The sequence below is a fragment of the Parasteatoda tepidariorum genome, chromosome 9 (assembly GCF_982258835.1).
Source record: "Parasteatoda tepidariorum strain Cologne lab strain chromosome 9, Ptep-v5.0, whole genome shotgun sequence".
NCBI lineage: Eukaryota > Metazoa > Arthropoda > Arachnida > Araneae > Theridiidae > Parasteatoda > Parasteatoda tepidariorum.
The window spans coordinates 64,230,282-64,302,370 of NC_141763.1; the positions used below are offsets into that span (position 1 = coordinate 64,230,282).

The window sequence follows — 72,089 nt, forward strand, 5'->3', positions numbered from 1 at the left end:
TGTTAGTGATGTAAATAAAGAATCAAATGAATCATCAACACTTTGTAGTTATTTAATTTCGGCACATCGCGCAAATAATATAATTTTTGAGCATCATTTAATTGTTCATTGTTTGAAATAAGATGTTCAAATTGAGTTTTAAAATTAGACCACTCCTCATACTTAGTAGCAAAAAGAGGAAGGGGTATTTTGGCTAGCTTAACTTTTTCGATTTTACTTCTAGTTCGCTTACTGATATATCTGATAGATCTGTTTCAGAATGTTCTTCCACAAAAGTTTCAAATTTCGTTATTGAGCATTCGATCGCTCCCTTAGAACGATTTAGTTTCTTCATAGTCTTCCTTAGTACGTCTCGTAATCAACGGACCACTCAATGTAGATATTGCTGTGTATGTGAAGCTAATGAATGAACTAATTCTATCTCTTTTTGAATTACTATATTTCACCTCACAAATACATATATGGGTTATAAACCGCAGGAATGTCCACGCTCAATTGGTATTACCAGAAATCACTGCCAACTTTTCAGGCGTAAGTGGTGATTTTGCGTCTTGCTGTTGATTGGGATAGACAGCACCTGGAACTGCTTTATTAGGCCCATTTCTCTTTTTACATGCTTTTCCTGTAACGGACCTGCCAGCTAATGTAGTAGTTCACCATATAGCCACAGCAAGACTCTTGGTGAATTTCCGAACACAAAGAAATTTATTACCGTATGCTGTCTAAATTAATGATTCATATTAAGGAAATTCTTACTCCGATAAACTTTTTTTTTTTTTTAATGGCGGGCACTTGGAGCTATTGTCCATTGGCCACAGAAAGTGCCAGAACTGCTAATTCTCTTTTCGTTACCCAGTGGGCACCTGTGGCGAAGCCACGGCGGTGGAACAGCGTCGCCCACGTCACACTACCACAACCCGTTTATAGGGCGGGTCACATTCACACACAAAGGAGAAAGGACATAGAACACAGGAGGGAAAGAAACATCCATGCCTTGCCCGGGATTCGAACCCAGAACCTTTCTGATGCAAGGACAGTTCCCTGCCCCCTACACAGACTGGTCGGCACACTCCGATAAACTTAGTACTTTAAAAATACATTGTTATTCACCAGATCCATATTCAATGCACTTGCCAACAATTTCATTTGCATCAAGAATTAGGAAGGTGTCTCAATTTATCTCAATAAATATGTTATTTTTATTAGGTTTTATTGTGACTTCATATTTCTGACTGCAAATTACAACTTTTGCAATACTGAGGCGTAAAGCAATGAAGATTATTTTTCTGACTGAGTATATATAAAAGAATCACTCCTTCTGAATTGCTTGTCGGACTTAATTGAGAGCTACATATTTTCTATTGTCACCCGCTTTAAATAATGAATATTAGTATTTTCTGATAAACCATTTTGAAATGAAAAACCAGTGGGGAAATTTGTTGAACATATATCTTTAACTTGCATGTGTGGTGATCCATATAAATGAAAATTGCCAATCTTTATAAATTTCTGAGAAAGCTTTGATTTTAAGTTAATTTTTGTACTAAAATTCGAAACATGAACTGGATAATTATTTATGTTGCATATTAATTCTTGATTAAGTAAAACTCTTCTGATGGTTTGTGTTTTTACTCCACGAGTGCACGCAATATAAGATTGTAGGGTGGCATTATACCATATATAAACAAACATTGAATGGAACCAAAGTGGTCCCCAATTGACAATACTCGTGGTATGATGAAGTAAAAGATGCGTATTGGATGTCATAAAATCCTCCCCGTATAATAATTGTGTCCCAGTAACGAACTACAATAATCAACAGTTTTTGAATCTTCAACAGTTTTAACGTTTCGCATTAAAATTTCTACGGCACCCACCAACAAACTAATAAGATCCATATACGCTTGCTTTGGAACATCTTTTATGCATAGAAAACGCATATATAGAAGGAAGTTTTTTATTCGGAAGCATTATATAAAGCTCTTTCATTTATACATCTTGGAATTCCCCCTACATTAGGAGGAAAAACAAACTAACTCATGCGGTCATTTATCAAACTGCAGATTGTAGGCGAATTAACATAAAAATCACGAGACTTATTTCAAGTGTCAAACCATGAAGACACAAGATGTCCGGTAACTCCTAAAAAATCCCATGCATGTAGTGTGGTATGAAGCCATTGACATCGTTGAAAGAAGGTATGGGAACCAATATACTAGGTCCTTTCACTCCTTGTATACTTTTCCCCTTGTGCATTGCTTCATACAGTAATCTAATGAAGTATACTTTATAATGCTATTTACAAGGATTCCAGGGTGTTTGCACAAAGTGCAACCATAATAACGTGGAATATGGAATGCATGGTTGTGCTGCCGAATCAGCACAACAACATGCCACAAATACCTTTAATGTATGTTAGAAATTGAGCCTAAAAGAAATTCAATTCTCACCCAGTTTGATGGCTTCTTCCACAAAAGGCTTCAAGTAAAGTTCCATCTTAGGCTCTTTTTTTCCTAAACCATAGTCCTGCTAAGCGTAGGAGGAGTTTCATAAATTGCAACCAAAATTTATCATAACGATCCTTTAGCACTGTTAAATACAGCTGGACCATCCCATCAACTGAAAAATTATGTTAAAAACAAAGATTGAGTCTCATTTTGTAATTTTCTGTACAATTTTCCATCGTTTATGTCAGAAACCTGATTATGGTTCATGCTCTTATTAAAATTTTGAGTATATGGTATACTAATTATGCTAGAATTAAATAGATACTCTGTGCTTCAAGTTTCACTCATAAAACAGGATGACTTTTGCACATCGCTAGTTTGAACTTTGTTTCCACAAATATTACAAACTGTGATTTTGTTGTCAATATGAGATAAGTATGTATGACATTTCTCACAAAAGAAATGAGTTTGAATTATTTCTTCTTTGTTGCAATTAAACATTTTCTGCACACGATACAAACTTGGGCTGATGAATTCTTGCACAATGATAATGTTGACCATTTTATTCAGACTAAGAATGGCAGTGTTTGTTACTTGGAATCGCAGAGAAAAAGTCAGTATTAGTCTTATAATATCTTTTTTGCTTATGGAAATTTTGAGCTGGTGTTTTTCTTGTTGAATACCATCATTACTGACAAAAATGTCCTCTTCATCTTCTCGAGTCATGGAAATATCTTCTCATCCCAGATCTGAAAATAGACAAAATATATTTAACCCATATTTATTTACATACAATTAAACTTTAGAATAGGATCAATAAATAACCTCACTCTTTTGCATCGAGTGGGCTTTGTCACTATATGAGTCTGAAAAATCAATAGTATCGGGAATTTCGTAGCACTTCATCTCTCTTTGTAACGATGTTTATCTCTCTTTGCAGGGGTTCATGATCCACTGTTGTTGTGATGCTATATCCATTAATAGGATCTCTGTGTCAGTATTAAATGGACTTATTTGGTGTTCATTTGATGTATTTCCAGTTTCACACCATACAATTTTTCAAACTCCTTCTTTTCTATGCCAGTCGTCGTCCCAGACTACTACGTATCTGTCATAATTTTTTTTATTTTCGATATACATGAGGTCAGGTCTGTCATTGTAATAGACAGTGCAAGCACTGAAAATAAGGTGTGTTTTTGCTATAAATTGGGGGATATCTCATACAGGATAATTGGCTTCATGACTCTGCCGATTGTTCCATTTTTCATAGTCAATTGCATTGACTATATGCATTTTTCCGTAGTCTGCATATCTCTGACCTTTCGGGTGTGCTAGTAGTTTCTTAGTTAAGGTATTCATGTCATTAGCCACCGTCATCCCTTTAGCAAGCGGCACAGAGGATTTTTTTTAATCAAATATTCAGTAATTACGAAATATAGTCTCATCCTAAAATCTTCCTTCAATGTTTAATTCCCGTTCTTTTGCTTTCAGACCTATAACTGTCTTCTCCATCTAAACCTTTGTCATTTACCTCTTGTAGAAAACTGAGTATATGGACATATTCTTTCTCTAACTGTGTATGCACTGATTTGCGTGCAGGAATCGAACGGTTTGGATGTTTTAGAATAACTTCACTCTTTTGCATCGAATGGGCTTTATCACCGTACAAGTCTGAGAGATCAATAGTATCGGGAATTTCGTAACACTTCATCTCTCTTTGTAACGTTGTTTATCTCTCTTTGCAGGGGTTCATGATCCAGTGTTGTTGTGATGCTATATCCATTAAAACTCACATGGTTATCCCCCACTAATAGGATCTCTGTGTCAGCATTAAATGGACTTATTTGGTGTTCATTCGAAGTATTTCCAGTTTCACACCATCCAATTTTTTAAACTCGTTATTTTCTTGCCCAGTCATCGTCCCAGACTACTACGTATTTGTCATAATTTTGTTATTTTCGATATACATGGTCAGATCTGTCATTATAATAGACAGTGCAAGCGCCGAAAATGAGGTGGTTTTTTGCTATTAATTGCTATTAATTACCTGTAAAAAAATTCTAGTGTGCATGAGAATTCCAACGGGTATAAATAATTAATATGTAAGAAGACGCAAACCAAGTTGCTACAGCTACTGTTGCATCTTTAATTATGGTGTTCACAACTATGACATCCATACTTAACATAAATTCCTCACACCTCAAAATTGATGTCCCTAAAATTTAAAAAAAAAAGTGATATGAGAATAAAAAAAAAGACATTGTCTTATGAATAAATTTATAATTTTCACAAAATTTAAAAATTTCTGAAATATTTCAAATGTTAAGATAACAAAAATTAGATATAGATTATTTCAAGCATGTGGAGAAACATCTCCCAGGAGAGAGAAATTTTATGGAATTCTAATTAATTTTCTCAATTATTAATAAAAATCTCTTACGACATTTATTCTCGTGAAATTCTATATGCAAATTTAATGCAAATTTAAATAGGGAAAGGAATATCCCAGGTGAATTATTTTAATTTTTTTAATAATTTTTCTCTTTTTAAACAATAGCTAAAGTTAAACTGAAAAAATATTGAAAATATTAATCAATGGCAAATTGAAACTCTATGTTTGTCAATTACCTTTTCCAGCAAGACATGGATGCTTTGGGAGCGACTGCAGATCATGTGGATTAAAGACCTGAAAGAAAATTAACTATTTAGATGCACTTTAAGTACATATTTAATAAGTTTAAAATACATTTATATTTAAATTAACATTAAATTACATGGGGGTTCAACAGAAATAGATTTATTAGACAAAAACTGTTATCAATAAAATTAGATTTAAAAAAAAAAAAAAACACTAAGAATAGGATAGTTCACAATCAATTATTTCAGTCTTAATCAAAGATTTTTTTTTAAAGAATAACCTTGTTATAGAGAATTTTACTGCATTTAATGTGCCGAAAACTAGATACATCGCAAAAAGCTATTTTTAATGCTTCCGAACAGAAAGAGACCTACATCATGGAAATTCTATTAGGAATTTCCATTCATGGAAATTCCATCTACAGAATTAGTAGATTCTCCAAAAGACTTAAACCATTAGGAGAAGCTCATTTGGGTTATTTATTTGTAGGTCAGTTTCAGTCATTAACACTTTCACTTCTTTTTGCTTGCTAGACCTGGAGAGTACCCTTTAAAGTCACTGCGCTTACCAACATTTCATACAAATCAATATTTGTTAAAATTTTGATGTGAGCTGTTGCCCTCTGCAAATAGTTTGTTCCAATCCAAATTGCTTTAATGCTCTTAATTGATTAAGTAAATTATCGATTAAGTATCTTAAATCCTTACAAGATTCAAATTTAATTTTACTTAAATTTAATAACTCAGTTATATGACTGTTTACTATCAGTCGTTTATTTTCATATCTGTTTTTTTAATGCCTTAAACAAGGAAGAATAAGAGTCATCTAAATTCTGTAATTGTTTTGCAGTAAACTGAGCTTTGAAGGTAAGCCAGTCAGTGTATTTACCCGAAAATTGGGGTAAAGCAATTGAAGGAAGTTTAATGTTTGCATTAGTATTCGGTTCATTCGAAACAGAATTTGAACTCAAATTTGAAGTTTGTGGAATAATTAAGTCTAAGAAGCTTACCTCAATTGCTTCTACGTTGTCCTCCATTTCCGTTAGGGAAATTTCAAAGTCTGCTAAATCTGTATCTGACAAGATACTGTAGCAATCGTTTCTAAGATCTTCGTTTTGAGACCTCTCAAGGAATTGAGTTTAATTTCAAGGGATTTTTGATTCGGTGCTCCACCGCTAAGCACGTTCGAAAGTCTTGTTATTTGACCCTTGATGCTTGCTCGCTTCTTTGTTAGAACGACGCTAGACTCGAGCGCCGTAGTTGTTTTCGTAGCAGTCGCCATGTTGACAGATTGAATTAATTAACGATTAATTCTGCTAGTTTGGCTGATTCGACCAAACTGTAAGATCGTCGATAGCATTGGACTGTATAAAAGGGTTATAAGTAATACTAGGCAACTTAATTTTAAAACAAACAATTTTATTCAAGGATGTGGCGATGGTTGGTTCATCGCGCTGCAGTTACATACAACTACTAAATCTACAACTACAATTCTTCCCCTTGCACATACGCCCTCTGAGATATTATTTTTTACAAAGAAAAACTAATATATTTATAGAAATGTGCTCCATACACATTAAAATGATATTCTGTGACAATATTGTATATTTTTCATACCAACGAATAGCATAGATATATATCAAAATTTATAGCATATTATATGTGAAATTAGTTATTTTCTTTTAAATGTTACAAATAAAACAATAAAGAATAATTTTCACTAATGAAGTGTCTAAAATTCTGAATATTATGCACACCAATATTCTGAAATCGAGACACTACTCCTAACCTAAAATGCACCCGCACTATATGATTTGTCACTATTTTTTAGTGCCTTTTTTACACTTCTTTGCTAACCTGCTTGTTTTATATTGCTCAGACTTTCTCCTTTTTTGGTTTTCTCTGCCAAGTCTTCAGCTGCAGCAAGTTTTAAGTTATTATCATGCAGATTTGGAAATAAAATTCTTCTCTTCAACTCTAAAGTTTTTAGCAAACTCTAAGTTAAATTCACTCACTGCTAAGGAAACTGCATATTCAAGCCTCTTTTTCGATTTGTGTTTTTAATGGTCTTTCAGAATTAAATTGCACGATACAAAATAAATAAGGCACTTTGTTTTGTAAGATTCTTTCAAACTCATTTAACTCTAATTTAATATGAATCCATATTATTCCTTTTGAATTTTAAGATTTATTTTAGAGCTGTTTACGAACAAATGCAGCAAATTAACTTTCAGAATTATGTTATAAACTGTTGTGTTATATTAAAAAGGCTATCTATTAAATGTGATGTATTTGAAAAATGCTCTACTAGCAGTCTTAAAAAAGTACTTAATTTTACTCGAGATTCCAATGCTACCAAAAGCTAACTGTGCCCATTATTCATAAAATATTAAAAACACTGGTAATCACGTGGTAATGAAATATTTTACGCTAAAAATAATCAAACTACTATATAATTTAATTTTAAAATAATAGTACTTATTTTAGCAAATATATAACAAACAAAGATTAGCTACAATTTTTATTTGACAACACTTTACATATGTTTTCGAAAGCTATGGCTTTTCTCAGTTCACAACCATTCCATTCCCTTTTTCCGCTATCCGATTAGCCTCTTTCATCTGTCGATGTCAGTTTTTTAAAAATATTTCATTGAAATTTTGTCTTAAGACAGTTATTAATGAAATTTTTTAAAGAAATTTAACATTTATTACTCCCAAAGGTAAACTTTTTCTGAAAAAAACTAATGTTCTGTGACAAAAACTCTATAGAGATGTTTAGTACGGAATTATTATTACTATCGGGAGTTTTAACTTGGGTTACAACATTTTGTCAAAACATAATTGAAATCAGAAGGGAAAACACATGTATCACTATCTTAGTTCTCCCCCACTCCAGTTGAACATGAATTGGCAAGCAGACACAGAAGCTGATGCACAAAAAAAGAATTTATTTCCCATCACGTTCTGCCCTCTCCTCACACCCTATTTAAAATGAATGAATTGACATTAGCATTTGTTAAAAAACTAGCTCAAAAATAATTTTTTGACATGACTGATAAAACAAAATACATTATTCTTCCCAAAAGGCAAAAATAGACAAATTCCATAATAATTTCTATGAATTTTTAAGACTTTTTTTTCTAAAATATCAAAATAAACTATGTTATCTGGCAGACGAACCTCAACTTACTTTCTTTTAATTTTTTAAAATTTCTACATGCATCATGAAACTAGAGAATGAAATTCAAACAAACGAGTACAAATACTTAAATATCCTCAATAATGTTACAATGAATTACACACCAATAAATTTATGACTAAGACAGTCAAAAAAATTTAAACACTTATATAGTAAAATAGTTTGTAAATTTAATTTATTTAATCAATAATTTCCTTATTTTCACTTGAAAACAGAATATATTCTAAGCACAGAATAAAGGCTTCCTTAATAAAATACAGATCTCAGAAACCACATTTACCTTTTAAACAGACTATATATAAACTTCCTTTTTTTTCTTAAGTACATTAATGCATTACAAAAAGCCTTAAAACTAAATATTTTAAATTCAAATACAAAACTTAACAATTTGAATACTAAACTTACTTTCTTTTCAGTAAATATCCCCCCAGGGGCACACTCTTGTGTGACGGGCACGGCGCACCCGGGGCCCCGAGCTGGACCTGAGCATTTTTCCATTTCTCTCTTGCGACGGTCCTGTTTTGAGTTTCCGACATTTTATCAAATATTTATATTGACCTAGTGAGCGAATTTTATTTCATTTCATTCAGAAGCACTGCTTATCATTTACAGATGGTAGATCTTTAGATTTTTGTTTGTTTTATACTATTTTTGCCGGATTTACTGATTTATGATGTTTCACCTATTAATTTTAAATAACCAATTTTCCCCTAAAGTAAACAGACTAAGAACGTTAGCTTTTGCTGACCAGCACGTTTGCCGTGTGCTGCGTCTCGTAAGGTGGAAAAGGGGAACCTGGAGAAACCTGTCTGCTCTCTCATACGAGTGTGGCGCTCAAGGGGGCATTTTCATCTTGGAGTTAGTAGACTGCGTGCTCTTTGGCCCATGCTTCACTGTAGACGAGTGGAAGGAGGATAGGTCCCCCTCTCTTTCAACCGGCTGGTGGGGCATGCTTAACAGCACCCTGCTTGGGACTACGTGCTGCGCCATTGGAATGCCCCTGAGCTATAATAGTTTTGGCGGATCCACATTCCTCTGGTGTAGTGCTATAACTGGAGCTACCCTGAACAGAGTGCCGAGGCTGAAATATTCAGAGCCGATATCTCTGTTCCCCTCGTTGGGCTCGATGGTGGGCATGGGAGTGTCCAGCGGAACAACCTCTTGCATTATGGAGAAAGCAACTTTTTCACACAATCAAAATAAACCCACACCTAGTTTTAACCTCTCAAATTGTACAAATTACGACCCAACACAAGCAAGATTTATAATACTTAGTTCAACCGAAAAGAAGCTTTCAACCTTGTCTCCATTCCTCGTACAAAAATGACTAGAATCACTCATGGGAAACCCTAAAAATGTCCGACAGCTGCCCTCAGGGGATTTATTAGTGGAAACTTCGTCTGTTAAACAAACAACTGCACTACTAAAAGCTCATAAACTTGGCAATGTTACTATAACAGCATCTCCACACAATACTCTAAATATATCAAAAGGTGTCATATCCGATAAAGCTCTTCAATATCTCCCTATATCTGAAATCATTGAAGGACTCTCTACTCAAGGCGTTATTGATGCCCGACACATAACTATTAAAAAAGGTTCAGAAATTATTGAAACTCAACACATAATATTAACTTTCAGCACAGCTACATTACCCACTGAAGTAAAAGCTGGATATAGAAATTGCAAAGTCCGACCTTACATTCCCAATCCATTACGTTGTTTTAAATGCCAAAAGTTTGGCCATTCAACCAACAATTGCAGAGGGAAGGAAACATGTTCCCGCTGCGGCCAAACGGGGCATATATTCAAGTCATGTACATCACCTGAACTATGTATTAACTGCCATGAATCTCACTCTGCTAATTCACGATTATGTCAAAAATGGAAGCAGGAAAAGCAAATCTTAAACATTAAAGTAACACAAAATCTCTCCTATACAGAAGCTAAGACAAAATTTCTAAATTCACAGCCGCGCCCAAACATTTCATATGCAGCTGCCGTATCTAACTCTAAAACAACGAAATCCATTGGCATACAATACAATGAAGAAGAAACAGACCCACAGAATACGAAATTTAAAACTTTACTTCCCAAAAAATTTGTCAGTACATCCACAACAAAATTGTCTAAAGCAACTCAACCGACACCCAGCACTTCAAAATCATTTCCTTCTCAGCCCTCTCAACAGACTCCTTCGCAAAAGAATCCTAGTAGCAATCAATATATAAAAATTACGCCTCAACTAGCAAGTGTCTTGCATAAAAAACTATCTCAATCACCAATGATTAGCAAAGCTAAGTTTGTTTCTAAAGGCAGACAAAATCGTTTTGACAAAAACCGTAAAAAACTTATAAATAACAAAAAAGATTCTCAATCTGACGAAATGTACACTGATGAAGATGGCACCGACTCGGAAATGCAAATTGAAAAGGGTATGGAAACGCCTGTTAACCTAAGCCCTAAAAACACAAAATTTAAAAAATAAATAATGGAAAAAAAAATACTATCTTGGAACTGTCGTGGCTTTTATATCAACTTGCCCGATATCAAAGACATTATCGAAAAACACAATCCCGTCTGTTTTGCTCTCCAGGAAACATTTTTGAAATCAGAGCAAAATGCTACGTTAAAAGGATATACCCACATAAGAGAAGACTGTATAACTGGTAATAAAGCATGCGGTGGTGTATCAATTTTGATATCAAAAAATTATCCATTTTCCAAATTTCCTCTTTCAACTCCATTACAAGCTATAGCAGCACAAATAACGTTTCAATCACTCATAACAATATGCTGTATTTACCTCCCACCGAACCAAACTGTTACACAATTAGAACTTGACAAACTAGTTACTCAATTACCAATACCTTTCATAATCACAGGAGATTTAAATGGACATAGTGTAATGTGGGGAAGTGATGATAATAATTCACGCGGCAATCAAATAGAAAAGTTAATTGACGATCACCAACTCTGTTTACTGAATACCGATGAAAAAACGCACTTCCATTTCCCATCTAGAACATTTCACGCTGTCGATCTAACGCTATGCTCACCTCGTATTTATCCAGTATTGAAGTTTTCTGTCGGAGGTGATCTCTATCACAGTGATCATTTCCCTCTCATAATTAAAGTTTCACAACCTGGATCTGCAACTACAGGGCATTTTCCAAAATTACGTATACATCTAGCAAACTGGCCTCTTTTTCAGAAATCATTTTTTCTAAATGAAGACATCATTGATAATACCGATATTGAAGAAGCCACATCATATGTTACAAACGCTTTAATATCTGCAGCTGAAAAATCCATTCCGTATACAACACAAAAACTACCAAAATATCCTAAGCCGTGGTGGAATAAAGATTGTAATAGAACTATTAGAAAACAAAGACAAGCCTGGAGAAAATTTCGTCGTAATCCAACAATTGAAAACTTAATACTATTTAAACAAGCGCGGTCACTAGCTCGAAGAATTCGCAGACAAAGTCAGAGAGATTCGTGGATTAAATATGTAAGTGAAATAACAAGTAATACTAAATCAGCAGTAGTATGGAAGAAAATTAAAATAATTTCTGGACAGTATACTTCTTCTCCAATTCCACATTTAATAGAGAACGGTAATAAAATCACAGACCTTAAAGAAATCGCTAACACATTAGCCAAAAACTTTTCCCTCGTCTCCAGTAAAGAAAATTACCTCCAATCCTTTCAAAACTATAAATCCCGAATAGAGAAAATAGCTCTAAAACCCCCTTTACGTAGTGACGATTATAATTCACCTTTAACGATGCATGAACTAAAATCTGCTATAATCAAATGCAAAGAAACATCCCCAGGCCCTGATAATATCCATAATAATATGTTTAAGCATCTATCAGACTCTCAACTCCACTCAATTTTACGTCTTTTCAATAAAGTATGGTTAGAAAGACAGTTTCCTTCAGTCTGGCGCAAATCATATGTTGTTGCTGTTCCTAAGCCAGGAAAAGATTTGGAAAATCCTTCAAATTATCGACCAATTGCTCTGACTAGCTGCCTGTGCAAACTTCTTGAACGCATTATAAATTCAAGATTAGTATACGTATTAGAATCCCGAAAAATTTTATCAAATAAGCAAAGCGGCTTTCGCAAATGCAGCTCCACAGTTGACAACCTCATACTCCTAGAAACAGACATTCGCGAGGCTTTTCTCAAGAGACAACATCTCGTAACAATATTTTTCGACATAGAGAAAGCTTACGACCGAACATGGCGATATGGAATTTTACGAGACCTTTTAAACCATGATATTACCGGTAATATGTTTTATTTTATACAAAACTTTTTAACTAACAGGATATTTCAAGTAAGAATGAATAATATTTTATCAGATACTTTTATTCAAGAGGAAGGTGTACCTCAGGGCAGTGTAATCAGTGTAACGCTATTCCTAATAAAAATAAATGAAATTTTATCTATTTTACCTCCCACAGTAGATGGAAGATTATTTGTTGACGATCTCCGCATTTCTTGTAAAGCATCTCACATGAACACAATTGAAAGACAATTGCAAAATTCCATTAATAAACTATTGAAGTGGGCAGAATTAAATGGTTTTACCTTTTCATCGAGTAAAACATCTTGTATGCATTTTTGTAGACGAAGAGGACTACATCCTGATCCCGAACTTTACCTGAATAGATTTCGCATTCCAGTTTTAAATGAGACAAAGTTTCTTGGTATGGTTTTAGACTCAAAATTAACTTTTAAACCCCATATTCAATATTTAAGAAAAGCTTGTAACACAAAACTAAATTTACTAAAAGTTTTAACAAACTCATCTTGGGGGGCAGACACGAATTCAATGTTAAAAATCTATCGAAGTGTTATCCGATCAAAACTTGATTATGGCTGTATTGTTTACGGTTCTGCTAGAAAATCAGCTCTAAAATATCTTGACACAATTCACAACGCAGGCATACGTATTGCCACTGGAGCATTCCGAACCTCTCCAATTAAGAGTTTAAATGTACTCTATCATGAACCATCCCTCTCTACACGGCGAAAAAAGTTATCATTAAATTACTATTTTCATATCAAGAGCCATCCTTACCATCCTATTTATCATAACATTTTAATGCCCAATTACGAAAGACTTTTTATGAACAGACCATCTTCAATACCAACTTTCGGTTTGAGGATGAAAAAACTTCTAGCTGACCTTAATCTGGAGGATTTTAGTATCTTACTGACTTTTCCGCCAAAACCTCCTTGGAAATTGACCCAGGTTCAAACCCTAGACGTTTTTAACAATTTGACAAAAGGACAAACTACAGATGTCATTTATCAACAGACTTTTAAATCTCATAGAGAAGAATATTCTGACTATAAATCTATCTATACCGATGGGTCTAAAAGTGCAGGTCACACGGCAAGCGGAGTTAAATTTCCTGATTGTACCATTTCAGAAAAACTTCATCCAAACTGCTCAGTATTTACTGCTGAATCTCATGCCATACTCTTAGCTCTTCAGTACATATTAACCCAGAAACGCACAAAATGGTTTATATATTCTGATTCAAAAAGTTGCATTGCAGCGCTACATAACCGATCTCCTAATCCTCACTCCATTTTCAATAAAATTTTAGACACTTATGATAATTTGTTACAGGATGGACATAAAATAACTTTTTGCTGGATCCCAGGTCATACAAATATAACAGGAAACGAAGTTGCTGACTCAATAGCAAAATCAACAAACAATCTATCGAACAATCCACTGACTTATTCTGACGTAAAAAAATCAATTCAAAATATTCTCGAATTACAATGGCAAAACTGTTGGAACAATGAAACTAATAACAAACTACACGCCATTAAAACTTACATACAGCCTTATAAACAGTTAAACATCAGTCGAAGACTTGAAGTGCTTTTAAACCGCTTGCGTATTGGCCACACACGAATAACTCATAAACACCTTTTTCTAAGCGAACCAGAACCAGAATGCACAAATTGTAAAGAACCTTTAACTGTTATACATTTTTTGATAGAATGCAGTAAATTTAAAAACCAGAGACTGCGTCATTTTGGTACCTTCCATCCGTCATTGGTTTCACTAATTGGAGATGATTTTCACTCTAACATTTTCTCATACCTTAAGGATATTGGCATTTATACATCTATCTAGTTTTTAAACCAAAACAGAATTGTGAACCTAGCTGTAGAATATCTACCTAGTTGGAGGCGCGATATAGCCAAAACTGGCTCTTGCGCCAAAAACCCAAACAACCAAACCAAACCATTTTCAGTAAATATTTGAAAGTCATACTTTATTATTTTAAGATGTCACTAATTAACAATACAAAACATAAGTATTAATTTTAATTAAATTAATATTTCGGGTTGATTCCCGCATCGTGATCGGCGCCACAATTTGGCGGGATCCCTACCGGCCGGGAGTTTTTTGAGAGGGCGCGGCCAAAATGACGTTTTCGGAGGAGATACTATGGAATTATGTATACAAATGGAGGAGACACTAGCAGAAATTCGTGAAGCCGAAAGCTCGGCAATGTTAACCGCGAAATTAACCGTCGGCCATCTTACTTACTTCAAAACATTGGCAGTTGTAGCTCGTTTATGCTTGAATTGTCGTATGTTCGGACAGTTATTATCATTTTTATTTTATTCGTTATTCGAGTAGTCTTACTTTGTCTTATTATTTTTTCTTGGACTTCTTATTATTTTAATCATATTATTTTAATTATGACTTCTTGCATCTTAAGGTTTTATGTTACTTTATAAAAATTTCAGCTGTAGTTTTATTTATTTCTGTCGAAGTTATTCATCTGAAAATTGATATTTTTTAAAACCAGAAAGTATCCCATTGCATTCCAAATATGAAATAGATAAAAAAAATTTAAATTTATTAAAAATCTAATATTATATACAAGTGATTGCATGTAATATTAGATAATAATAAAGTACTCCATGATTACATATACATTTATTCTAAGCTTTATAGTGATGTAGTTTTTGCTTAATGTTACGGTATTGATAGTTTCTGTTCTATACCTTCATTTAATGTATTTCCCCTATAAAAATAATAATAATTTTTATTAAGGCGTAGGGTTTTCTAATCCCCAAACTAAGTCCTTTTTTAAATCAAAGTGATTTATTTTAAATTTAGCAATAATCAATTTCCTATTTATATATATATATATATATATATATATATATACATAAGGATTTGTGAAGTTAAACCTTTTTAAAGAAATTGTTTATTGCTCTCAGGGCTAAGATATTTTGAGTTAGTCACTAGAATACTGTGATAATATTTTCTCAATCTAATTTTTATTTGTTTTTAAGAAATATTTTGACAAAAAATTTTTAAACTAATTTACTTAGTAAGCTATTAAAAATGTCATATTTTAAGTATTCATAAAATTTTCATAGTATAAATTATTTAGGTATATTAATATGGATTTGTATAGACTAATTTTTAGCAAGAGAAATGAACATAAATTATGTATTGCACTTTCTGAAATTCTTTTTTTAACAAGAAACATCTTTCAATATTGTGGTATTCAATTTTATTTTCTATATTGAGCTATGAGTTAGCTCTATGGATGTGACATATTCATAACCGCTCAGAGCTTGTTCTTTAAATTCTAATTTTTCTTAACGTAATAAGTTTATCTATCTTTACTAGTATAATAATTAGTAAGTTTGAACTCTTAAGTTTGAACTTATAAAACTCTCAGGGTGGTTGAAATTTTACAATTCTTAATTAATTTAATTATATTTTTTAAGTTGTATTGATAAATACATAGCGATTGTAAAATGAAATAGATCTACTTTTGTTTTAAAAACTCTCCAAGTTAAAGTATTTTTTTTTTCTAAATGTTTTTGTTGTATACCTTCATTGAAAACATTAAATGTGTTTTTCTCTACATTTAAGAATCTTTTTCTGGATTTATAAAGTTCAATGCACCCCTCTAAGAAAATTGTTAGTTGCTTTTTGTTGTATACATTAAATGTACATGTTTCTCTCTCAATGTATATATATATATATATATTATTATTGTTTTTTTAATGCATAGAATTTTCTAATCCCTAAGCTAATTTTTTTTCTTTCAAATTTAATAATTTTGAAAACAGCTATATTCAATTTATAAACAAAATATATGTATATATTTAAGGATCTGTTTCTAGATTTTTCAATGTGCCTTTGCTCTGGTTTAAGAATTTTTTTTTTTTTTTAAATAATCACTAGAATACTGTGATAATATTTTATTAATCTGTAACATATTTTTCCTTTTTTTTAATAAGCATTTTGATTTACTTTGTATGCAATTAAAAATGTCCTATTTAAGTATTCATAAAACTATCAAAGTATAAATCTTCATATGTAAGGATTTATTTTTAGCAAGAGAAATTTGTATAAATTTATGTATTTCACTTTCTGAAATCATTCTTTAACAATAAACATCTTTCAATATTGTGGTATTTTCTACTTACAACTGTAAGCCTCATGCTATACTTTGTGGTGCATGAGGAGTTTTAAGTCGTTTAAATAAAATAAAGAAATATTGTGGTATTCCTGCCTTTTCTTAAAATAATTAGTTACCTGACTTTATGGACCTATGAATTAAAACTATCAGAGTAATATAAATTTTAAATTTCTAGATAATAAACTTTTTTATCTTCTTGAAATTGTTTTGAAAAGTGCATAGTGATTGTTAAATGCACTTGACCTAATATTAACTTTACCAAGAATTCCATTTGTTTCAAAAATTCTCTCAAGTTGAAATATTTTTTCTAAAAGTTAGAAATACGAAAATTCTAACGGCTAAATAAAAAATGGAGAAAGCTTGGATGGATGGATCTCTTATTTAACTTAAAAGACTAAACTCGACACTTTAAATCAAATTAAGAACCCTTCAAAACCGCCCTCCAAGCTTCGTTAAAAAGCGTGGATTAACTAGAAATAGAAAGATGTATGAGCGCACAACGACGCAGCAAGTAAGATGGCGGAAACCTCTTGCGGTTGCTTCACCTTGTAAGGAGTGGGCTAATGGGAGTGTCTTCTCCACTTACTCCTAGCTCCATGGGATGGGCTTCATGATGTAGGAGCTGCTTGAATTACGAAAGAAAGAAACCGGATCCTTTCTCCCTTTACTTGAACTGAAAACGATACAAATATAAAAACAAAGAGACTTAGTTTTAATTTAGGAAAAGAACAATCTTTTGAATTTATATATTTAAAAAAAGAAGTTTTTTAGCATTTCTTTTAAAGTTGCTATTGATTGATCAGCAAAATACGTTTAAAACAAAACATTTATTCTAACTTATGCAACACTGTTCTGACAAAAAATTATTGTTATGAAACATTAAAGAAGAAGTAATTATTATTTTTAAAATAAATTCCTGCTACATATTCTAAATTGGCGAAATTTTTTCTAAAAAAGGAAATAGATTTAAAAAAACATCACGAGTTAATTGAATTAAAAAACACTTAATGTTACTAATTAAAATTAAAAAACTAAAGTTAAATTAAAAATTAATTGAATTAAAAAACATTTAATGTTATTAATAAAAAAGCAAACTAAGTATTTTCTATCATAAAAATAAAGTTCAAAGTTATTGTAAAATTACTTACCAGCTCTTTCAATGAAATTATCCTTATATATAATCACGGCAGTATTGAAGGAAAAGGTAAGACATAAACAAAAATGTCCCAGGGGAAGCAGGAATTATTGGTTTTCAATTATCGGATCACGAATTCATTAAGTTGATTATAAATAATTAATAACATACTTTGTGAATCCAGTTTTTTAAAAAAACGTTAATCCTTTGCTCGGCATTGATTTGATATTAAAAAATACTAAACTGCAATACTACTAAGCTTCATATTAAACTGCAGTAGGGTAAGTTTTAAAATATGACATTAAAATTATTAGTACTGTCGAAGTTATTATTCGAAAATTGAATTGATAAAAATTATTTAAAAATGCCAAGCGTTGTAACACGGGGAAAAGTTACGCGTGTACCTGCCTATTCAACATTAAAGCAACACTGAATTGGCGGCTCTTCATATCCCGCCAATTGTTGATGACGATCGTTCACGTGTCTCCATATGCGTAGCGTGAGGGGGGGGGGCATGCTTTTTTTTCATGGAAAACTGTTTATTTAATTTAATTTTTTTGTATGTACGCATATTAATTTTTTAAATTAATGTATATTTATTTATAAATGTATATATATAGATAACTTAAAGTAAAGTAGCAGTTTTCAAAAAACAAAAAAGCGTGCTCACGCTACACCTTTGTTTCGAAAAAAGAAAGTACCGTGTGCAAAAAATGCCGCTAAACTGAATTTAAACATGGCTGACAGCAAGTATTTTTTTCGTAACAATAATTTTTTAACTGTTCCAGTGAGTTTTTTTTTTTTTTTTTTTTTTAACTTACTGGGGAGTTAGCTTTCAAAAATTAAGAATTCTAAATAGCAGTCGGTAGTGTCAATTGTGTTTTTATCAGAAAATTCCTGTGAGAAAATAAAAATATGGACAAAGACGAACGCATTTAGTTTTTTACGCTAAATCCTTTGAATTGATCGGCAAAATAGTTTTGAAGTTATACGGGTTTTATGCACAAAAAGTTCTATTTTGCACTTGTACATATTTAAGCTTCTGACATTGCTATCTAAAAATATCAGGTATTGTTCCCTATTGCTATTTAAGCAAATAAGGTATTGAAAGAATGGATTCCCAGAAAGATAATGGCTTGCTTACATGCTTCTTTGCAAACTCGAGGTGCTTTATCCTGTTGCACAAACTTATATAGGGTTTCTTCCGGGTCGCACGTCCATGATTAATGACATTTTTCACGGTTTGAGTTGAGACTTTAATGTTGTAACTAACCATTTAATCAGCTGCCAACCACGGTGCACTAATTCGTGGATTTGTTCGTGGACTTGGCGTATGATGCCTCCCGGATCGATCTCTATCCTCAAGTGAATAAAGTTTACGATATCTTTCAATGATATATTGCACAGTAGACTTCGATTTTTTAGTCATTTCACTAATCCTTCTCATGGATAATTCATCTTTTCGCAATTTAATCACTAATTCCCGAATAGCTCTGGGAACTTCCAGTTTGAGACGATCAACTTTAACGATTAACTTTCTAACGTCAAAGATTTATTGCGGGCCTGTTTTAAACACGTCAGAAAGAATTTGCATAAAGCGTACGGAAACTTTTTTTTGCATTGCAAATTTCAATTTATCTTAGATATTGCAAATAATATGCTTTTCTCGTTTTGTAAAAATGAAAATTTATAAAAATCTCTTTCTATAGACATATATTAAACACATATAGACAGTATTTAAAGAAAAAATACAATACTTCACAAATTATGCTGATTTATTTTTAAATTTAGTGACCGTACGGAAACTTTTTTTACCCACTGTATGTTCCGACAAAGCTGACAATTTTCATAAACATATTAAAATAAATAATAAAAAACACTAAAATGAACTTAGTAGAGAAGGCCTGTACTTCTTTATAGTTAGTCTTTTGTAAGCATCTGCACCTGTCAATGCTAACACTCTTACACACTCTTTTTACTCTATTCTGTCAATTCTATTAGTGGGAGGGACCTGCTCCGGTGCCATTTGCGTGTTTCTCCCTTTTTAAATATTTTTTCTTTACTTGTTTATAATCAGACCAAGACTATAACAAAAAAAAAATGAGAAACTGTAGAATTACATAAGATTTATTATGAGTTATTTAATAAACAAAATTTATATTAATTTATAAACCTGGAAAAATTACTCTTCTAAAATCACGAATATCAGTTTTTTTAAATGGTGATACTCATACGCAGAATTCAGTAGTAGAAATGAATAATATCGGATTTCATAAACCATGTGAAAACAGAATCTGCTAAAGAAAAAAAAACTGAATTAGCTATTAGAATTTCTTATATTGCTTGAAATATATCTGAGTATTTAAAAACCGTGTAAAAATCAGAACCAAAGTAACTTTTGAAAACTTTAAACTAGGGGTGCTCAACCTGCGGCCCGCCAACCCTCGATGTGCGGCCCGCGGCCGCAATCTGAACAAAATGAAAAAAAAAAAAGAATTTAATATTTGTTTTTGAAAAATAATAAAAAAAATTCGGTAATTTAAATTTATACTTTTAAGTTTTTGACGCACCCAATCTCAATCAATGTAGTTTTTCGATGGTTAACGCTACGGATTTCAGCATAGTTTTAAAAATCCCACTATTTTTAATACATCATTATTACGATTTACGAATTTTAATTACCACTTTTGACGCTTTTCGTATGTGCCGATTCCAATGACTTTTCGGTAGTTATTGCAACCCATTTTCAAGTAGTTTCTGAAATAGCGATTTTTGAAAGTTATGAAACTCTTTATTTGTGCAAACTTCATGGAAAATCTAAATGACTTTAGATCCTTTCTTCAACAGTTATTGCTGCACATTTCCGCCCGGTTTTTAAAACTTCGATATTTTAGCATGATATTATTACGAATCGCTCATTTAGATAACCATTTTTTGACATGGCTTATTTGTAACGATTTTATCGCAAATCAAATTATTTTTCAATCGTTATTTTAGAAATTATTGCTACACATTTCTACAAGGTTTTAAAAGTACCGATATTTTTTATACGCTATTGCGACATTTTAATTTTTAATCTCGCATTTATTACATAAAATTTTGATGGACTTTATTTACTCCAATTTCATCTAAAATATTAAAGTACTTTGGTTATTGTTTTAGTAGTTATTACGTTTTCCCCGTGATTTAAAAAGATTATGATATTTTTAATACTTTGACAGCAAGCGAGATGCCGATTTTATCATTTGCGTTGTACCGATTTTAACACGAATTTTTTAAGAGGTTTTTCGAAAGTGTTTTTTCTTCTTTCCCGTTATTGCTGCATTTTTATTTGTGATTTAGAATATACCTGATATTTTCACACAATATTACAACTCGTGAAATTCGATTCAGCTTTAATTTTTTTTCGTAACTTAAAAAGTAATTACGTATCTTAGCTAAATCAACACCTTCCCAGGAAAAAAAACCGAGATGTGTTTATATTAAACGCGGTCCGTTTTGCAAAAACAAAAAAATAATAATAATAATAATTCAAAAAACGGCATAATTCTTTAGTCCCATGAACACGTGCAAGTTTAACAACACACATCGAACCTATTCTTTTTGTTATCACATGTAATTTAAAAGTCATACATCGTAATTTGTATTTACGCTATCTGAAAATTGCGCATCGCATTTCGTATTAACATTAACGAGATTTAAAAATAATCCATCGCGTTTCGTATTTACGGGATTTAAAATCACATATCGCGACTCGTGTTCTGGCGTTTAAAATATCATCCGTTGCTACTTTTCTCGCATTTTCTCGCACGCGTTTTAAAAACCATATATCGCGATTCATATTCATGCATTTTAAAAATCAAGTGTTGTGAGTAGTCCTTTCGCAATTTAAAAGCCACACGATTCGTATTCACGCGATTTGAAAAACAAGCATCGAGTTTATTATTTACGCAATTTAAAAATCACACATGGCAATTCGTATTCAAGCAATTAAAAAATAACAAATAGCAATTCGTATTCAAGCAATTAAAAAATAACACATCGCTATTTGTATTTCCGCGATTTAAAAACCCAGAAAGGAAGAACACCATCTAGGACAAATTCCAAAACTGATTATGTTATTTGCTCTAAGTTTAGTGCTACCCACAACAACAGCTTTTGTCGAAAGACTGTTTTCCAGAATGAATTTGGCCTGTTCAAAATTACAGCGTAGTCTTTAAATACAATCATTACATTTTCATTTAATGGCTCAAAAAATATCACATGATTAAGTATATAAAATTATCACAATATTCAAAAATTTTGCAAATTACAGTGTAACCATTAAGAAATTTTTTAAACCATTTTCTATCTTCTTGGAGCATTTTATATCATTTTTGATTATATGCTGGGAAATTTGTATATCATTAAATTTTAACTGTATAAAAAATTTAATCAAGATAAGTTTCGAAAAGTAATGTAAATTTTATTGATTGTTAATTGATTGTGTATTAATTGTAAATAGTAAGTGTCATGTTAAAAATATATTCGTCATAAAAAGTTGTAAACAAATATCTTAATAGTTTTTTATTATTAAGGAATATAGTTCCTTAAAATTTAATGTGTTTTCTTCTTTCTTTTTCTTCCCTCTCTTAGCCTCTTATTATTAATTTAAAATAAAAATGTCTGTAAGATAAAGTACATTCCCTAATAAATGCTAAGTCTTATTTTACACTTAAGGGGTTTAGTTTTAGTTTTAATCATTTTTAACCCTATAAACTTTCTTTAAATCAAAGTATTTGACTTGAATTTATTTTAATGACTAGAATATTTATTTATTTGAAATTTAATTCTATGAAAAAAAAATTAACGTTAAAATTTATGCTTAAATGGACTTTTGTATTTTGTAATGTGATAAAAAAAATTTCAATTTTTCCATAGTTTTTTAATTATTTCAATTTATCTAATTTTTTTCCGATAAATTGATTCTGATTTTCGAATTCTGTTTTCCTTCTTAAGTAATCAGTTTTGCATTTTCTAATTTTAAAGGTTTTAAAGTATTGTATTTTCTGCAAAGAGATTACAAGGTTAACCGACAAAAAGAGGCATTTTTTTATATGGCAAAAATTTGCCATACGTATATGGCAAAAGTGTATGGCAAAATTTTGCCATACGTATATGCCAAAAGTGTATGGCAAAATTTTACCATAGGCAAAACCCCATAGGAATATCCTATGGCATTTTTTATATGGCAAATTTTTGCCATAAAACTTAGATGTGCTACAGCTTATGACGAAATATTTTTCCATAGGCTATGGTAAAAATTTTGCCATACGTATATGCCAAAAGTGTATGGCAAAATTTTACCATAGGCAAAACCCCATAGGAATATCCTATGGCATTTTTTATATGGCAAATTTTTGCCATAAAACTTAGATGTGCTACAGCTTATGACGAAATATTTTTCCGTAGGCTATGGTACACCTTTGCCATACAGCTATGGCAACATTTCTCGTTGATATTTTATCATACATCAAAAAATAGTTACTTACAAGAATCATTCGCAATGGATATTAAAAATGCAAAACTTAGTAATTGTAGAATAAAAATATATCCAGAAAGCTTTTTTTTTTTAAATTTCTTTGATAAACTTCTCTTGTTTCACTTGCAGAATCCTTTCTGAATGCTGTTCTTATTCAAATAAATTTTAAATGGTTAGTACTAACCGTTAGAAAATGGGTCCGGCCGTCGGAGCGAGTGGGGAAAGTATTGGTTATGTTGATTAGGAACAAAATATATTGAGTACAGGCAACCAATATTTGTTAAAACTGTAAAAAAACAAGAAAATAGAAAGTGAGTCTGGAGGTCGGAGCGAGTATAAAAAACGTTAATTTGATTAATTGGCATCATAATTAGTTAGATAAGCTTCAGATATTAGAGGAACCTAAAAGAAAGCAAATTTAAATAATGGTCCGATGGTCGGAGCGAGTATGAAATTTTTTTAAATTTTGATATGTGATACTAAGCTAAAAATTAAACAGACTACTAAAACAATAAAGTACTATGAAAACTCAAAAGATAAAAAGTGGGACCGGTGGTCGAAGCGAAATTAGTTTAAAATAGACCAAACGGGACAAAAGCCGAATATGTAACGGTGCTTCCAGTGGTGGCATGAGAACAAAATTTTATCTATAAAAAAGATGGTATTAGACAATGAAAAGCTAAGAATAGAAAACAGGCTAAATTAGTTGATCCCCTACTAGTGAGGGATATGAAACTCTGAAAATTTATGTTGAGTTGTGCTAAGCACAGTTAGAAAAGAGAACGCAATATAGAGACATTGGTAAATACAAAACATGTTTAAGACATGATTAAAATTGGTAAAATTAATAATTGCTATTTACACTTGGTCAGGGTTAGTAAATAAAAATTCATTGGGTATAGGGCATCGCTATGACGAAAAGTTGTAAGCTTAAGGAACGATTAAATTGTTAAAAGCATTTTTGGTAACAGCAGCAGATGATATGGCCAGGGACTGTCCCGTTGATAATATTGAGGCAAAATAATTGTCAACCAGTAATCCAGCAAATCTAGTTAAGTGATGACCCTAAGCTATGTATAAATATCTAACAGAACATTGTACAAATATATGTTATAATATAGTTAAATATATATAATATAGTTAAGAAATATTAGTTGCAAGATAGTAAAACACAGAGACATGATAAAAACAATTTAATGGCAAGCAAAAATTAAACACAAAATAAAAATATAAAACCCTAACGTATGTAGGATAATGTAAAAAAGGATTGCAAGAACCTAAGTGGAATTAAAATCAGAAACTAATGAGAATGTAAACACTGACTTCGATATTGATATATGACAGCAATAAAATGAAATTATCACCGAACAAGTTAAAAGAATTAAAAAATTTTAATTATTAAGGAAATGATGATCTGGCTTGATCATAATTACTTAACCGCGTTTTTCATCATGAAGATAGTTTACAAATTGCTGTGGGGAATAGAACACCATTAATAATGGAAAAGTGATGTGACTTTAAAAATTTATATAAAATCAGAGGGAGAGGATAAAATAAAAAGAAAGATGTCGTTTAATCAGAAACAGTTGGGGGAAAGAAATATAAAAAATTTAGATAAAAATATAAACAGCAAGATATTAATTAAAGTGTACAAAGTCAACAAATGGCAAAATTTAACATAGCGAAAACCTATACCAAACTTATACCATATTTTAAAAAGATTCAGATAATAAAAGTACCAGACTGCCGGAAATTAAAAACTTAATAAATTCAGAAAAATAATCGCATAGGCGTTTGCAATAAAATGTTTTTGACCAAGAATGAGATTGAAAAAATATTAAAATAAGTCGCCAAATTTAGCGAAAGATTCCACTTTAAGTGGATGACACGTTAACATGGCGGTCTGATACTCTAAGCCTAAAAGAATAGAACATTGGATTTCAAACACTCAAAAATAGGAAAATTGGCCACCCGGAAACCGGAAAAGACTCACCAGGAATGAAATCTCTATGGTAACCATAGGCGTATGGTATCTTGCCATATAAATTTCTATGGTAGCCATAGGCTTATGGGGTTGTGCCATACAAATCTCTATGGTAACCATAGGCGTATGGCATCTTGCCATACAAATTTCTATGGCAGCCATAGGTTGCCATAGATTACCATAGGCTTCTCTATGGCAAATTTTCCTAAGGGTTAAACTAAATAAAAACTTTTTAAACTTTAAAAAAAAAGTGCTATTATTCATAACTAAAAAAGGAATCGGAAAAGATTTATATTTTATTAGTTTCATTTATTTTATGACAATGAAACTATTGTGCGCAATTTACCATTAGATCTAACTCAACAAATTGTTTGGCGCAGCATATCCTCCTTTGGATCTTGTGCCATTAAACTTCTACATTCAATCCAATCCGGAAAAGATTTATTGTTTTGCTAAATTAAACGACAACTTTTTAAAAAAATGTTCAAGTTTTCATAATAACTAAAAAGGGGATTGGAACATCTCTTAGATTAATGATAATATCGTCATAAACCGAGTGTAAAAGAGTTATTCATTGAATTCATGGTCCGAACATTGCTTTCATATTAGTATTCAAATTGTTGAAATGATTAATTTATTCTTCTGCTATACAGATATATATTTAGAACGTACCACAGAAGAAATCTCTAAGGATATTACTTATATCCAACACAGTAAACTGCAATATTTCTATGTGTATTTTAAATATGAAGGACAAATTCTTAAGTGATCTTGACGTTGGCAGCTGGAGCGAATTTGGCAAAATGTTCATGATAAAATTATTATTTGTTAATCCAGTTCAATTTGCTTATTCATAAATTCATAGGTTATTTACATCGTAAAATGATATAACAAAGAAGAATTTCATAATAAAAAGGTGCAATAAGATTAATAATTAACAAAATTAACATTACGTATTAATTAAAAAAATATCAATAGCTTACCATGTTTTCTAATTGTAGAAACTAGAAAATTTATTTTTAATAATATTTAAAATAAATACTAATTAATCATAGTCAATGTGGAGGAATACTTTTTGGGAGAAATAAGTTGACTCGCTTCTTATTATAAAATGTAATATATTAACAGCTCTGAATATCGAGCAAATGCTACGACAACAACACGCTCTCCCGAGCGTGTTGTTGTCGTAGCATTTGCTAAGTCGGACGTCGTGGTTTCAGATGATGTTGATGACGCATGTGTTACAGTCGCTTCAGGTTTCCAGATGAATGCTGGTTTAAGGCGGTCGATATTAACATTATCTTCTTTTTCGTTTACTGAAATTTTAAATGTTTTTTTGTTTCGAGCTAGTACTTGATGTGGTCCTGAAAATTTTGGTGCCAGAGAAGGCTTTGGAGCATCACATCTGAGAAAAAACATGAGATGAGTTTCTAAGTTCTTTGTGTACGAAGACAGTTTGCTTGCAATGAGTGCTGGTAGGAACTAGTCGTAATTTTGTTATGCAGTTTCTAAGTTGATGCACGAAAGTTAAAGGGTCATTGCAATGTGGATTGACTGAATGTACGAAATCTCCTGGCAAACGGAGAGCAGTACCACATACCAGTTCGGCAGAAGAGGCATTCAGACCCCTGAGGGGGCTTACCTTCTTTAGGTAGACACAGGGAGTCACACCCCGGGCTACCCTAGTGATCTATCCTCCCTTCCGTTTCCTCTCCCTTTCCTCCTACTTTCTCTTCCCCCTTGTCGTGGTTGCCGAATTTACTGGAAAGGACTTTTTGTCTGCGCTCGATTACCACCCTGTTGTGTCGAACTCAGATGGGAAGAGACCACCCGCGTGTTTGCCGTGCGTGGAGACCCGTGTCCCTGGAAAAGGGGATCCTGGCAGTTGAGGGGTATCTTGGTACCCCAATACACTGCTTCGGCCCTTGCTTCAGGTAAAAGGGAGGTGCATATTGGCCTGTATGCATCAACCGGCTTGCCACGAACATCATCTGTTGGCTTAGGTCAAGTCAGGGGTCACTTGCTGGGCACCTCGTTAAGGGTGGAGGCTGCTTCAGGGATGACTCGCGGGCGTATAACTATTGACTAGCATTGGTGTATGTAACGTATTGGTGTTAGAACCAATATGTTGTCTGCATCCCCTTAGTTGGACTCCGTGGTGGGTGGTGCCGCTGGTAGTTGAAGTCTTTGAAATTTTCTATGGCGGAAAATGACGGCAAGGTGTTTAGCTCTGCACACCATAGCAAAAACAGCGGAACACCTTTATCACCGTGTGAATATGCTCGTTATTTTAATATAGCATTGTTAAATCCCACTGTTTCTAACATTTCGTTTAGTAAAATATCCCCATTTTTGATACACAAAGCTCTTATCTCTGTTTTAGGAGAAGTAACGTCTGTTCGAAAATTACGATAAGGTGACCTCTTAGTACAGGTATCATCTGAAAAACAAGCAACTACTCTATCAACCTGTAAAAGTATATGTTCGTTTTCAGTAAACGTCACACCTCATAAGACTCTGAACACCTCACGAGGGGTGATATCGCAATCAGAATTTATTGATGACACAGAAGAAATGATTGTAGATGAATTGCGCGATCAACATGTTATTGCTGTAAGAAGAATTAAGGTTCGTAGGAATGGCCAACTCGTTCCCACGAAACATCTCATTCTTACTTTCGCTACTCCGAAGTTGCCATCTGAAGTCAAGCTTGCCTGGTATCTGTCTTGAAAGTGTCCATACCTTTTTCTGACATGAAGCTACATACTCGAAAGTTGATAACATCATTATGGCAACAGCAATGGGACCTGAAATTTTTCAATAAATTGCATAGCATTAAATTCGATTTAAATAATTTTCCAGTGCTGCGCTTGCGTAGTGCTGATGTAAAGCTAACCAGACTCCGAATCGGTCACACCCGGTTAACACACCTCCATCTACTGTTTGGAGAACTTCCCCCCGAATGCAGTACCTGTGACGTTCCTCTCACAGTTCATCATATTTTAATAACATGTCCATGTTTTAATCAACTTCGCTTAAAGCTTTTTGGGAGTACTATTTTATGCCTGCAAGATTTGTTAGATGATACTCACCATCCTAACATTTTGGCATTTTTACGTGCCGTAGGTATTTTTAACAGCATATGAAAGTTTTAACACATCTACAATTTTATATACTTTTGCAAACATCTTACTATTTTGTACATATTACTCACTTCGTGCGTTTATACAGTTCTCAAACTTTTATCTGATTATACTCATACCTTTTATCTAATTTTCATAGCGTTTATCTTGTTTTATTCACTGATTTATCAGTTATAATTGTGCTACAATTAAATTTTGTATGTACTTAGGCTTTAGAACAATTACCGTATTGTCTGGCGCAGCATGTCCTCATTTGGACTTTGTGCCACTAAACCCTACATTCAATCAATCAATCAAGAGGCATTCAGATCCTCTTTCAACGCTGATCGAAGACCTAAAAGTACGGCAGGTAACACCGCAGGCCACTGTATTGCAGTGCAGTATCGAATTGATTGTTTTAAAGAGCGATGAAATCTCTCGACAATTCCATTAGAACTTCAAAGGTAAGGACTGGTTCTTACTTGTTCCCAAATACTTAGCTAGCGATGTGAAGAGTTGGTATTCGAACTGACGCCCTTGGTCAGTAGAAATCTGTTCCGGAACTCCAAATCGAGAAATCCAAACGGAGTAAAATGCATTTGCCACAGTACTAGCTGAAATATCCACTAAAGGAACGGCTTCGGGCCAGCGAGTAAACCGATCAATGCAAGTAAGAAGATATGAATACCCATTACAAGGCGGCAATGGTCCGACCAAGTCGAGATACACGTGATTGAACCGAGATGATGGCAAATTAAAAGTTTTAAGTGGGATGATGGTGTGTCTGACAATTTTAGATTTTTGGCACTCCAAGCATGAACGCGTCCAGCATGAACGTGTGAACTTACCTTCATCCATTTGTCGATAGATTTCATGCATCCTCCTTCGGAATATACCATTTTCGAAAGCACTTCCCAGTGTTGTTGCTTTACCTTAGAGGGAAAGGTGCCGGTAAAGGTTTATTCAAATCTGGATTCTTCACCAGGTACTCTACAATCATCGTTTGCTGGCGAATATTGATTTTTGTACGGGAAGCCATTTTTTTAAAGTAAAACGTATGAATTTTTAAGCTTTCAGTTCTAAGTTAATGTGATTTTAGCTCGCATAGAAGAGAAGGCAAACATATCGTTGCCAGATTAATAAATTAGAATTATAGTAATTTTCTAATTGGTCAAAGTTAGTCCCGCCTACAAACTTCAATTTCACCGAATCGTACGGAATGGCGATTTCGATTCCGGTATGCTCATGTTACGGCAAAGTGGGTATTACGAAATTGGCAATCCGATGAAAGCTAGTTTCCGAGCGGAATAAATTTCGGTGAGTTGGTAATAGGGCCCCTGATTTTCTATTTTCTTATCAGCTTTTTCTTTCTCCAAAATATCAAAAGATGCTTTTAGTTCTATGAACATTGCTCTGGGTATCATTTCTGGGTCTTCGCCAGACGTTAGGAAGCCATCAGCTTCGTTTTCTAAATCTGAAAATTTCCAACACAAAGCATTTTTAGAGACAATGAATAAAAGATTAACTACGTTGTGTACCATATTATGCATTTTCATTATTCTCCCACGTGACTAGGTACTTCTATGTTTATCCACTACTTCCGAATTTGTGTTATGATGCCCCAACAACAACAGAACTAAAAAATTAGTTTGATAATGTTATGTGATCTAAACGAAACTTATATTCAGAAATTTAGAGGGAACCAAGATTAATTGGTTCTGTTTCAAGCCTATTTTTCAATATTTCATTAAGGAATATGCATTAAAGATTTTTTATATAAAACTAATAACATTCTTGGCAACATTAATGATTTTTTTAAAAAAATAAAACATTCTGCTTGTTATTTTTTAGTATTTATTTTTTAAAAACCTTCTGATAGTAGACCAACCTCTGTTGATGCTGGAGGTACCTTGAATCAACTCATGACCCACATTACATTGAACCAGATAGCACAAGTATATTCAGAAAAAATATTGAGCGATAATTATATTCAATATAGTAATTATGCTATTTCTTTCTGCACACTTCGATAAATGAAATACATTCTGGTAACACAATATATCAATTAAATAAACTTTCCACCCTTTTTCTTAATTAAAAAAAAAATCTGAATTTTTTTTTAAAGTGTCATGTTTATAGAATATCAGTTCATTACACTGGGATGAGTTTGTGAAAAAAAATATGAATCCCAATATTTTACTTTCAAATAAAGTTATTACTACAGGGGTCATAGCGAGTTAAAGCTATCAAAGGTGTAAAACAATACAATGCCACTTGTTATTAATACCTTATACTCAAAATAAAAAAATGTACCGACTTTAATTGTTATGTAACCATAAGTTCTAATCACTGCCTCGAAGCTAGTTCAGCAATGTAAAACCTGTCTTAATTCATTATTTAGACACTTACCTAGTTTACTGAATATTTCTTTTCGTGATCTTTTTGCTTCTTCAAAATTATCAACGCTCTTTTTCTCTTCCCAGCATTTTCTCGATTCTTCATTTCAGCATCCTAAAAGGTAAATAAATCCAAATATGCTTTTAGTTAACTGTATTGAAATATCAGCAATAGTTTATTCCACTAAAAATAACACCCAATTTGGCAAGGAAATCTGGGTAACTGTGGACTTTTATAAGTAATAGTGGACAAGTTACGCTAAAATTAAATTTTTTTAAATATTAAGACATTAATTTTGCTTCCGTCTGAAAAGAAGATTTCTGAAACTACGGAAATTCCGTAGCAGTTGGAGGGTATGTATCGACTCCAAAAAACTTTATAAATATTTCCAACATGATAATTTTCTTTCTCGAACCTTTTTTAATAAAGCCTAGAGGCACCTTGGAAATTTGTTTATCATTAATATAATAAACGTAAGCGAACATAGTTGGAAATCTCAGTATAAAAGTTTAAAAAAATGTTTAAGGACGCTTTAAAAAGAAAATAGAATGGTCATTTACTCGGTTGCAGTTAAATAATTGTATTTATACTTCCGGTTAAGTAGATCGTTTGTGTAAGTGGATTATTTTTGTTATTGTTTTAGTTTAGGTTGCCGATCCGGGATTCTCAATAATGAAATCGTGGATGAGATGACTAAAGATGCGTTACTCAAGCCATGATTCGGTGTCATCATCGCTGATGATACATTTACTTTATAAATCCCAGATATTTGCTCCGTCTTCACTGCTGTTGCTATCTTTATGGCACTACGACTAATTTCCTCACACTCTACTCGGAAGTATTGCCTATACTCCGATAGTATGAGCGTTTTGAGCCAACTAGAAAAGTTTCACTGTGATACTCATCCAATTTTATGTATCATTATTCATTTGTTAATAAGTCTTCAGAAGAACGGCTTTGAGATTTTATTTTGCTGGGTACCTAGTCATGTTGGTATTCCAGGGAATGAACTAGCTGACTCAGCTGCATGATTTGCCTTATCTGTTTTATCATTGTCCAGAAAATTTGTAACAACAATGGGACCTCAAAGTTTTTAATAAATTGCACAGCATTAAATCTGATTTATACAGTTTGCCAGTGCTGCGCTTGCGCAATGCTGATGTAAAGCTCACCCGCCTCCGAAGCTGTCACACCCGGTTAACACACCTCCATTTACTGTTTGGAGAGCCTTCTCCGGAATGCAGTACTTGTAACGTTCCTCTCACACTTCATCATATTTTAATAACGTGTTCATGTTTTAATCAACATTCCGCCTAAAGTTTTTTGGAAGTTCTATTTTATGCATGCAAGATTTGTTGGATAGCATTCACCATCCTAGCATTTTTACGTGCCGTTGGTATTTTTAACTGCATATAAAAGTTTTAACACGTCTACTGTTTTATACACTCTTAATATCTTATCACCTTTGTACATTTTACTTACTTCACGCGTTTTATATTGTATTCATACTTTTTATCTGATTTTAATCATACAATTTATCTTGTGTTATTCACTTAGTACTGTTTTATCAGTTTTAATTGTCCTGCAATTAACATTTTGCATGCACGTAGACGATTAAACTGTTTCACCATATTGTTTGGCGCAGCATGTTCTCATTTGAACCTTGTGCCACTGAACCCTACATTCAATCAATCAATCAGATATAAAGATCAACATAATCACCATAAGTTCAAATGTTAGAAACACATTTATAGAGTGCTCTTAATCATTTTCGCTTACTACCTGTTTGTTTAGTTCATTATAAAATTTTGTTCTTGAAGGTAAATTTTTTTCGTTTTATTTTTCAATATCATCGAAATAATCATACGGGAATACACCTCTTCTTAATAGTAACTCGATTTTGTTATCGGGGAAATTTTGAAACATGTGTTTGAATTGATCTTTATTTAAATTTGATGTAAGTTTATCTAGACTTGTGAACATGAATTTCAAATAATCCAAAAATCTAGTTTCAAATTTATTCGCGATCTTTTTCGAAAACGAAATATATTTTTCTTCGGTCTTGAGAATGAGAAAAATGTCTTTAGTATCATAGCTCAATTCTTTTATAAAAACATGAGCATCGTATCCTGAAAGGTTATGAAAAAACATTTTTAATTGATAAGTTGCATCGATTGCAGCACGCTTCTTTGAACTTTTGAGTCACATGATTATGGTTTCGAACTTTAACATTTGTGAGTGAAAATGACTGATTGCAAACGTAACATTTATCCGCACATTCGAATCTTCTTTGTTTATCCGCATTTAAGGGTTTAGGATTGTTGTAAATATGCTCTATTTTTTGTGCTTCATTTTTAAGGGTCTCAATAAAAACTTCTGAAGCTTCTTTACCTCGATAAATTATGGGATTCTGATAATACTCTTTGTCACGACGATTATATAAAAAGAAAAACTTACAGGAACATGTTTTTTGGAAGGATTTGTGAAAGATGATTTAGGATTATCTATTTTTAAAGTTACACACTCAAAGTCTGCATAGACTATAAAGAGGACTTTTAAAGCATGTTGAAAATTTTGAAATTTTAAAAACTTTTGTTCTTCAGTCGGCATTACTACCCAGCTAAAAATAAACTGCAGAAAATTTAAAGATAAACTGCAGTTTGAAGACAGCGGTAATTTGGCCCATAGCACTACAGAATTTTTGAAGTCGATGAACTACAAAATTACTACAGTTTGTAAATCAAATCGAAATAACTGCAGTTTAAAAACTGAAGTAATTTTGTAGTTCTTCGACTTCAAAAATTCTGTAGTGCTATGGGCTTAATCACCGCAGTCTTCAAACTGCAGTTTTTTTAAAGAATTTTTGCAATTTGATTTTAATTCGTTCATCGTAAACATTAAGAAACATATTTTTTGCAAAATTAAAACTAGTAAGTTTACTAATTTATTTTCTTTTTTAAAAACACCCTAAAAGATTTTAAAATATTATTAGTTATCTTAATAAATGTTAAAAAGCAAAACATGTTTTTTAAAAATAAAATTGAAATTTTATCCCAATCTTCCTGGAACTTTGGAATTTTTCCTTAGAAAATCACAATAATAAATTTAAAATACTATTTTTTTATACACTAAAATATGGCTTTTTGTCAAGTATTAAATGTATAGTTTGTAAACTGGCAATGGATATATTTTGGCAAATAAATACTAAAAAAATTAAAATCATTACTTTTGCTCACAAAATAGAGACAGTGTTTTCTGTGCTAAATGTAACACAAAATCTGATAATATAGATTTGTTTTGAATAAATTTATACAGAAATGTGACTCAGTTATGATATTGTTTTGTAATCAAAAGGCATTAGTAAAAATTACTTGAAAATTCATAACACATGGTGATTATACCAATATTATTCAATCACGTCTAATTTTTAAAATGATTAGGTAATCACTACCATGTGACTAAAATATTTTTATCCTTATTTTTTTAATATCAGAATTGAAATCTGTAAAAATTTTAATGTGTAAACACATTCTTAAGAAACATAAATAATATATTTATACTTCAGAAGAACACTTTTCCCAAACAATATATATTTCAGGTAGAAAATTTGTAAGCGTTTATCAGCATACTGCTAACTTTCTAAGAGGGAGCAAAAATTGGTTTAACAGAGCCAACGCATATTTTTTTAGAAAAATTCGGTAGATGTCAAGAAAAAACTTTACAGATCAATAGTAGAGTCTGGATGATACTTACCTGTGAAATATCCCGCTGGTTGATTATTTCACAAACGCAAAACTATTTTTAGCTTTACTAAGTGCAAAACTGTTTTGATAATTACTGAAACAAATATACTGGGTACTCTATATTGTATAATGTTAAAAAAATAAAACAAAGATTTTAAAAAAATAATAAAAAACAAGATTTATTTATTTTTAATAACAGCTTTAGAGCTGGAATTCAGCTTATTTCTGAGGGTGGCCAGCACAACTGAAAGGCTAACCCCAAATTTAAAAGACACGTGGCCTATTATGTCTGCCAAGTATCCTGGATTGAGAGCGTCTTTTGAACAGCCTTTAATGACGCTCTTTGATAGGCACTCTCTGCCAAACACAACATCTAGAATGTTACAGGTATATTTGGAGTAGTCGTTAGTTCGGCACATTGCTAGCTTATGCTTGTTAATGCGCAAAGACCCTCCAATTTTGATGAGGCTTTCTGCTTCATCAGACTCAGTCTTTTGTTCTTTTTTTTGTTTATATTTAGTTTTCAGTTTTTTATATTTCATTTGAAGTCTTTCCAAAGCTTCTTCATGGGATTTCAATACAGCTGCAAGATCCCTAACTTGCGTCTTCAAAACTGAATTTTCAGTTTTATGCGATTCGCACATAGAACAATCCACATCACTTCTCGGTGCATTTTTAATATGCGAAATTATTTCTCTTTCCCTCTTATTTCTGTTGCTATTGGTCATCAACTTTAGCCTAAGAAGGAACAATAGATATTAAGTAAAAGAAAATGATCTATGCTAATTTAAATACTATTCTGTTTAAAAATTCTGTTCTGCAAGAACTGATAGTGAAAATAAACAAAGTGGCACGCTATTTAGCGCAATATCTGTGTCTGCTTGGCGCCGGAATAATGACAAAAAAAGAAATTTCCTATTCAGCGAAGAAACCATTGAAGTGGCAAACGTTGCGATCAAACAGCAACCCTTATGTTTACTTTCACTATCATTTCTCGTTGAACAGACTATGCAAACTAATCAGGACTGTAAAATGAGAGTGTCAAGGAACCAAAACAGAACTTTCAAATCCCAGCTTGCATGAATTTTTGAAGGTATTTAAATTTTTATATGCAGCAATAATAACTGAGACTAATTTAAGTAAACTGTGTTTCACAAGAAAATGGATAATTTAATTCAGAAAAACTCGCCTTATATATAAATCGAACAGAAAGAATTAGAAAATATTATGCTTGTCCATTAATAATAAATTACTACCTCAGTATGACAGCTTTGCTATAAGATATGAACTCGTTAAGCCGAAGTACTTTAAAACAAATATGACAGTTAGTGAATTAGAAGTAAAGTAAACTTTCATTCCCTAATTTTTTCCCTCCAAAATAAAGCAATTTGAAACAGTCATGTACCAAAACCATCACTAAATTTAAAAAAAGAGAAATGAATGTTATGGTGAAATTAAAATTAAATCAGAAACTGTTAATTACTCTACAGTTTGTCTAAAGCAGGGGTCGCCAAACTTTTTTGATTATCGACCCCTATATAATTTTTCGAAATCTCCATCGACCCCCGCAAAAGTAATTTTCTGTTAATTAAAATAAAACTCTATTAGATACTATGTTTGTACATTTATTTTATGATTTTAAACATTTATTAAAGTAATAGTACATTATGTAACAATAGTTTTATGAAAAATATATTAATATTGAAATTTAAATACCTTATTAATAAATAATAAGTAATTATGCATAAGTAGATATAATAAGTAAAGTAACTAAAGATTTACTGCTTCTTGATCAATAAGATGGGTGGGCCTGGTGTTTTTTTGCAAGGTTCGCTATATTGGGTTCAAAATTGGTCAATTTTAATTTTCGTCAAAATTGGTCAATTTTGTAATTTTCGTAAAAAAATACAAAGTGTGCTATAGTTTAGTCGCGGGCTGTACTAATCCATATCATTAATGCTTACCTTCTTTTTTGTGCATTGATAATTAAAATTGATATCTAAACCAAACGAATGGTTTTATCAAAACAATAACTAATTATCCAAAACTATAAAAGTTTTAATAATGACACTGCAAATATTCAACACAGTTTGCAAAGATAGTTGAAACTGCGTATGTTATTTGCATTTGTAACGTCAATGCTCGTCACACGTGACACTTGGACAAGCGCATATATGCAAACCATATAGCATATATCAAACTGAGAAAAATGTACTTAAACCCTCTGTTGAACCTCATAATGACTACAATTCTCCTCTAACAATAACTGAATTAAAATCTGCTATTAATAAATGTAAAGAAACATCTCCAGGACCCGACAAAATTCACAATAGTATGTTTAAACATCTCTCTGATACGCATTTGGAAATAATTTTAAAACTGTTTAATAGAGTTTGGCTGAATAGACAATTCCCATCAATATGGAGAAAATCATATATAGTTGCCATTCCTAAACCAGGTAAGGACCCTATTCATCCTACTAATTACCGACCAATCGCTCTTACTAGTTGTCTTTGCAAACTTTTAGAGATAATAATAAACACAAGGTTAATATATTTATTGGAATCTCGTTGCATATTATCTAAGAGACAAAGCGGATTTCGCAAATGTAATTCAACTATTGACAATCTAATGCTTTTAGAAACTGATATACGTGAAGCATTTTTAAAAAGACAACATCTTGTGACAATATTTTTTGATATTGAGAAAGCGTACGATAGAACGTGGAGATATGGTATTTTAAGGGACCTTTTAAATTATGATGTTAATGGAAATATGTTTTATTTTATTAAAAACTTTTTAACAGACAGGACATTTCAAGTTAGAATGAATAACACTTTATCTGACACCTTTAATCAAGAAGAAGGTGTTCCTCAAGGTAGTGTCATTAGTGTAACCTTATTTCTTATAAAAATTAACGATATTTTAACTACATTACCACCTACAGTGGACGGCAGGTTATTCGTTGATGATCTGCGGATCTCCTGTAAAGCATCTCATATGCACACTATCGAAAGACAATTGCAGCTCGCTATTAATAAATTATCCCAATGGACTGAGTTAAATGGTTTTAATTTTTCTACAACTAAGACAACAAGTATACACTTCTGTCGACGACGAGGGCTCCACCCCGATCCTGAACTGTATCTCAAAAACTTCCGCATTCCCGTTTTAAGCGAAACAAAATTTCTTGGTTTGATCTTAGACTCTAAACTCACTTTTGCATCTCATATTAAGCACTTAAGAAAAACCTGTGGACTGAAATTAAACTTACTTAAAGTTTTGACAAACACCTCTTGGGGTGCAGATACAGATGCCATGCTCAAAATTTATAGGTGTATCATTCGATCTAAACTCGACTATGGTTGCGTTGTCTACGGATCAGTTAGAAAATCTGTTCTTAAATATCTTGACACCATCCATAATTCCGGCATACGTATAGCAACAGGAGCATTTCGCACATCACCCATAAAAAGTCTAAACGTTTTATATCATGAACCAACTCTTGTTGAACGACGCAATAAGTTAACATTGAGATACTATTTTCATGTCAAAAGCCATCATATACATTCCATGTTTTCAAATGTTACAACTCCATCTTATGAAAGATTATTTAGTAACAGACCCTCTGCAATACCGACTTTTGGTTTGAGAGTAAGAAAGCTTTTATCTGACCTAAACCTAGAAGACTTTAATATTTTACCTGCGAGCGAATTAAGACCTCCTTGGGACGTCATTTCTCTCCAAACTATTGATATTTTTAACAATCTGACAAAAGCACAAACTGCTGCTGACATTTACTTACAGCTTTTTAATTCACACCAAGAACAATATAGTAATTTTAATTCTATTTTTACAGATGGCTCTAAAGGCCTTGACCATGTTGCAAGCGCTGTTGTTACCCCTATCTCCACAATATCTGAAAAATTACATTCAAAATGCTCCGTATTTACATCTTAATGCCATGCGGTTTATCTGGCTCTTCAATTTATTTCTTCTCAAAGGTTGAAAAAATGGATAATATATTCAGATTCAAAAAGTGTTATAGTTGCCTTACAAAATAAAGAACTGAATACACATTCTATTATAAATAATATTTTAAACCTATACAGCAATTTACTCCTAAAAGAATATGCCATAATTTTCTGTTGGGTGCCAGGCCATGCTGGCATTTCGGGTAATGAAGCAGCAGATAAAGTGGCTAAGTCAACAAACAATGTAACAAACAACCCCCTTACCTACACAGATATCAAAAATGCAATTGACAATGAACAGTATTTACACTGGCAAAATGATTGGGAAAATGAAATAAATAATAAATTGCACGACATTAAACCTTCTATTAAATCTTATAAAAGTCTAAACATTAGTCGAAAGCAGGAAGTAATATTAAATCGCTTGCGCATTGGCCACTCTCGATTAACCCATAAACATCTTTTATTAAACGAAACTGCACCTGAATGTTCTCATTGTAGAGAACAGCTCACTATTAAACATATTTTAACAAAGTGTAACGAATTTAAAACACAGAGACAACGCCACTTTGGTTGCTTTAATCCAACGTTGACTTTATTAATTGGAGATAAACCCCACAATAACATTTTTAATTATCTAAGGGACATTGTTTTTGCAAATCAATTTAGCTTTAACTTATAGCAGAATGTTTCTTATAAAACAAGTTGTAGGTGCGGTATGGCCAAAAATGGCTTTTGCGCCAATAATACTTAATTAACTAACTAACTAACTAACATATGACTTATAAACTGCGCTGAGTTCGTGCCACTGCGCGGTGGTACGTACATACTTGTTTCACCCCAATAAATATACGTTTATTAATTTATGTTTTATAAAGAAACTGATATTAAGTCAATTATAAAAAAAATTCACAAATTTTACATACTTAATTAGGTATGTGTGATTTGCGTATTGAGAACTGTTTCTTTTTTCGACCCACATTTGACCCTTCCGATTCGGATCGACCCCCATTCGCCCCCCTGTCTCAGATCGACCCCTGCTTTTGTTAAATAGACCCTTTGGGTCTATATAGACCACTTTGGCGACCTCTGGTCTAAAGTAAGAACTCCTTGTGCAATCTGTCCGGACATGTTGTGGCGACTACAGTACAGAAAAGCGTCCGTGTGTTATATATGTTAAATATATGGTAAAAAGCAATAATATATATATATATATTAAATAAATGTAAATGTACTTACTTATTAGGCTGTGGCATTGTTTCTAGGTAATCCTGCTTAAAATCTCCTTTGGTTAGTGAACTATTTCCATCTTGAAAGATAGGTATATCTTCTAGTGACACACGTCCGCCAACTAAATCGTCAATCAAAAGATCCATAGGTTTTTCATTCTCTGAAATTTTTGAAGCATAAAATTAAAATATAAAAAAAAAAACTGTCTTCTTTAAAATAAATTTGGCAATTGTAGTTGATTCGACAGATCAGGATAGAAAAATATCATCACCTAGATTTCAATTCAGTGTGATTTTTTTAATTATCTGTTTTTAAATTAACTCCATTTAGCAATTGATATAATCTTTTGTTCACCATAATTCTTTTATAATAGAATTATGCAAGAAAATTATTATAATATTAAGGAAAATGACGTCACATGATTGCGAAATAAAATTTCAACAGTTAACTTCACGAAGAACAATCGCCAAATCTCTGCAACTTCTAGGCAGAGATCGCGAGAAACTGAAAGAAAGAAAATCTCAAAAAGTGACCAACTCATGAGGAAAGGTATAACTTATAACAAGCCCCCATGCACCATCAACTTATTCATTATTTTTCTTTCAAATTTGCAGATATAGAATCTGTTTAGAACTCAGGCGATTGTAGTTGGCGCGCCAGGTCACGATACGGAATTTTAAAAAACTGTCTAATTGGAAACATATACCATGTAAAATAAAATTTCGTATCATCACCTACGCCAAAATAATCGCCAATCGGCCAAACGACGGATCTCAATATTAAAATATCCCCGTTAACAAAATATGGCATGCAAAAGATAACTTAAAAGAATTAGAAACTTACCTCCAAATTGCAAGAAAAAAAAGAGGGATAAAGTTCATTATTCCATTTGGTTTCGACGGATTTCTTTGGATTCCATCTTTCTATATTCATTGCGCGAAGCTCACATGGCTCAACGGCCTTTATCAACTTCAAAACAGAATACTGATTTTCTTCATAGAAGTGAACAAGAACATTAATTTTTTTTTAGATCCATTTTTACTTCTATTAATTCGTCTCACGTTTCTTGTGGTGATTTTAGCAAATCTGAGTAATCATTGCCAATATCTGTTAGACTAATTTCGTAACATACCTGCAATATTGTAGAAATAATTTATAATTCTATTTTATTAGCTTTTCTATTATTCTAGCTAATTCTATTTTTTTAGCTTTTTGAAATTCAGTTATAAAAAATGATTTGTACTCAAAGAGATATTAATAACCTGATTGCCGTGAGTTGAATTCCCAATTATCAGTCTCTATCTTTTTTTTTTTTTTTTTTCAATTTATTTCTTTCATCGCAAGGTAATTGAGCAGCTGCAATCGTAACTCATGGTTTATTTTATAATATTGTTTACAATTTTTATAAACGATTACTGCCCCTGGATGTTTTTAAAAAGCGCTTGATTTTTACCTTTTATTATAAAATATTTGTTTATCATGTCCAAAAAATATAAACAATACTTGTGGAATAATGATTCTTTACCTAGAAGAACATTATATCGTTACCGATCGAATACGCGGTTTGGTCTGAATGAGGTTCACGAGGAAAATCCTAACATACAAAAAATACGAGTCAAGAACCATAAATTAATGAAACAATCAGTAGTGAATCGAGTACTTTATCTGACTATTTAGATGTTAATGATGAAATTTCATTGGAAGATAGTTTTTCGATGAAAGATGATTTGGAAGATATCTTTAAAAATGGTAATAAACCACTATGATATACTCTTGCAGGACTTTTCTCATTACATATCCTACTATGTTGAAGAAGTTTATGTGCTGATTGAAAGCCTGTCAGACATCTTTTACTAACATGCGTCTTGTGTTGATGGTTGGACATTTGACTTGAAACACGACGAGAAAAATGTCCCAAATGTTCTTGGGGACATATAAGAGATCGATGTGTCTATCCGATATATCATTAGAAATTAACGAGGGGAGTATATCTTCCTCGGAATTTATATTGATAGATATTTTGCTCAATTTAGAAATTTTTTTAATATTACTTTAATATTGCATAAGTTAGAATAAATGTTTTGTTTTAAACGTATTTTGCTGATCAATCAATAGCAACTTTAAAAGAAATGCTAAAAAACTTCTTTTTTTAAATATATAAATTCAAAAGATTGTTCTTTTCCTAAATTAAAACTAAGTCTCTTTGTTTTTATATTTGTATCGTTTTCAGTTCAAGCAAAGGGAGAAAGGATCCGGTTTCTTTCTTTCGTAATTCAAGCAGCTCCTACATCATGAAGCCCATCCCACTGTCGACGATTTGCGAAAACGTCATTTTGGCCGCACCCTCTCAAAAAAGTTATATTAAAAATTTTAATTTTTTAATATTACTTTTTTAATTAAATTTTTTTAATATTACTTTAATATTACTATATTAATATTACTTACCATGGAAATTCAAACTATTTTAATGGGTGACATAACTCGATGTTTTATTGATGTTATTAGTAGCAGGATAAATCGAGATAAAACAGACCATTTAAAGCACTGAGAGTCATTATTTTTGACGTTCACAACAGCATTCGTATCGGCAATTTTCTTTGGTAACTCAACAATTGGTGAGCATCTAAAGAGGGAATATTTGTTAGTCCTTACTTCGAGTCTCAGTATCTCATTGAGTCTTTTTCTTTTAATGACTCATACGGAGGACCTCGATACATCTTTTAATTCGCTTATACTCCCAAAATATAAAATCAGTCTTTGTACAATTATAAAGCAATTCTTCATCACAAGTTTCATCATTTATTTCAACTACAGGTCCACACTTGGAATCTCCATCAGACTTACATTTTTCACCAACCATAATTTTTTTTGAGAAACGCTCTGGTTCTATCATCTTTTCTGAAGATACAAGCGAAATATGCATGTTTGGAAGGCTTCGGCTTCGTATGTATGCACGAACCTTCCACTCATAACTAAGTTGATCTTCCTACTCTAAACGGTGGAGTCTAGCATACCATTCATCATAATACGGTTGGTCTATTCAGTCTTGTCATGCAAGAACCGTCTTATAATTATCCCTCTTGGCGATGTTATTTGTTGCCTTTTTATTTTTTTTCTTGGCTGTAAAACAAAATAACCGAATAAAGAATACAATATATTTCTGATAAAACATCAACGTTTCATTTAGTTATTAATCATTATCATGAATTTCGTTTCATAAAACCACGTGCAAGATTGACAAAGTCATTTTTGTCAATGTCATTTATCATCTTGTCAAGATCAATGTCCTATAGAATATTATGAAATATAGTTACATAACAAACTCTGCACGCTTTGAAATTCTAGCACACACATTTTAAGAATGAATGTTTGATACTACAATTATAAAAATTATTTTCTTTCCTAGCGTAATTAATTTGTCAGGCGGACTTGTTTTTAAATATGACTAAAAAACTTTTTCTACTATTGCCCCTGAATGTCGATTATGAAGCTAATTGTACAGTCGAACAAAACAATGTAAATAAAGCAAAATTAACGGTACAGATATTAACAACAAATACGGAATTGTCCAATTCTGTACCTTTATTTATACTTTATTATGGTTGCTTTGCTTTGTCCATACGAAACACTTAGTATATCGTGTCCTTATTTGCATATTTATACATTTACTTACACATATCAGCTCACCAGGGCCGATATAAGACCTCTTGAGGCCTTAAGCACTGAAAATATTTTGGTGCCTCCCTCTTACAATTAAAAATATATCGACTATTAATTCACGTAAGTGTTAATTCAAAAGATAAAATTAAAATTTTTTAAAAGAAAATATTTATTCAAATTAAAATAATATTAGAAATAAATAATTCATTATTGCTAATTACATGTTTTGCATAAAAAAACTTCCATTCGAAATGAAATTAAGAAAAATTTAAAAAACTAAGCACATTTTTTTTACTTAAGTTTTACTGGCACTTGAAACTATTTAGATTTACACAGTGTTTTCTATAGTAACTACTGATAATATCTATTTCGAAATTCTTTTTATAAATTAAAGTTAAGAAATAGGTAGAGAGGTCGTAAATTAATACTTATATATGAAAAAAATCTAACGAAACATAATAGAGATTCATTAGATTAAATACATGGTTCCTACTTTTTTTAATAGCAAAGTCTTTGATATCTTGGAAGTTAATTTGTCTCAATGCATCAGCTTCTATACGCAACAAAGATAAGGCATCTAGCCTTTCCTGTTGCATTGTTGTTCTTAAGTGATATTTAATATATTTTAACTTTAAAGAACCCTCAGCTGTACAATTAGTAACCATTAACGTTAAAAATATACAAAGGCTAATCTCCACAGTTGGGAAGGCATTTTCAACGCTATCTTCTACCATAATTTTATAAAGCTCTGCATGACAATTTTTTTTTCTTGCTGTTTGTTTATACGACTTTATGATGCACATATGCATGAAATTGCTTCAACTCTACAGCAAAATCACTAAGTCTTCTGGGTATGATTTAATCAATTTTTCGCAGAATTGGGAGTAACCATGGGGAATCAGTGACCAGCGATGTATCACTCAGACAAGAAAATGTTTCAGAAATTTCTTCATAGATTTCTCATCTTCTTTTTATTTCAGTTGTAAGTTTATTCTCAATTTCATGAAAAGTTGAGCTGCGAAATTTATCTCTTGTTTTCAACCGAACTTCTGCTGAATCACCGTCATTAGGCAACTTGAAAAGACTTTGCGCAAAGACGCGTCCTACCGCTCCTACTACTCGGAACGACCTGAGACCAGGCGTATTTGGAAGGACAAATTCCCCACCACATTTTTAGCCCAATCTGAGTGTGCTGCGATTGATAGTCGCGTCGCAATAAAATCATGCGCATTACTTTCAGAACGCACCCTGTAGCTCAAAAATCTAGTTTGGGTTCTGATTTTTTTTTTCTTTCACCAGATTTAGAGCGATTCCTTTTCCACAGTCAGTCTAAGGAGAAGTGTTGCGTGCATTAACTCCTGTGTCAATAGTTCCAAAATGTGGTGTCGAGGCTTTTTTTTTTTCATTCACTACATTCTGCAGCATGCTTCATCCAAGACTCATTGGAAGTGTTGCGTGCACTAATTCATATCAATAGCTCAAAAATCTAGTTTGGGTTCTGATTTTTTTTTTTCATTCACCAGATTTAGAGCGATTCCTTTTCCACAGTCAGTCTTAGGAGAAGTGTTGCGTGCATTAACTCCTGTATCAATAGTTCGAAAAAGTAGTGTCTATGCTTTTTTTTTTCATTCACCACATTCAGGAGCATGCTTCATCCAAGTCTCATAGGACGTGTTGCGTGCACTAATTCATATCAATAGCTCAAAAATCTAGTTTGGATTCTGATTTTTTTCCCCACCAGATTTAGAGCGGTTCTTCTTCCACAGTCAGCCTTAGAAGTGTTGCGTGCAATAACTCCGGTATCAATAGTTCGAAAATGTTTTACCGATCAGTTTTCACCGAGTGATATTGATTTTAGAAAAAGTATTCTAGCTTTAATTTGGTTTTGATTTTTACCAAGTTATGTAAGTTTTAAACAAGTAATAAAATTTTTATTAAGTTAATTGAACTTTTGACCTAGTTTTAGGCGCAGTATAGCCAAATCATGGCTCTTCCGCCAAAAATTCACATCACTCACTCATTCCAAAACTGCAACAAAAAAGCAAATTCAATTTCTTGCATTTTATCTGCAATGTTTCTTGCCTCTCTTCGCGTATCTCCCTTATGTAACTCATTTTCTGAAACTGACTCTAATGCTTCTAAGATTTGGTTAAAGGAGTTCAAAACAGCTTTTGTTGCCACAGCATGTGCCTCCCATCTGGTATCAGACAGGGATTTTAACAGATTTTCATCTTTAATGCAGTATTTTAGAATTTTCCACCTGCTGCTAGATGCTGAAAAAAAATTATACAAGGACTGCACTATAGAGAAAAAATTAACCGCTTCTAAACAGCACTTCGCCCTACAAGATTCAGGGAATGTGCAGCACAAGGTACATAGATAACAACTGATTTGCCTCTAAAAAATTTTTCTGCATTCCAGGCATGTTTTCTGCGTTATCTTAGCATTGACATCTGCTTTTTGAGAATTTTTATTTTACAAAATTCAGTTAAACATTTCAATTCCTGGTTGAAAATTTCTTCCCCAGTATGGCTTTCCATTTCTAAAAATGTTAAAAACCACTCTATCGGCTGTCCATCTTTTAAATATCGCAATACGATACTCCGTTGATCAATGTGCGATAGATCGGGTGTGGAATCAACTGACAAACTAAAGTACCCAGAAGATGCTACTTCATCCACAAAAAGTTCACGCACCTTTTGGATAGTTTTGGAGAGGTAAGAAGGATTTCCCTTTCCAGAATTTCCGTACTTTGAAATGTGGCTCGCTAAAAATGGATCAAACTGACTTATAAGCTCGAGCAGTCATAAGAAATTACCGTTTGTTAATGAACCAAATTTTTCTTCAGTTCCTCGAAAAGCCAAGCCACGTTCTGCTAAAGTTTGAATAACAGCTGTAACACGCCTTAAGACATGCTCCCAGTAATCACATTTTTCCTCAATTTGCTTTTCTAACTGTTGTCTCAACCCAGCATCTTTTCCATGAGTCAAGTAAGTCAACAAAGAGTCACGGTGAGTAGTGCATTTTTTCGTGGTTATCAATAACAATAGTATTTCGCCAATCGCTAAATCTTTCTTTTTGTACAAAAGTTGGGAAATTTTTTGGGGCAAATAGCTTGCAAACAAAACAATAAACAGGCCCATGGTGAATATAACAACCACACCCTCTTCTATTTTTGCCCATTGGCTTTTGTCCCAGCAAAAAGATTCTCTGAACAGTACCGTACTGGTTTTTCCGTGATTAAAATGTCGACGAGACTTATCAAATGGTCCATCATGGTGCTGACAGTCACTAGGGCCACAAGCAACCGAGTAAGCAACATTATCGCTAGAGAATTCCTGCCATAATCCCGGATCCTTCCCTATATTGTGCTGTGCTTCATCTCTTGTAGATCGAGTAATTTCCTCCTCTTGGACAACATTTTCAATTCCAGATTGTGTTAAAAAAACAACATTCAATTCAATTCATTTTTAAATCTAATGCATTCTAAAATAGCAACTTTTTCATCTTGGAAGACTGAGTTGTTATTGTTAATTGTGTGTAATGATTCAAATGATTTATGTTGAAGAATGCAAAACCAGTTCCAGTATTTGTTTTCGAACCATCTGTGAAAAAATTGTATGGATCTAAGTGATTATAATTTTTATTTTCTGCTAAACTGATTAAATTATTGATAGACTAAGAAGGGTGAAAAATCGGTATTGTTTGTTTTTCTTCGTAAGTACCGTATTGATAATTTATATTATTATAGAAAATGTCTTTTTTGAGATGAGTTATGATTATTGAACACGACAGCGACGTAATCTTTTTTCTGAGAGAGGTGGGAATCCAACTATGACTTGTAGAGCAGCTGTAGGAGTGGATTGGTAGGCATTTGTGATATTCAGAAGAAATTTCCTTTGTATGAGTCTAAAGTTCTTGAGATTCTAGGTGATATTTTTTGTGCCCATGCACGCGAACCGTAGGCTAAGTAAGGGATTAATACGGTTTCATTCCTCAGGATTTTGTATTAATTTTATAAAGGGAAGTGAGTAGTTGGTTTGATTTCGTTTTCAGGACTTTAACATGTGGATCTCAGTCAAGACTCCTATCTAATATCACCCCCAAATATCTGAAATGGTTCTTTTGTGAGATTTTCTGGTTGTTTATTTTTAAGATCGGACGCTTGCTTGAGTTGGAGAAATGGATGAAAACAGGTCGTCGCCCTTGAAACTAAACCGTGGTATCTCAAAAAAATAAGTTTTTCATGAGAGCGATTTCTAACTTTTCAAGAAGGCGAATCGCGCAATTGCGATAATGATTTATCTGCTCTTTAAATTAATTTTATGGAACTTATGAAGATGACACGTTGTTTCTCTTAAAGGGTGCTTTTTTCTACACAAAATGACCCAAATATTTCGATTTTTTTGAGTTACTACGATTTAGTTTCAAAGCGACAAGATTTGTCTATTGATAAATTGAGATTATTGTTTGTTAGCCAATTTTGAATATTGAGTATGTTGTTGGTGTTAATTTCTACATCTCTTTTTGAATTTCCAAACGTTAATAGAATAATATCGTCGGCAAAAGCTTGTATAATTTGATTGATATTTGTATTGAGCAAGCTAATGATTAAAAAATTCCTAGCTGTTGGACTATGCAAGAACCCTAAGGGCAACCTTTGAGTATATGTTTTGTTTTAAATCTTTGATTTATTGATAGAATAACAATTCTATTTCAGTTGATATAATGTGACATAAATTTTTAAGAAGATTTGAAGTTGAAATTTCTTTATAAATTAAATTATATTGTATGTTATCAAAAGCTCCTTTAATATCAAGGGAGGTGGCTGCAACATGTTTATAGTTGTTCTTGAGATCTTTCAGATTATCTAGAAAATTTTGAAATGCATGATTTATAGATTTGCCGAAGCGAAAACAAAATTATTTGTCTAATAAAATGTTTTATTTTTCTATAGAATACTTGATTCTCTTGGTAATAAGATTTTCTAGAAATTTGCCTAGACAAAGAAATAGTGTAATTGGCCTGTATTATGATAATAGTTTCGGATTTTTATTAGTTTTCAGAGATAGCAAGACTTGCCCTTTTTTTAAAAGATCTGAAAAGCAATCGAGTGAGAGGCATTTGTTGAAAAATTTTAGAATTAGATTACCAAAAAACAGAAAAAGTTTTTTGACTATTATGTTATCAATATCGTCGATGCCAAGGGCATTATTATTATTTAGAGTTTTAATTAAATTATCTAATTCATTGTATGTAAAAGGTGGGTCAAGATTAGAATTTGGGTAATGGAAATTGTCCGGGAGAAGTTTATCTAAAATATGTTTAATTTCTTCTAAAGGTGAGTTAGTGTTGTATATAGCTGTAAATATGGAGGGATGAGGATTTGTCTTAAAATACGCTTTATAGTGCTTTCCAAATGTATTGTTGGTGTTTTCACATTAAAATTTCCAACTATTATAGATTAGCCTTAAGATTTTTTTTTTTAAAATGGGCTCCTAAGTTTATAGATGATGTTGTATTTGTTAAATTCGTTTTCTATTTTTGAACGTTTTGTTGTAATGGGGTTTCTATGTTATCTAAATTACTATTCAATTCATTATGAAATTTTGAAAAGTTTATCTTAAATTTGCTCTGATTACCGTATTTTGCTTTAAATCTAATAAAGGAAGAGAAAGAAAAAGAATTGTTTTGTTGAATTTTGATGTATTTATGATCAGAGTTTGTTTCTGTGTCTAATTACTTTCCAATTCGAATAGTTGAGGAGCTCCTAGCTATTTGTTAGCTTTAAGAAAGAAAAATAATAAAATTTAATATAAATGAAATATTCAATTTTATGAGATAAACACAGACCAAAACATGAAAATGCTAATCAAAAACCAAAACAGCTCTATCTCTTTACATCGATTGCTGACCAAGAAACCTTTGTTAAACATTTTATCTTAGTAACGTCATCCTCGGAAGTGTAGATTTGTATTAAAGGAAAACTAATAAATTGTTTAAATCTTTTATGAGCGAAATGAAGTATTTTTGCTTTAGCTAATTTACTGGCACTTCAGTTTTTTTAGGAATAAGTTAATATTATGTATCCTGTTATAACTCATTTAAATTAACAGGTAAGATTATTTGATGTTGTTCTGAAACAAATTCCCATTTCCTAACAGAAAAGGATTTTATTAAAAAAAAATTCTTACAGATAAGAAATTCCAGAACTCTTCCAAATCTCAAAAAATGCAAATTTACTCCTGAATGATTAAGGGGTCAAAGTATTCTCATTTTTACTCAATAAAATTAAAATAAATATCTTTTCAGTTGCGTGACGTGCACTCTTTAATTTCATTTAATCAATTAATTTTTAAAAAAATAATAAAAATGTTCAGATTTTTTTTTAAATTAAAAAACTATAAAAGATTTAAAGCTGTAAGTTTCAAGTTTAAAGCATAACACTATTATAGTTTTTCTAATCTAAAAATCCTTAAAGGTGCTCCTAAATATGAATAATATCTTCTGATTATACTTTACGCTACTGATAATACTATATAAAAAATCACCCAAGGTTTTAGAGTTAAAATTTGGTTATTGTAAAAAATTGGTAATGATAAAGTTTGTAACATTAAAAATTCATATATACTTAACATACAACAAATTTGTAATTTTACTCCAATCATTGTCAAAATTTAATAGAATTTAGTAGAGGTACTTTAATATGAAATTCAAATCTTTGCAATTAAAATTAGGAAGTTTTCAAGTTTTTGAGAGAAAAATAAAGCTGCAAGAAACCAGAATAATTTTAAAAAATTAAATAAAAATTTTTGTTTGGTCTTACACGAAGTGTGCTAAGATTATGAACTTAATGAAGCCTACCTTGTGTAGCTGGCAAACTTAAAAAGACTTTCTTGTTGTCTGTTCAAAGCTCGTAACTGAACAACTTCATTGTAATCTATGTTCTCGTTTTTTCTTCTTATTTCTATCAGCTTTTTCTTTTCACCAAAATATCAAAAGACGCTTTTAATTCCATGTACATCGTTCTCGGTATCACTTTTTGATATTCGTCAGAGTCAGACGTTTGGAAGTAATCAGTTTCGTTTTCAAAACAATTTTTGAGACGAAGAATAAAAAGCTGATCACTGTTTTGTTGACCATATTATGCATTTTCATTATTTTCTCATGTGATGTACTGATTATCCATTTCTTGATCTTTTCATCTTCATTTGTTTTTTGGAGAACTTCCTCTCTAATGAAAATCAGCATACTTTAATTACTAGACCTGTGGCATAACTACCACTACGAAAATTAAACATCAATTGAATAGCGTATAGGACATGCAAATTTGAATCAATCTTGAGGAACCTTTTGATAAATAAAGGTTGGCATTTTGGACAGTAACGCTTATTTCGATGTATGGTCCACGCTGTTGCTAGTCTGTCTTTTCTTGAACAAGCACTCGACTACGACCCTGAAGTAAAGACACCTCTCACATTCAGCACAAAAAAAACCCCGATCTTTCACAAGTACAGCAACTTGTATCCGTTCAGTGAATTCTATTCCTCTGAAAAATTTTAGTGGTGTAACTACCACTACGAAATTTAAACATCAATTCACTAGTATATAACACATTCTAACTTCATTTAATCTTGAGGTTCCTTTTAATAGTTGAAAGTACCCTTTAAATAGTTGAAAGTTCCTTTTAATAGTTGAAAGTACCCCACGAACCGAAATCTTCTTGCCTTTTATTCCCTCCATTTTATGTAATGTAACATCTTTGCATTTTCACACCTATTGGTAATTAAATTGTATATAACTGTTTCCTTTCAAATAATTTCATAGATATATAATCATGTATGGTCGTTGTAAATGAATTGTGATTGTGATGGTATAATAATTCTTAATGTAATGAGAATTGTTTATATATCTAAGCTATTTCGCCAACACTTAAAAGCAAAATTGTTTGTTTAATGGATCTTTTAAACATATTATGAGTTTTAATTGTCTTGGAATAATTTTCTAATTGAATTGACTCTGGATTTAAATGGCATGAGATTAGAATATGGAAAATTTGTGTTTCGAAATTTTGAAATCGGGAAGAGAAAGCGGTGTTGGCCTTTTTACTACCATTTTTTCCGTTTTATCAGGACACTAAGCCCGGTTATGACAGTAATAAGTTAAACTCTATCCGTCAAATCTTACAGAGATGCATGTTTACAGAAATTACTTCGACTCTTATGAATGCAGTTTTTTTCGCATTTTCTTTACCACTAATTTAATGATTGAATTATTTTAATTTTTTATTAATTCGTTGGTAATTTCTCAAGTGGTGTAAGAAAGAAAGAATTAAAGGAAGTCTAGAAATTGTTATAAATGTGATCTAGAGCCAATATGAATATTGTAAAGTTCGCCCATCCTTCAATCTGTTTGTAGAGGGAACCAATTAGCACTTCAGCAAGTGCTGCAGTTTATTACAGCATCTGCAGATTTATTTTCATCTAAGTTTTATTTCTAAATAATAATATAATAGTTTTTTTAGTAATAGTGCTTTGTTTTTTTTTGAAACTGCGATGCTGTCATTTTATTGTTTAGTTAATAAATCTTCCTTTTATATTAAACGTAATAGTAGAGTTTTAATTATTTGATTTGAAGTCCTTTGAGTTTTATTTGAGGTCAATTTTGTATTTTTTGACATATGGCGTCTGCGACTGGACTTTGAATTTTTGTTGAGATTTTAGAAAACGACTATTACTGAATCTGAGTGAAAATGGAAGTATTGAAGCAAGTGAGAACACCATCGTAGATTGTTTACTCAGTCATGCAATGATTTTGCAAAAATTGAGACTGAAATGAACGATGAAGAGAAATTGTTGAAATTAAGAATCATATCAGAAAAAGGTCAGCAATTACTTGTTTCTGAAGAAAATGTAAGAACTGAGTTGTTTTCGGAAGTTCGAGATGAAAAAGAAATAGATGATTCCGAAGCGTATATTGATAAAATTAGAGTTTTTGATATTAATTCGGAAAAATTTACTTTCTTCTGTTTTTGAAAAACATAACATGTCTGTTACTAGCCATTAGTTGTTGGTCCGACAAATTTGCAGTATTCAAAGATTAAGCTTCCAGTCTGATGGAAGTTTGAAAAACTGGCTGAGTTTTTGGTGCCAATTTGAGAAAATTGTCAAAGATCCAAATATTGGCGACCATGATAATTTTTTTATTTATCGCAATCCATGTTAAAAGGATCATCTGCTGATGAACTTATAAGAAGTTTTCCTCCGAGTGGAGAGAGTTATAAAACTGCAATAAATCAACTTGAAACTCGGTATGGAAAGGAAGAATTGTTGATTCAAGTGTATGTGAGAGAGTTATTAGCTTTAGTTTTACATAAACAAAGCAAATCTGAGAAATCTCTGCGGAAACTTTATGATCCACTTGAGTCAAAACTTCGATCATTAGAAGTGTTAGGAGTAAGAAGAGAAAGTATGCTGCAATGTTGTGTCCTCTAGTCGAGTCGTCGATTCCAGAGGAATTGCTCAAGGCGTGGGAAAGATATCGGACTATAAATAAACGGTCGATTATTCATGTTCCAAACTTCGAAGGAGCTGAACCAACTACCAAGACTGAATTTGCTAGAGTTCTTAAAGGGAGAAGTAGAGGCTGAAGAGAGAATGAACCTGGCATCTCAATCCTTAGTGAGAGGTACAAATGATAGAGAGGAGCGAAGAATTCCTACGAATAGTAGATTCCATATGAAACAAATATATTGGCATTAAAGTCCTCGCAAATTAGTAGACTGGAATTGTTATAGTATTTTGAGGTGTGAAAAAGTAGATTTTTAATTAATTGGTTTTCATTGTCCGAAGGAGAATTATAAAATGAGATTAAGACTACTGGATCAGGGTCGTTGCAAGAATTTATTGAGATTGCTACTGAATTATTCAATGAAATTGATAGTAAAGGTATTACTGATTTATTGATAATAAATATAGTTTTTTTGTCCTTTTAGTGAAAATTTTCTAAGATTAAGGGAAGCCGAGACACACAAGACAACCTCAACACCGTTTTTTGTAAACAGAAAAAGAAAAGAAAGGAACAACTGTTGAAGCAAGCATTTAAGAAAACATTTATCTGGCTCCATTTTAATTATCAGTATAACTCCTATTGTTATATACGGCCCTTAATTTGTAAATGGACTTTCTAAATTATAGCTATGAACTTATTATGTATTAGAACAATAAACACTGTTCAAAAGAGCTGAAGTATTATGCACTGGGAAGAAATTTATTCAAAAGTTTTTTAAGTTAATTGTACAGAATATTTACAAGAATCCATGTACAAAAATACGATTTTTCCAAGTATGAAGAGAAAACTATTTTACTTATCTGGCTCAAGATGCGATGAAAGTGCCCTGAGGAAAGCCCTCGATGGAGAACAGGATTTCGGGACCTGCAAAATGCTGTAATTAGAATAGGGAAAAGAATTTAATGAAATATTAAAGTTTTAACAATCTGCAATACAGTAAAATTAAAATATATTGTTTCAATGGAAAAAATTGCAAAAATAATGTCAACATTTTTGCATGCATTAAATCGCGATGCGGATAAATTTTAAAAGCTGTACAAAACTTGAAACTAGTATCTCTAGTCTAGAGAGTTACAGTTCAGCATTTCAACATCGTCTGTCTAAATACTCTCTAGTACTATGCTGCCTCGTGTAATGACTGTCTACACGAGGAATCGAATTGATGTGATGAACTACAGATTGCAATAATTCTGCATCTGCTTTCGTATGGTTGTCATGTTTTCGTCTGTTATCTGTAGTTGAAATCCCGAATCCAGTACCTTTTGCTACTATGACAGAACGTATGGCTCTTTCAGTTATTCCTAAAGTGTTGATTAAAAATGTTTTATAAATCCTGTGTTCCTGTCCATTTATAGTAAAATAAAATGCGCAATTTGGACTTCTGGGTTCCTTTGCATATATACAGTGGTAGGAAGGAACTGGTTCAATGCAAGAACTTTAACAATCACGCTGTCTTTGCAATTCTTCTAACTATCAAATAACTATTCTATTGTCTCCGCATGTTTTGCTTTTGTACGATAATTTAAATTTATCAGGACAAGGTTGTCTAATTTTTCTAGCCTCCACTATTTTGCCGGTCCTGGCTTTATAAGAATGACATAAATTTTTAAAGCGTTTTGCCTTCTCTCTCATTCAGTTTTCGGGTACAGGAAAGAAATATTTTCCTCTAAAAGACATTTTTCATGTTGCATAATATAATTGCATATTTTTATAAATCTAGACAATTGAACAAATTACGTAATCATATTTTTGGTAATTTTAGACTTCTCGCATTTGCGTTACAGGAAGAGAGAAACCACGAAAACATCGCATGGATAGTCTGATTTCAAGTGGACTTTAACCCTTGATCAGTCTACCATTAAGCAAAATTTACGTCAGCACCGTTGTCAGTACTATCCAAGTGCGGAATCAACACATATTTATTAGCTAAGTAAGGCTTTTCTGCTGTTAGTAATATACAAATCGAAATTCCTTTCTGCATATTAAATTTTGGTTAGGCTAAGTTAAAGATTAGTTAGTTATACATTAACCTGGAATCTCAACAAAAATTTAAGGCGTTTTTGAGTTGCTAAGGTCAATTTGAGGATTATACGATGTTGACTTTAAAGACAACCTTGAAAAACCAACTTCTAAAGATTTATGATCGAGGTGTATGAAATTGTTTTAATCACACTTTAGGTTGTTTTGAGGTTGCTACAAATCTACCTCAGAACAACAGCAAAAGAGTGGTTATTTTCGAAGGTTTACATGTCATCTGTTTCTACACTGTTAAGCAAATAAGTATATTTGAGGTGCGAATCTACCCGATTTCAACTAAGAGTATTGATCAGCTATAGATCAGGTCGAAAACATGAAATTGCTAATCAAAACCAAAGCAGCTTTATCTTACATCGAGTACTAACCAAGAGACCATTGTTAAACATTTGATGGTGATCCAAGCATAGTCACCGAGAGTTGTTGTTGTTGCTTATCCTCTTCTGGCCTGACGAAGTCAGACCAGATCTATGAACCCGTTGACCTGAAGAAAATCGAACACCAAAAGAGAAGTAGAGTAAATGTCTTCCCAGAGAAGACCAAGACAGCTCAGGATGTGATCGGCGGAAGCCCGGTGTAGATGGCATTTAGGGCAGTGTGGGTAGGTTTTAGTTCCCTCAGATATGGCCTCCTTTCAAAGGGAAGGGTCAAAGAAGCCCCAGGCTTATTTCCTTTGTACCAATGGTGGGTGGAGGTAATCAACCAGTCTCTTAGGCCTCTTAGAGCAAATTTGTGACGTCATCCTCGGAAGTACAGATTTGTATTAGAAGAATACTAATAAATTGTTCAAATCTTTTATGAGCGAAATAAAATATTTTTGCTTTAGCTAATTAATTTACTGGCACGTTAGTTTTTTTAAGAATAAATCAATATTATGTATCCTGTTGTAACTCAATAAAATTAACTTGTGGGACTGTTTGATGTTGTTATGGAACAAATTCGCATTTCATAACAGAAAAGGATTTTATAAGAAAAATTCTTACATATAAAAAATTCCAGAACTCATCCAAATCTAAAAAAGTGCAAATTTGATTTAAACTCCTCAATGATTAAGGTGCCAAAGTATTCTTATTTTTATTAAATAAAATTAAAATAAACGTGTTTCAGTTGCATAACGTGCACACTTTAATAAAAATCAATTAATTTTAAAAAAATTGATAAAAATGCTCAGATTTTTTAGAAATTAAGAAAATGTATAAAAGTTTTAAAGCTGTAAGTTTCTGCAATATTTTTACAAATTTAAATCATGTACCTATTATATTTCTTCTAATCTAAAAATCCTGAAAGGTGCACCTAAAAAATTAACTAAAAACTTCTGATTATGCTTTACGCTACTGATAATACTATATAAAAAATCATGCAAGGTTTTAGAGTTAAAATTTGGTAAAGAAAAATTTTGTAACTTTAAAAATTCATATATACTTAACATACAACAAATTTTTAATTTTTCTCATTGCCAAAATTTAATAGCACTAATAGTATTAAGTAGAGTACTATAAAATGAAATTCAAATCTTTGCAATAAAAATTAGGAGGTTTTTGAGAGAAAAATAAAGCTGCAAGAAACCAGAATAATTTTTCAAAAAATAAATTAAAACATTTGTTTGGTTTTTCAGTAAGTGTGTTAAGATTATGAACTTGTGTAGCTATCAAACTTAAAAGACTTTCTTGTTTTCAGTTCAAAACTCTAAACTTAACAACTTCATTGTAATCTATGCTCTCGTTTTTTATTTTAATATCAGTCTTTCTCTTCTCCAAAATATCAAAAGACACTTTTAATTCCATGTACATCACACTCGCTATCACTTTTGAATAGTCGTCAGTTTCGTTTTCACAAAACAATTTTAGAGACGGAAAATAAAAACCTGAACACTGTCGTTGTCTGTTCAAAGCTCTTAACTGAACAACTGCAATGTAATCTATGTTCTCGTTTTTTTCTCTTCCAATATTATATTCGTCAGTGTATCACATCTCTCTGGCATCATCAGTGGGACTTTAAATTAATAACAAATTACACTCTGTTAAACCCGATACTAACCCTTTACCTGCGCACTACGCTTACGGCACGCAAGCGTTAAGCTAACCAGTACCAGTCTCCGAATCGGCCACCCTCGTTTGACACATCTGCATTTGCTCTTTGTATAACGTCTCCCCAACGCAGCTCTTTTTAATGCATTACTTTTGATTCATTATATTATAACCCATGTTATAACTTTCATCGTCTTACCTTTTATGGTAGTTCTGTTTTATATGCAATTTTGTTTTATATGTGTGAGCAATAATCCCACTTTACATTTACTTATTGGCGATAAACCACACTATAATCTTCTGTTGTACCTTAAGGACATTGGATTTTATAACTCAATTTAATTTTACCTTTTAAAAGTTACCTTTTATTTAAACCAAGCACTCGTTTTTTAGACCAAGTTCATGTTGCGGTATAGCCATTTTGCGCCAAAACACTAAATAACTAACTGTTTTATCTGTGGAGGATTTGTTAGGGGAATTATATTACCTTAAATTGTTTGCGTTTCCACACGCAATTCGGTATTTTAATACTATAGGTAGGTGTTTTATCCTCTTTACAGTTTCATTTGAATTTGTTCACGTTTTGCTCCTGTTTCCTCATGTTATATGGCATTTACACTTTATCTGATTTTATTGATTTTTGAATGCATTTGTGACGCCGTGTACAGTTTTATCAATTTCGTGTGTTTTAATGAGGAAAAATAGCATTAATTGCATTTTACTTTTGATTTGTTTTAAAACCATTTCTTTGGTGCAGCATGTCTTTTTGTGGACTTTGTGCCATTAAACCCTACATTCAAACAACCAATACACAAAATTTAAATATATATGATTGAAATAATGAAAGAGAACTTTAAATCGGATGATAAATACATTAACAAATAAGTCCCTCTTGATTTTCTTTTGTCGACGATTATTGTCCTAATATGTTTTACTCGATAGTTCACAAATAAAAGTTAACAGATATTCTGATGGATTACCTCTAAAATTTTCGTAGATATCAAATGCGTGTTTTTCTAACAGATCATAGTATTACCAGTTGATATATTCATGTATTTTCAAGAAAATAAAATTATATGGCAAATTTACCTTTTGATCTGGTTTAATGAACTGCTTAGCACATCATATCCTTCTTTGAATCTTGTTCCATTAAACTACATTCAATTCAATCCAACAGATCTAAGTCTTTTGCAGGTGATAAAACAAATAGCAATAACGGCTGAAGTAATTTAGAAGCTCGAATAATCTTCGTAATTTTTTCAATGCAGATGCTATCTGTGCATGCATGGGTACCACGAATCCTACCTGGATGGTTTCTTGTCAACCGATTTTCATGTGAAAACTACGTAATTGATATCAGCTTTCTGTTGCAAAGTTAACAGTTGGTATACCTAAATTAAATATTAAACAAATGCCGGCATTTGACTATTAGGTCAGGTCAACAGGCTTCTAGCTCTCCAGTACTTCTTAACAATACAGTCAAAAGTCTTTTAGTGCAGAGTTCGTGTCCAAACGCGCAGTAAATACATAAAAGACAAGCTGATGAAGTAGTCAGCTTGAGGCGGAATAAATGAGAATGTATGAACAATCACTTCCGGTCAAGAGTCTAATGCCACATGAAGACTTAAAAAATGATCATTAAGACAATATGGTAATATATCTTTCAATACAACTGGCCGAAGGGTCAGTAAAAATTGGGGCCTAGGTGGGAGATTGAATTTCGAAGGCGCACATTGGGAAAATCAAACAAGCCTGTTTGATAATTCCTCTACTTGTTTTGGACTGCTTCTGGTGTTGTTTGCTCTTTTATTCCATTTCTTATCCAATACATCAGCAGTTTCCTTATCTATTACATCCCAGGTCTACCAGTTGCATGGAATCCAAAGGAAACTGACTGATCATACCGATATTCAAATCCAACAATGGACATCTAACAACATGATGTTGAAATTGCAAAAAGTCAGAGAAATCTTTATCGGTTGTCTTAGGGCTGGTCATTTTCAAAACTTTAACATGACTATCAATGTATTTTCCTTTTTGCGTGCATTTCTCACAGCCCCAATACGAATTATGATTTTTAATTGTCTTTATAAACGATTGTACAGAAGCATCAGAATTAAATTGCACGATACAAGATAAATAATGCACTTTGTTTTGTAAGATTCTTTCAAGCGATAATTGTTTTACTTCACTAATGAATTCATTAAAAAAACATTTAGACATTCAGTCTTGGTCTGCCGGAAGAAGCTGTGTACTAGGTGCTGTAAATATTAGCGTACTTATCCATTTCGGAGGATGTTCGTTTGTTTGGCGCAGCATGTCCTTCTTTGGACTTTGTGCCATTAAACCCTACATTCAATCAATCAAGCCACTGGCATCTTTTGTTGTCTCGTGGTGAGAGAGACTATTCTTTATGATAAATGCAACTCCGCCACCTCTATAGGGCCTATCCACTCTATAGGTGGTGTAATTTGGTATTTTAACATTCTTTTGTTTATTTAAGTGTGACTCGGTAATGACAACAAGATCAGGGGTGTATCGTGAAATAAAATCTTTTAACTTGTGGAGTTTCTCGTGAACTCCATTTGCGTTCCAGTTAACAATTTGCAGGTGGGTTGCTCTATTTTGCCTGTCATCTAATTATCTGTATAACTTTAAACGAAAAATTGGTAATAACATATATCACAAACGCTCTGTTAAAATACCGCTCTATATAAAAAACAAAAAGAAAACAGCAAAAAAATGGAGTCATTTATAAAATTCAATTTCAGAAGGAAATATGATAGAATGAAAAAATCTTTCTATGTACTATTTTAGAGACATAATCTGGGATTCTGACCTTTCTTAATTTTTCTTCACTTCTTTTATGTAGCATTATTTTAAGAATATCATCGTCCTCATCATCTAATATTGAGGGATTAAACAATACTGCTTTTATAGAATCCTCCATTTTAGTATTAACAAATCAAACAAATTTGTTCTAAAGTAAAATGGGAAACGGCAAACGATTTCGAAAAATAGAAAAGTGCAAATGATGTTTTCCAGCAACAAAAAAGAAGACGAAAATTATTGTCTTCATTTACCACCCATTTAAGATAACTGTAAAAATTTGAGGTACTCTATAATTTAAAGCTATTTTTCTGAAATTTTTTATATTTTAATTTTTTATATCCTAAATTACAAATCTTTAAAAGTTAAAAATCTCTAAAAGTGTCATTCACATTTAGACAAATTAATGCGTAATTAAAGCTATTTTCCCATATAGCAAAAATTCTTCCGTAGTAGCTCCCACGGAGGAATCGCTCAACCTCCCCGGGAGCTCCCGACTTTTCCCGAATTCCTCCCGCGGAGCTCCTCAGTAATGCAAAATGTCCGCACCTTTCAATTCCTCAGTTCCTCCGGCGGGCTTCCCGAAAGTCACTCCATAGGAGGAGCCGAGGAAGAATGATGAGGAAGTTTCAAGGTCTCATACTTTCCGATGGCTTTCCCCGGGCAGTCTCCTAAGGAAGAACTGAGGAAGTTTCAAGGTCGCATACTTTTCTCGGGTACACTCTTTAGGAAGTGCTGAGGTAGATTTGAATCTTATGGCTTTCCCTTTGGCTACTAATACATATAATTATACTTACTAATACATCTACATTATTAGATTCCCTAAAGCTCCAAGTTGTTTGTGGAAATCAAACGATGCGGCTTAGAAGGGGCAATAGAAGGAAAGACTTGATATCAAAATAATAAACAAGTTCCCTCACTAAAGCCCCACTGAGCCATCCTGCATCATAGATAATCGCTAAACTTGATCACTTCTCCACAGTTAAAGGTAATGCTTGCACAACCTCTGCTTAGGAAATCTTACTGTACTTATATGCATTCTGGTATTTCATCAATTATTGATGAAAAATATAAATAATTATAAAATAATCTTAACTTTACTGGCATTTTGCACAAGTAGATTTAGTTGAAAATATGTCGCTAAATACATCATTTAGTAAAAACTACACCATTAATGAAACAATAAATATATCAGATAACATTTGATGGATTTATTACAGTGCTATTTTTTATTAACTTACTTAAGTTTAATTTAATGTGATATACAAGTCTACAATTACCCCCTTACGACATACGGTTATATAATCTTAAAGAAAAGTAATTATCAATGTCAATGTACCATCATTTACAATTGAAAACCTTTTAATTGTAAATGATGGTTCATTGCCACTTACCTTTTATTATATTTTACCTATTCTACACACATAAAAGAATTAAACAGTTTAGAAATTTTTTTATTGATTAATAGTTTTTATATACAAAATAATAAACTATCGTATCTTTAAAATAATACTCTTTTTATTAACAGACATTTCTTATTATATCAAAAATAAAATCGGAGAACAAGTATGTTACTAGGCCTAACTCAGTAACGTAGAAATCATTAACTACTTTAACACAGATAATTAGAATTATAAAATGTGGTAAACGTTTAAAATACATAGATACAATATTATAAACAGAAAAAAATTATTCAAAACAATTAACCTACTTTATTTACTGAATCATAAATGAAGAGCTCAATCAATTTCTTCAGCAGGGTTACTTTTCAAAAATTCTTTGGTGAGAATTAAATTCTAGTCAAGCACATCTAGCGCATGCGCAATTGCTCAGCCGGTTGCACGCACAGACATAAGTAATTATGATGCTCCTACGGAATAACCAGGGAGAAAAATCCATTGGATTGATTTCTAACGGATGACCGGTGGAGGAATATCCGTAGGCGATGTTTCCGAAGGACTTCCTACGTATCGTTATCCGTAGGAATGTTAGAATGGAATTTCCCTCGGCTTTCCCCTATTTATCCGCGCCTTCCCTCGGAAGAAAGGGATGCATTTGGGAGGTCCTAGGGAAAGGTTTCGGAAGATGAGTGCTATATGGGTTGTGGTTTCTTTTACTTTTAGTAGTTTTGGTTCATTGTTTATTGTTTTGTTTGGATTTATTTTACGATTTTTTAAATTTTTTTTATGTATTTTAGGAAAAAGAAGGGAAAAAACCGCAGTATTTTGGTATCTTGGACAATATATTTATTTAATTACAATAATTTGTTATCGCTTTAACTCCAACTGATTTCTTAGCAATTCATTTTTTCATATCTTTTTACAAATCCATGTTGTTAATTAGTAACTACCAGTTTAGTTTCTATTTTTAAAAAAAAAGTGAGATCCATATGGAAAAATTTCCCGCAAGAAATAAATGAATTACTAGTTTCTGAGAAATTTCGACTCGCAAATTGCTGAAATTGTTTATCTAAAATTTAGTTGACAAAAATACAATTTATCGCATCGATTCTATATATTTCGCAACCTTTTTATTCAGAATTTACCGGATATATACAACCTTATATCGGACTTTCCTGAAAAAAGTAACCTTATTTCATCTGTAGGTGTATGCATTTTGCTTCGAAATGGAGCTGTGACCGGAAAGTTTAAATGTGTTACACCCAATTTAAAATGGTAAATCTGTTGTGGGAATAATATTTGTGGGGAGATTGACGATGAAGGAGTAGATATCCGAGTTTCGAAAAACTCTTGAATCGTGACAGGATCCAGGGTAGCCGCAAAAAATATCCCAGAAAGATAAATCAGGCTTACATATTGCCTGTAAAACTACAGAGTAGTCCTTGTGTCTATTGTAATATAGACTACCATCTCCAACTGGTTTGATCTCTATATGGCTTCCGTCAATTGCCCCTATTGTTCCTGGGAAACAATATTTATCGCTGAATGTTTGTTCAATTAGTTTCATTTCAGTCTTAGTTAGAATCTGAATGAAGTTACTTCGTTTTTCAGCTAGAGTTATGCAGAAAATACTTGTAATGACTCTACTAGTTGACATTGAGGCATATCGAATCGGTCTCCAATGGATCTGAAAAATAAATATACAGAATCAATAATGTGTTTTAGACTGTTAGAAAATTTAAATGTGAACTACTAATTTAATAAACTGGTAAATTTTAATATCCCAAAACAAAATTGATTAAAGTTCTTCAGTTTTAACACTAAAAACATTTTTTATACCAAATACTGTTTATATTGTCATATAAAAATCTGTTCAATCCATCCCGATGCTCACTAGCAATATTTTTCTTTGTTTCTCCTGTTTATTCATGATATTGTGTCAAACTTAGTTTATAATGCTTTTTAAATCCATTACCTTAAAAATTTAATATTATTTGGTGCAGTGTAGCTGCATACGGCATATAAAAAAACAGTCCTTGTACTTTATCTTTAATTTATACACTCATAGAAACAAAAATCCTAACATTAAGCAAAGAGTATTTCAGAGTAATGAAATATCAGCAATGCGCTTTTCTGAGTAACATATTTAATTTATTAAAATTACAAGCAGGGCTTGAGGTAGCAGATTTGTAACAGTTCATTGTGTCACTGCTTGAATTTTTGGTGCAAATGAACTATGGTGTGCCAAAACCATGCTCCTTACATGGCAGTCTTCCCTCTGAGTAGTCATGCATGGCTGGCTAGAATCCAGTTTTCTTGAAGGAGTACCATTGGGTTTAAAATTACCTGGGGTACGAAGTTGAAAATTAGTAGTCGGAAACCCAAAATTCAGCCTGCTGTTCAATGACAATTATTCACTGTGCATGATTCTATTTTATAAGTTTCTCCCCAGTCTTTATGAAGTATTGCAGAAAGAAATTTCACCTTCTTGAAGCCCTATTACAGGTTATTAGTGAGGTCTTGATAACCGCTTCTTCCTCTTTATAAAGGCATTCTTGACTAATAGCAACTCACTATGTTAAAATTTAGTGAAAAATGACGCTTACGAACCGTAGAACGCGTATTTAAAGCAATCCTGATTTGCATGTTCACAGAGGCACTACATGTGCGAAATTCGAATAGACATCACTTTTAGTTTTTTTTCCGTCAGTGTAATACAATATTTCTTAAGAAAAGTAAAATTTAACTTTTTATTTGTATTTATCATAATTCTTACCTTAGTGTCTCGCTGGATGATAGGATGATTTTTTCTAAGGGTATGAACGAATTTTTCTTTTCCATTAAACCATCCGCAATTATTTGGAATAGTTTTTCCGTAGATCTTCTCGTCATCCGAAAATGACTTTTGTAATCCTCATCTGAATAGAGCGGTATAATTTTCGAAACATAATCTGGGATTCTGACCTTTCTTAATTTTTCTTCACTTGCTTTTTGTATTATTATTTTAAGAATATCATCGTCCTCATCATCTAATATATCTAATATTGAGGGATTCAACAATACTGCTTTTACAGAATTGTCCGTTTTAGTATTAACAGATCAAACAAATTTGTTCTGAAGTAAAATAGGAAAAGGCAAACGATTTCGAAAAATAGAAAAGTGCAAACGATGTTTTCCAGCTACAAAAAAGCAGACGAAAATTATTGTGTTCATTTACCACCCATTTAAGATAACTGTGAAAAATTGAGGTACTCAATAATTTAAAGCTATTTTTCTGAAATTTATATATTTTAAATGTTTAAAAATAAATAACGGGTGTAATTGTTGAGAAGGGGGCATGTATTCCTAAATTACAAACTTGAAAAGTTACAAATCTCTAAAAGTTTCATTCACATTTAGACAAATTGATGCGTAATAAAAGCTGTTTTGTGGTTTCTTTTAGTTTTAGTTCATTATTGTTTTGTTTGGATTTATTTTACGATTTATTTTATTTTTATTTTATGTATTTCAGGGAAAAGAAGAAAAAAAATCGGAGTATTTTGGTATCTTGGATAATATATTTACTTAATTACAATAATTTGTTATCGCTTTAACTCCAACTGATTTCATAGCTTTTTACAAATACATGCTGTTAATTAGTAACAACCAGTTTAGTTTCTATTTTAAAAGAAAAGTGGGATGCATATGGAAAAATTTCACAAGTCACACAAGAAAGAAATTTATTTTGACTCGCAATTTGCTGAAATTGTTTACCTAAAATTTAGTTGACAAAAGCACAATTTATCACATCGATTCTATATATTTTGCAACCTTTATATTGAGATTTCCATAGTGTTCTTGATCTTTCTCCCCCACCCTGGGGCACGTTGAGGAACAACTTCGAAATATTAAAGATGTACCCATATTTTTAACTGCAAATTCGGATTTTCCTGAAAAAAGTAACCTTATTTCATCTATAGGTGTATGCATTTTGCTTCGAAATGGAGCTGTAACCGGAAAGTTTAAATGTGTTAAACCCGATTTAAAATGGTAAATCTGGAGGCCCATCAAATTAATGACATAAAACTAGACATTGTTTCAAATTGTTTGTATTGATTTTTTTTTTTACATTTTCAAAAAAAAAATTTAAAATAACGAACAAATTTTATTAATTTTCTTGTTTCAATTAACTCAACAATTCATTTTAAACAGTTAGTACCTATTATATATATAAATTTCTTCATTACAACGTCATACAACATACTTTTTGATTGTGGATATTTTCGTAATACAGTAATCCCTCTTTTTTCGTGGTTAATGGGTACCAGAACCTTCCGCGAAAACTGAAAAATCGTGATGTAGGATTTTGCCTCTAGGAATTTTCGTGTTTGCGGGCACACGAATGTTTTAAATATGTAAACAGTGTTTACACGTTTAAGGCAAAAATTACAACAGTATACGTATTTACTTAAACGTGTCAGTGCCAATTAATAAGATTAATTACTAAACTTTATACAGTAATAAACATTAATCAACATTGCTTTCTGAGAGAGGCGAAGAAACTTGTGTCGGTGGCGGTGGAGAGGCTCTCACTTCACTCCAGAAACTTTTCTGGTGGAAGCGCTGACGGTAGAGCCGGGGGTTTTACTTTGGAGAGAACCATGGTGATGGGTAGTTGTTTTTGTTTTTTCTTTTCCTTCAAACTTCCGCTTTTCAAGATCATAACTCCGTCAACGCGATTGCTGAACTCGCCAACTTCGACTCGACTTTTTTTCCTCTCATCTCAAGAAGGTCTTCATCGGTCAGTGGGTCCGAGTGGCAATCGATAAGGGTGCTGATGTCTTCTTTTGTCATGTCGTCTTATCCTTCATTCCTTATTATGTGAGCCAGCCTCACCGCCTTCTCCACCGCTGAGTGATGAACTTTTTCAGGAGTGATGCCTGGATAGTCGTACACCACGATAATCGTGCATGACTTTCGTAATTTCTTCCAGCTGGATTTTATGGTCTCACTCTTCATGTCCTTTATTGCTTGCGGAATATGAGGCAATGTCGTAACTGCGCCAGTATGCTTTCAAGATGAATTCGTCATTGGCATCGTCAGCTGCCGAGATGAGGCCTTCCATTGTATAGCAAGTGTACAGTGCCTTAAAGGCATGAATGACACTTTGATCCATCGGCTAAATTAGAGATGTAGTGTTCGGGGGCAGATACTCTATTTGCACACCGTCATATTGCAGCTCCGTTTCATGGCCTCCTGCACAGTCCATCAGGAGAAGGACCTTGAAGGCGAGGCCCTTTTCAGACAGATACAGCTTCACCTGGGAAATGAAGCATTTGAGGAACCATTCAAGGGTCAGAGCTTTCGTTATCCAGGCCTTGGAGTTATTCATCCAGCACAAGGCGAACAGAGCCGTATTTTTGTTTTTTAATGCACGTGGATTTTTGGTTTTATAAATAAGGCCTGGCTAAAGCATGAAACCTGAAACATTGTCAGCCATGATGACAGTCACACGGTCTTATTGAACCTTGAAGCCTGGCTTCTTCACTTCGTCCTTAAAGAGCATCCGCGAAGGCATCCTCTTCCAAAAAAGGCCTGTTTCATCCATGTTCAAAAGTTGTTCAGGAAGGTAGCCCTTACTGATGTGATGAGGTTAGGAAACTGTTCTTCCACCTAACGACAAGCAGCATTGTTGTCAGCAGAGGAAACCTCACCATACTTGTTTGACTTTGTCATGAAAATCTAAAGGTATTATACGAGCTGCTGCAACATGTGGTATGGCGTCTGCTTTTAGATTAATTTTTACACACCTGTTAAACCTTCCAATGCCAGTAAAAACATCTTTAAATTCAGCTAATATATCTTTAATGTCCGATGTGACATTATGCGAGATACCACGAGGATCATAGAAGATACTTTGTAACTGATACATGTGCTTGATGAGAGCCAAACTTTTGCATGCATTTAAGTCCAAGAATAGGGCTAGAGTGTAAACTTGTGATAACTAACTTAAAACAACCTCTTAATTTGATTAATATACGGAAGAGTTTAGAAATGCCATTGACAGGGACTGGGTGGTTGTTATAAGCTAGAACTGGCTGATTACAAGGTAACAACTTTGGTTTCTGGTTCAATTTGTCAAAGATATTCTTTGAAAGAACGTTAACCTGTGCAGCAGTGTCGAGTTTAAAAACCACTGAACATCCATTAACGAGAATGTTTTGAGTGCATTCTTTTTCACCATTATCACAGATTGTATTGAGTTTTATTTTTTCAAGATATTCATCAGCTTCTTCAATGTTTACACGATTGCCACTTTTCTTGAGAGGTTTAGAACTGCCAAATTTATACCAATGACTCCTCATCCCACAGTTGTTGCAGGCTATACCAAATGCTGGGCGCTTTTTAGGTTCATGTTGAAGTCCACAATTTTTACAACTATAGCTGTTTTGCTTTGGGAATTGTTGGCTAGAAGTGAGGAATCTGATGGATTCGATGCATTCATGTTAAATTGCTTAGGAGTAAGTAAGCTGGCTGATATTTTCGATAAATGAAAATAACACGTAAGCTGGACCAGATTAATATTTATATTTCTTATTGGGAAGTTTAACTTTACTCTGACACCATGTTATGATGTTGGATATCATAAAGGAAAAGGATTAAAGAAGATAACATAATAGCTAAAGTTTATTAGAATTAAATCTGTTTGTTTACATCATGCTAAAGATCCAAGTTACAGTAATTATTCAAAGATGAAAGTTATAGTAAATGTTTACATTATATATAAATTTAAGTTTAAAAAAAAAAAAACATATTGATTGATAGTTATAGCAGGTTATTAGGGATTTACAATATATGATAAGTTTTGTTCATTAATATTATCCATCATAATTAAATCTTTTCTCAGGTCACTCGTGTTAATGAACCATGGAGCTACTGTAATTCTTCATAATATTTTATTTCCTATGCTGAGCAGTTTTTTCTTTTGTGTTTTGGTAGTTGCGCCCTAGTCGGGTGCAGCATAGAAAATCACAGGCCAGCGATGAAAAAACATACAAGAGGTCTGATAGCTGAACTTAATGTATTTTTAGTACTCAAATGGAAAATAATAATGAAAGATTTCTATCACGTCACGTTTTTTTGAAAAATTCAATTTTACTAGAATTTTTATGAACATTTACAATAAAAAATTTTCGTTTCTGAATTTCTTCCCTTCTTGACTGACCAGCATTCCACTTTGGTTAAATCTACAAAAGTACTCCTCTGTCACTACTTCCTGTCACCGTCCCTCTCTCTGTCACAATCTCTCCCTACCTATAGCGTCGTAGATTGCTACCTTATCTAGGTTCGCTGACCTCTCAGAAACACTAGCAAGCGTAATAGGGAGTCATTGAAAGTCTGCTTTTTTCTGTGTGTTTCTTGAAACATGGCTTTGAGTTCGAGACAGTGAAATTTAACCAACATACATTCTTGTCAAACTACATAAATTTTGCCTTCATTAAGAAACAGCCATGCAGTTATGAATTTTATGAAGCTCTATCATTTTAGAACAGAAAATGCAGATCAGATAATTTTAACTGATTTACATAATTATTTCATCACAATTAAACACACTTATCAACAAGCATGTTATAATATTTGAGATATAATTAAAAGCTTAGTTTCATTTCGAATCTGATTGTTCAAATTTTAAATTATTAACTTAATTTTTTAAAACTTATTTCAGTGTTATTTTTTTAAAAATTAGACGTACTACAGGTAAACATTTTATTATACTTACCAGAAGAAATCAAACATGGAGTACTCGGCAATATGCCCAGATTTTTGACATTTTTGGCAGGTAAGGAGCTCTGAAAATAACAAATGGCTATATTTTAATTGAAGAATTTTAAATGCAGTAAGAATTTAATGCGCATTCAAATTTTTATTTTTTTATACAAAAAATACAATAATTTTTATAACGTATTCTTGCTTTGTACCATCAAAAATGGAGAATTCTTAGAACTCAGACTTAAAAGTAATAATTAAAAGATTATTTTAACAAAAAACGTCATTATCTTGCAACGAAGTTGAATTTAATTAAACGTAGAATGTTTTCAATTTCGGTTACGTTTCTTAAATTTTATTTATTTACTAGTTTATAAATTGGATACCTAACCTACAATTAATGTTAAAATAATCAAATTTAAAGATATAAAAAAGCTAAAAGTGTAATTTCTGGAAGTCACATGTAGATGCAGTCTTAAGCAATTTTTTAAATAAGGTAGCTGTTTTAAAACCACTGGCAGGATCTTTATGGGAAAGTGATGGTCAGTGTAAATACTTCTTAGAAACTTCATACTACCTCTAATCACTTACTGCTGCGAACAATTTGACAAACAATTACTCTATTACAGCTACTGTACCTTACTTTTACGTGAGAAACTGAGAAGAGCTCAAGATACTCAATGAAGATTTTAAAAAATATCTTTCCATTTTCTTAAGCTTCATATTAAACAAATTATGTCACCAAAATTTGAAATACAGTTACTCGACTGTGTGCAGTCAAAGCAGTGGAGAATTAAGGATTTTTTGTCCGTTCCCAACTCTCCATGTCGAAAGCGGTTACTAAATCCTGCCTTATGTCAATAATGACTGTCTTGAAGATCTCTATTGTATTGTAATTTTTCATCACCCAAACTGCCCTATTTGTAATCTGTATTAGCTGGATTCATTGAAGCCTATGAATCGAGCTCACCTCGCTAGTTGCTCATCACTTCCAAGCGCTCTGAAGTGACATTATTGGAGAAAGAACTTTTATAGTAGCAATGATTTCGGTCATTTTTTGGGCTCTAAAAATTTTTTTTCCGTACATTTTTTCCTTTACGCTTTTTTTTTTTTTTTTTTTTTTTTTTTTTTTGCATTGCCTTGTCTTTGGAAATAAAAAGAAAAGGTAGGTGAATAACTGCAAATATTTTCTTAATGTAGTTGACTATAGGAAGATGTCTGAAATTAAGAGAACGTGCCTAAGCTATATAAAAAAAAGATTTTTATAGAAAAATATATGGTAAATACTTACGTACGTCAACTGAGATAAAAATTGCTTCTTTTTTTTCATTGAAGTACTCCAGAAGCAGACATATGACAGAGCACAGTTCATCAGCAGTTTCATCGTTATCAAACTTATCCTGACTTATCCAAAAAACGCAATCCAAGACATTGGATTGCGTTTTTTTTTCGACAAAGACTTAAAAAAATTGATAATGCGAGGAATTTTAGTTTCCGAAGCCTTTTTCAAGAGCTCCGGAATTTAAATGTTGGAAGAAGCCTTTCTCTGTAAAAAGAAGAGGCCAGGAACTTAACAAGTCTGAAATAGTAAACTGCTGTTTGTAGAAAATGCAACACCATGAAAGAATCATCAGAATCAAATGAAATTTAATGCAGAAACGACTTGTACTGATACAAATAAATGATGAAATTTTCAAAACAAAAGAAACAAATTAAGCGTCCGAAATCAGTATTTGGTGCAGCCACCACGCGCTGCAATAAGTGCTGCTATACGACGTGGCATGGAGTCAAACAGATGTTGAATATCTGCTTGAGGAAGAGAATTCCATATCGCATGTATGCGCAACCAAAGTTCGTCTTTGGAAACTGCAGGACGCGGATCACGAGTGAGACGCCGACCAACCATATCCCACACGTGCTCAATAGGCGACATATCCGGCGAATAAGCAGGCCAAGGAAGAAGTTGCATGCGTTGTGCTGAACAGAAGTCTCTAACAGTCCGCGCAACATGTGGGCGTGCATTATCCTGCTGAAAGATAGCTCCAGGGATGCCTTGAAGGAAAGGAACGACTTCGGGCTGTAGCACTTCACGGACGTATCTGTTGCTATTGAGATTACCCTCAATTCGTATCAAATTGGATCGTCCATGATACGAAATCGCACCCCAGACCATAACTCCGGGTGTTCGACCACTATGTCGTTCAATAATACACTCAGGAAGGCAGCGTTGACCGGCATAACGTCTAACACGAACACGGCCATCATGGGTCCACAAATTGAAGCGTGATTCATCTGAAAAGACAACTTGGTGCCAATCAGCTCGCCAGTCTCTGTGCTCAAGAGCCCACTGCCGACGCAGCCGTCGATGATCCGCCGTGAGGGGAATCCTGTATAATGGCACCCTTGCACGCAATCCACGGCGCAGCAGACGACGACGAATTGACGAAGCCGACAATTGTACACCTGTAGCAGTAGACCAATGTGCTGCCAGCTGCCTGGAGGAAGCTGTGCGATCATTCACCGCCATGCGGAGCAGGTGTCGATCATCGCGCTCTGACGTCACCTTCTGTCGTCCAGTGCCTGTTTTTCGAGTTGTTCGGTGCTCGTCGGTCCACTGCTTCCAAACTCGCATCACTGTGGAACTGTTCCGCTGCATACGAGCTACTATTGCGCGATAGGAAAATCCTCCTTCTCGAAGGCCGATTATCCTCCCTCGTTCAAACTCCGTAAGTTGCTTGAATTTCTTATTCTTCCGTCGTGGAGGCATACTCAGGTCTCACTAAACGTTTGCCACTAACAAATAATCATAGACTATTTTCAACGTCCCGCTACAGCACTTTATTTATACGCTTTCAGCATCAATTCAGAGGGCGCTGCGCGCGCCACGCACGCGCGATGGCTCTGAAACTTTATTAATTTGCATAATATCCTATA

The 72,089-nt window shown here is 32.6% G+C and overlaps 2 protein-coding genes across 2 annotated transcripts; both read right to left on the bottom strand.

Moving 5' to 3' along the window:
* Window positions 1-26,527: 26,527 nt before the first annotated feature.
* Window positions 26,528-29,403, bottom strand: LOC139426835 (uncharacterized). The gene is made up of 4 exons (XM_071186935.2): window positions 29,028-29,403; window positions 28,099-28,230; window positions 27,749-27,863; window positions 26,528-26,828 (listed from the first exon to the last, which is right to left on the bottom strand). The coding sequence occupies exons 1-4, from the start codon at window positions 29,401-29,403 to the stop codon at window positions 26,528-26,530; spliced, it is 924 nt and encodes a 307-aa protein (XP_071043036.2).
* Window positions 29,404-33,763: 4,360 nt separating this feature from the next.
* On the bottom strand, window positions 33,764-36,031 carry LOC147804124 (uncharacterized). Its single transcript, XM_087152008.1, has one exon. It carries the CDS (start codon window positions 35,411-35,413, stop codon window positions 34,865-34,867), a length of 549 nt encoding a protein of 182 aa, XP_087008134.1. The 5' UTR covers window positions 35,414-36,031; the 3' UTR covers window positions 33,764-34,864.
* Window positions 36,032-72,089: the final 36,058 nt, after the last annotated feature.

Coding starts and splice junctions, on each gene's coding strand:
- LOC139426835 (XM_071186935.2), bottom strand. CDS start 29,403: ATGGATGAAGGTAAGTTCACACGTTCATGCTGGACGCGTTCATGCTTG. Junction 28,231..29,027: donor AGCTAAGTATTTGGGAACAA/GTAAGAACCAGT, acceptor GAAAAATTTCAG/GTCCCATTGCTGTTGCCATA. Junction 26,829..27,748: donor GATATTTTACTAAACGAAAT/GTTAGAAACAGT, acceptor GTTTTTTCTCAG/ATGTGATGCTCCAAAGCCTT.
- LOC147804124 (XM_087152008.1), bottom strand. CDS start 35,413: ATGACCAATAGCAACAGAAATAAGAGGGAAAGAGAAATAATTTCGCAT.